Source organism: Budorcas taxicolor, chromosome 19 (assembly GCF_023091745.1).
Source record: "Budorcas taxicolor isolate Tak-1 chromosome 19, Takin1.1, whole genome shotgun sequence".
In the NCBI taxonomy this organism is placed as follows: Eukaryota; Metazoa; Chordata; class Mammalia; order Artiodactyla; family Bovidae; genus Budorcas; species Budorcas taxicolor.
The window spans coordinates 31,977,432-32,048,987 of NC_068928.1; the positions used below are offsets into that span (position 1 = coordinate 31,977,432).

Below are 71,556 nucleotides of genomic sequence, written 5' to 3' on the forward strand. Positions count from 1 at the left end.
AGATGCCACGGAAAACAGTATGGCTGTTGCTCGAAAAGTGAAACAGAATTACCACAGGATCTAGCACTTCCACTCCTAGGTAGATATCCAGAATAATTGAAAGGAAGGTCTTGAAGAAATATGGCTATACTCCTGGTTATAGCAATATTATTCATAATAGCCAAAAGTGGAAGCAACTCCACTGTCCATTGATGGATAAATGGATAAACAAAGTGTGGCTTATACGATGGAATATTGTTCCATCCCTAAGTCATGTCTAACCGTTTGCAATCCCTTGGACTGCAGCATGCCAGGCTTCCTTTTCCTTCACTATCTCCCTGGGATTGCCCAAATTCATGTCCACTGAGTCCATGATGCCATCCATGGTTTAAGGATAGAATATTATCCCTTCTCAAAAAGGAAGGACATTCTGACACATGGCACAAGAGAGAGAGGGAGGCTTGCTTGCTCGTGTGCTCAGCCATGTCCTACTCTTTGTGACCCCATGGACTAAAGCCCACCAGGCTCCTTCTGTCCATGGGATTCTCCAGGCAAGAATATTGGAGTGGGGCTGCCATTTCCTCCTCTAGGGGATCTTCCTGACCCAGAGATCGAACCCGTATCTCTTACGCCTCCTGCATTGGCAGGCAGGTTCCTTACCTCTTGAGCCATTGGGGAAGAGCTAGAGAGGGAGGGAAATATGTCAGGTCGGGCTCCTGGACAACCAAGCAGGTTGCCCTGGGACCAACACCTGGAGGAGGAGGAGGCAAGGCAGGCTTGGGCAGAGGGAGACTCCAGCTGCAACTCGAGCCCCACATCCTCTGCCCAACCAGCAGGAGGCTCTCAGAGATGCCTGGAGCTGACTAGGATGACCAGGCCTTATCCTCCTGTGTGGTCACTGGATGTCCCCACCCCCATCCCTGCTTGGGAAAGGGCATGACCTCCGGCCTCTGCAGGAGCCCCCTGCAGGAGCCCCCTGCAGGAGCCCTCTGCAGCCTGGAGGGACTGACAGCTGGAGGCTGTGTGGCACACAGCAGCTGAGACAGCTCGCCCTTCACTGACCGGGACTGGGTGGCCTGTGTCCACACAGAAGGGCTGAGGAGATGGGAGGTGACAAGGGCGCAGGTTCAGAGTAGCCTGAGGCTCACTCTGTGTCAGGCTAGCCCACAGCTGCCTCCACTGCGACAAGAGGAAGGAAGGAGGAGTCGGAAGGAGTCAGGTGGGTGCTCGTCTGGTGGTGTAAAGGTGTGGACATCTATGTTCTCAAAGAGGTTTTGAGAAATGCCAGAGGGATCATAAGAAATGCTGTCTCAGGGGCTGGGGAAGTGGGCCTCCTGGGTACACTTAGGAGAGTTGCACCGTTACATGTCCGTGGAAGTTTGTGGAGGAAAAGTTAAAGCTGGACCCATCATCTCTAAGACGTGACCTCCTCCAGCGCGGGCCCAGAAGACTGAAGGCAGGACAGGCCTTGGAGGATTTCCATGGCCAGGAGACCTTGATGGAGAAAGAGGAGAAAGAGGGAGCTGACGGCATCTGGAGCAGAAGAGCGCAATGACAGCCAGTGGTACTGAGGCTCAGAAGGGGTGTGTGACTTACTCAAAGTCACACAGCTGGTAAGTGGCTGGGAACCAGATTAGGCAAAGTAATGCAACCCTAGTGATAAACTTCCCAGTGCAGGAGACCAGGGTTTGATTCCTGCGTTGGAAAGATTCCCTGGAGGAGGGCAGGGCAATCCACTCCAGCATTCTTGCCTGGAGAATGCCATGGATGGAGGAGCCCAGTGGGCTACAGTCCATGGGGCTGCAACTAACAGTAACAGTGACAAACTCAGGGTCCTGGCAGGAAAGCTGTGGGACATCACCTGAGTAACGCACAGGTTGCGTAACAGAAGGACCACTTACAAAGATGCCGGAGGGGAAGGAGAACCTGGGGAGGGCACGTATTTGTCGCTGGAAAGGGGAGGTGTCATCACCGCCTAGATCTGCAGAGGCGAGCAGCCAGCCATTCCAGAACCTGGTGACAGCAAGGCAGTGTAGAAGGACTTCCCACCAGGGGCTGTGTTTTGCAGAAGAGGGAAGCTTCCCGCCTTTGATGACCCAGCCCAGAGGGAGCCTTCGGATAAGGGAAGCCTGAGGACAAGGGAAGCTCCAAACCCAGAGCACAGAGGCCACTGTGAGGGAGCTGGAATCAGCATAAGACCTTGACTCCTCAGGACATCAACCACCAGAGTGAGTTCTTTTATCCTTAGGACAGGAGCAGTCATCTCTTCTGTGATGTGCTGAGGGTCCTCCTGGGACCTCAAACTGCCAGAGCCCCGGCGCCAGGGTGATGGATCCAACTGAGGTCGCTAGACACACTGTCCCTCAAGTGCAGCTGGAGCGCAGCCTGGGAAGCCCTTTCCACTTGGCCGTTTCCTTCTCGACACTCTTTCAAGGGGTTTCTGATGGCTGGTCTGCTAGCGTGCCTCTAGCCCTCAGCTCTGATCGGCGCTTTTCGCGAGGACAGGGGGCTCCGAGGCGCGCCAGGGACAGCCCCCTGGGAGTTGGGGCGCCGCGACCCCCGCCCCCACCCCGCAGCTGTCGGAGCGCCCCCCTGCGGGCGGGCATCTGGGCGCAGCGGGTCATAGGGTGGAGGGAGCTTGCAGCTGCCAACTCCGGGGTCGCCCGGCTGGGGGGCAGGGAGAGGACACGGGTTCAGGTGACAGGAACCGGGCTCCGGGCCACCAGCTCAGGCAGCCCAGGAAGTGCGACCTTTGCGGCGAGCAGCTGGGGGCCCGGCCGAGGGAGCCAGAGGGTGGGCGGGATGAGCGTCAGGGGCTGCAGCCCAGAACCAGAGAACCTTCAGGCGGAAAACTTTGGCGCAAGTCCCCTGCTTTACAGATGGGGGATTTTAGCGCCAGAGAGTGAGCCGACAGGGTGGTAAGCAGCAGGAGGTGAAGAGGGACAGGAGGTGGCTCCTGGGGCGGCCTGTGCGTTTCTAAGGGGAAGGGGCTGCCTGCCAAGTTAGACCGTCCGTGGTCCTAGGTGAGCACCCCATGTTAGGTAAGCGCAAAAAACCAACCCAGAGAAAACAGCCCTTCCACGTGTGCTGAAACCGCATTCACTCCTCTCTCGGTTTCCCCAGGGTGGCGAAACTTATGCATAAATGTATCCAAAGGCGGCCTTTCTCGTATCTGGGTGGTCGCGTGGCGTGGGGACCCAGCACTGCTGAGCACAGGTTAAGGGCAGAAGCTCCAGTTGGGTTCACGGTCGGCCGCGCCGACAGATCCTTGCAGGCTGACCTCGGGTTATGCATCAGCTGATTGGAACGATGCAGGGAGACGGCTTTGACCGAGGGCAGAGCCAGCAGCGCCCGCCGCGCCAGGGGTTTTCGCGGAGCTCTTTGGGGCTGACCAGCCGAGTGGGAAGAAGGGTCAAAGCGCAGGGTCGCGGGGCAGGGTTGCTCCGCCAGGTTGAACTGCCCGCCGGGCGCTGTTCAGGCCAGGATCACCGCGGACATCAACTCGGCGCGCAGCCCGTCGCTCGGCGGTGGGGATCGAACGCGCTCGGCTGGCCTCGGCCGCGACTTGGCCCGGGGTCGCTCGGCTCCGCTGCGCTCTCCTGACAATTGCCGATGCCCAAGTCTTTGCTTCCACCCGCTCTTTCCCTTCGCCCCCGGGAAAAAAAGTCCTAAATATATCCGGCGAACTGACTTTTTTTTTCTTCTTTTACACTGGACTTTGCACACCCTCAGGACAGGGACAATTTTAAATTAGAATTATCGATTTAGAAAACCAAAAACAAACCATAACATTCACACCCAACCACGTCCAAAGTTAGCCATGTGGTAGCTACAATTCGTGTGAACACACACAAATCATAAACCACTATCACCCACCCCCAAATCCACAGACGTCCACAAACTCAAAGCCGCCTAGAGATAGCAGACAGTGACTTCATTTCCCGAAATAATATGAATTTGAGGAAACGCTTCGGAGACACATTTTCCCTCTCGCTTAAAGAAAGAAAAAGAAAAAGTTGGCCTAAGCTAATGCTCAGAAATACATTCTCATGTTTCAGAACTTTAAAATAAATTAGTAATAAATTAATGTAATTAAAAACTGAGGGGAGATAAGTCACTTCCGAAGGAGAGGGGAAAAGAACCCTGGGAATAAAATTTCCCTGTGAATATAAAAGGGGGAGGAATCCTCTTTCTAAATTACTTCCCTCGCAGCCACTCTATAAGAAAATGTCTTGGGCTCCAGAGTTACCAGGAGATCGCTCGGAGCACAGCTGGGCGTGGGGGCCGGGTGGGGGCCGCAGGGTCACCCGAACCCTCCGGGGTCGCCGCTCCCGCTCTCCCGCAGACTTTCCAACTTTAGAAGCTCATGACCGAGGGGCGTCCTCGGTGTGTTCCGGGCGGAGGGGAACAGGTCCCGCGGGAACTTCCTCGGGAGGGGACAGCGCGGCAAGGGGACCGGGGCTCTCGGCGGTTCCGCCGCCCGCCCGCGCGCACTGGGAAGGCAGCGGGGGCCGCGCTCAGCCGGGGGCCGCGCTCAGCCTGGGGCCGCGTGGAGGTTGGGATCGGAAGGAAGGTTCTGTCCCGGAACCACGCGGGGCCAAGCGTGGGAGGCCCTCTGACCCCTCTGGGGTCGAGTCTTCTCATGCAGAACTTCCTGAGTGCCGCCGGGGTGAGCCGAAGCTTCCAACCGGAACATGGCGCATCAATGTAGCAGCGAGGCCGCCGCCAAGCTGGGACGGGTCACTCTATGGAGGAAACTCTAGGAAAGAGACTTGAAGTGGACTTTAAGTGCAACTCCAGGATCGATTTGCTCCGAGTTGACTTTCGACATAGAGAAAACACCTAATACTTCGTGTAACAGGTCAGCAAATCAAACCGACTCCTGATGCAGGCGAATGTTGGCTTTGATATTTATTCATGGGAAGGGAAGAGAACGTTTTCCAACGTCCCCAACAGCTCATATCCGGACACAACTTTCACACACACTTTTCGGCGCTGGGAAAAATTCCCACAGCCTTTAACTCCCTGTTAATTTCTCCTGACCTTTCTCCAGCACTTTGGGAAGCGAGGGAAGAATTTTTCCTAAGGATAGTTCCTCAGAAACTATCTAACGATCCACCGATCGCGTTAACCTGCTGCCCGAGAGAGATCAACTCCCAGCAAAGAGTAAGAAGGAGACTTAAAGAAAAAAGTTCGCCAGCGATTTCCACTTAAACTTGCTAAACCCGTGCCAGTTCCGGAAGGTCCCCCCTCCGAGTCCCGGAGTGGGATGGGCGGGCATCTCCGACCAGACTTGCGCTTCAACCCCTTCCCTACTTCTAACGCGCGCACACACCACGATCCCGCCCGCGAACCATCTGGATGGGGACACGTGTCCACACACAGGGGCAAATGCAGCCGAGCCCGGCTCCTGGGGAACGAGTGCGGAAGTGTGTGCGGGCGCCGGGGTGCAGCGATCGGAGGGTCGGCGCTTTCCTGCGCGCGCGGTCTCTCCAGCATCCTTCCTCCCAGCTGCGCCTGTCACCAGCCCTTGGTTCCGCCCCTCCAGGCCCGCCCCTTGTCTCTCAGCCAATAGCAGCCCCCGATTGCTCTCCACCGCCCCCGAACCCTTTCCACACCCCCATGTTCCGGGAGCTGGTTGGCTGCCGAACCCTCAGCTAAGCGGCGGGATTTGCATGGCGCCCCGGGTTTCTGGTAGGTGGAGTGACCCATCACTCCCGGTGGCCGGGCCCGCCCACTCTGCCTCGGTCTCCGGCGCTCTTCCTGCGCAATCCTCCTTCGCAGCCTCCGCCGGTGAAGCGCCGGGGCTGCGCTCAGAGCTCGGTTCACGGGACCGCGAGGAGGCAGCCCCGGCGAGCGGCCGTGCGGCGAGCACAGTCCGGAGGGGTCGGAACGCCGGAGTGCAGAACTCTGCCGGCCCCGAGCGCGGCGTCGCAGCCCCAGGCCGGCAGTTGCCACCACCCGACCTTCGTTCCAGTTGTGGCTCCTCCCGGCAACATGTCAAAAGCCGCCGGCCGTGCAGCTGCCGCCGCCACCTGGGGCAGAGCAACAGCGGCGACCGCGGGCGCGCGGGGCCAATAAGCCGAACCCGCCGGCGTCCAGGGAACTCTCGCAGCGCTCCCTGCTCCGGCGGGCCCTGCGCCATGTGCTGAGCCATGCCCCTCGCCGCGCGCGCGGGCAGCGCATGGGGCAGCGCCTGAGCGGCGGCCGGTCCTGCCTCGATGTCCCCGGCCGGCTCCTGCCGCAGCCGCCGCCGCCCCCGCCGCCGGTGAGGAGGAGGCTCGCGCTGCTGTTCGCCATGCTCTGCGTCTGGCTCTACTTGCTCGTCTACTCGTGCGCCGGCTCCTGCGCCGCCGCGCCCGGGATGCTGCTGCTGGGCTCCGGGTCCCGCGCCGCCCAAGCCCCGCCGGCGGACGGGCCGCCCCCGAGGCTGCCGTTCCCGGCGGCGCCAGCCACCCAGTCGGCTGCGGGCGGAGAGGTGGCCGAAGGCGCCACGAGCCAGGAGGAGCAGAGCCCCGAGACGCCGGACTCCCCCAGCCCCATCTCTAGCTTCTTCAGCGGGTCTGGGAGCAAGCAGCTGCCGCAGGCCATCATCATCGGCGTGAAGAAGGGCGGCACGCGGGCGCTGCTGGAGTTCCTGCGCGTGCACCCCGACGTGCGCGCCGTGGGCGCAGAGCCCCACTTCTTCGACCGCAGCTACGACAAGGGCCTTGCCTGGTACCGGTGAGTGTCCCGGGCAGGGCCAGGGGCTCCAGCCGCGATCCTGACGAGGAGAGGACGCGGGCGTGGCATGTACACCGGGGAGCTGGCAGGGGTACAACTTCGGACCACCGGGGCGGGAAGGGGAGCCGAGCGACGACCGCGCGGTGCTGGCCCGCACCGCCGTACGGGGTGCGCTGGGCTCCGCTCTCGCCCCAGTCTGGAGACACTTCTCCAGAATATCTGGCGGCTCAGCGGCCCACGGTGCCTAGGGATTAATCCGGCGATCTTTCCTCAAGGAAGGAGGCCAGCAACTGGGAAGGTGCTCAGAAAAGCGCGCAACCCTCTAACTGCGGCTGCCTCCCAAACGAGTCTCGTGTTTTATTTTTCCTCTCGGGTCCGGGACGGTCTCCGCCCCAGACCAACTTCTAGAGCAGCTTCTGCTGTCCGGATGGGGATGGAGTGGGAGCGACGCCGTGCTGCGAAGGCCGCGGGGAGTCCCTTCACTTTCCGAAGGGGTCAGACCGCTCGCGGCCCGGCAGCCTGGGCTCCGGAGGGCGAGCGGGCAGGCGCGCGGCGCGTGGAGCGGTGCTGGTCCCTGTCGGGCAAAGGCGCGCACTGCAGCCGGCGGGAGGCGCGCAGCTTTGAAGGCTTCCAGGCGCCCGGGGCACGGCCCACGGGTTTCCGCCTCCCCCGCCCGGACGCTGAGAGACCCGGGGCAGGGTCGCCTGTCTCCGCGGGCCCTTGACGCGCCGGGGTGCAAAGAATATTATGGGTGCATGAATTTGAGAAATGCGGGTTGCGTGGGCTTCCGTAAACTCGGTTCTCGGGTCGGGTTATGGGTGCGGTTACAAAGGGACATTGCCCCTCCCCCCGGGGGGGGGGTCATAATCACGACCTCTTACCAAGGCCTCCCGCAGTCTTTGGGGGTGAGCGGTTGGGTTGGTTGAGCTTCTGGTGAGGCGCGGGTGAGCAAGGGATCCAGACTCCGGTGTCGGGAAGTCTCGTCGCCAACCAGGGGACCGGCCCTTCTCCCCGGTCACTGCCTCCGACCCCCACAAACATAACTCCCTCGACTCGCCGGCACCCCTCCAGGCCCAACCAGCCTGCAAGAGGCGGGGGATTTCGGAAAACAAAAGAAGAGAGTCGAACCAAACCCCATCCCCGCCCCCATCCCCTCTTTGGGGACCGGGAGAGCTCGAAAGATAAAAGGGAGCTGGGCGAGCGGATTAAAACCGCTCTCTCCCCAGCCTCGCCCTCCCCTCCCTTTTGTCCTAACGTTTTTATTATTGTCAGGAGTTGCCCAAGACTCGAGGTTTAGCCAGCCGTGACCATCACCCTTCCCACCGTCCCCAGGCCCTGGACACCGGTTGTTGAGAATGGTGGCTCTGGAGCCCGGCGCCTGGATGCTCGTCCCGACCCTGGCAGCTAGCGGGGGTCCTCGGCGCCCTCACCTGCGCTCCGGGCGGCGCGCGGAGGAGCGAGTGCGCCGGCGCGTGCGGGTGTCTGGCTGGCAGATGGGGGCCGCGCTAATTGCCGGCTATTGTCACCGACTGTATTGTTGTCATTATTCTAGCCACCACCGCTCCTCCTCCTAGGGGGATAACGATTCCGGGGGCTGGGCAGGCAGGCTTGTTACTAGCGCCCTCCAGGTAGAACCCTTCGGAGGCCGGAGGCAGTCTGGCGTTTTCGGAGATCAGACGCGCCGGGGGGGCGAGGCGGGGCGGGGCGCGGGCTGGGAGAACTGACAGGAAAAGAACTGAATCCTTAATGTCGGGCGGTTCCAGCAGCACCTGGGTAGGCAGTGGAAATCCCCACAGGAAGACTCGCGCAGGCTCCTGGGCGGCCGCCCTCCACCTGCCACGTTCCTTTTGATTGACTCAAAATGCTTAATAAAGAACGAAGTCGCCCTGGAAAGGCTGGCCGCGCGCCTGCAGCCGCTCGCATCGTGGCCCCCGAGGTGGCTGGGCTTGGGGGACGCGGGGGCTTGGCCGGGCCTCGGGGCGGGAGGGGGCAGAGGGGGCGGGCGGAAAGGCCTTTCCCCCGGTAGTCACCTGGCTACACTGATGGGCCAGACTGTCCGGCCCGGAGGCCCAGCGCCCGCGGCGATGACCCCGCGGAGCGCGGCGGGAGGAGAAAACTATAAACATCGCAGCTCACCCCCAAAGCTGGGTTCCGGGACTGCCTCGATCCTCGCGGGGCGTGGCCGCAGGGTTAGTGGATTAAGGAATCTTTTCAATGCCATCTGCTTACTTACAACTTTTAAATTAACTTGGAATATTCTGAATGTCTGGGCAAATATGTGGACTTGATTATTTTGAAGGCGGCCGTTTTAACTTGAAAAGCAGACCACACCGGGAGAAGCAGCCTAACCCAGAAGGCTTTTCCTAAAATCCGGTGTCCAGGGAGCAAGCCCCCTTCTTCCCCCGCCCCGCGGAGTTCTGTCCGCGGGCCCCAGTCTCCTCGCTAGAGGAGCTCTGCTCAGCTCGGTCTGTGCCATCAGACACTGGATTGGAGAAGAGTATAAATAATAATTAGCCGGCGTTGCAGTTCAGAAGCAAGTAGTTAAATCCTCAAAGCTGGAAAATAGGAAACAGGGGAGACATTCCGAGCGCAAGGATGGATGTTTGAATCCAAGGGTCAGCATCGGTCATGGGTTGGAGAAGGAGATTCTGCCTGTGTCTGAGCGGTTAGTAAGTTTCAGGGACTGATACACAGCGCGGGTGCGGGCCTAACCGGTAACCCAAGGCCTGGGCAGATTTGCTTGAAGGCTCCCAAGTTGATTGTAGTTCCTTTGCCATGGCAAAACGAGACACCGGGCGGGATCGTGGTGGGATGGAGCCCACAATGGTGGTGATGCGGAGCTGACCTGCCATCCACCAGAAGTCGGGAAGTTTGCCACGTCCTTCGTGGGTGCGTGCTCAGTCACCGCTTTTTTCACTGCTGCCCTTCAACCTAAGAGTTTGTTTTAGTCTGGGATGCAAACTCTTCTGGGTTTACTTTTCCAGTTCATCACTCAGCTTACTCTTGAATCTGGCCTCCCAAATTTAGCAGGTACTTATGTGGATCCCACCGGAGGGGCTTATCAGGACTTCTGGTGAAACTGGCCCTTACCTTCTGTTGCAGGGGGTGATATTGTTTGAAAAACAGAGACAGGTGGTTCAAGAGAATCTCACACTTGCCAAGGTGGAGAAACACCCACCGGGAACATTTAGGCTTTCAACATTGATTTAAACTGTGAACAGTCAGTCAGTACTGTCTGGCTGTTTGCAACCCCCATGGACTGTAACCCTTCAGGTTCCTCTGTCCATGGGTTTTCCCAGGCAAGAATACTGGAGTCGGTAGCCATTTCCTTCTCCAGGGAATCTTCCTCATCCAGAGATGGAACCCAGGTCTCCTGTATTGCAGGCAGATTCTTTATCATCTGAGCCACCAGAGAAGCTCAAAATTAAGTATATATTCTTTAATAAATTTCTCTTTTTGATTTGGTTTAGGTTTCGTAGATTGTCACAAATTTGAATGACCTCAGTTTGGGATTTAAGTTAGCCAAATATAGTGTAACTTTTTTTTTTTTTTAATATATGGAAATATTCCTTAGACTTTCCACCTTGACTCTTCTTTCCATGTTTGGCTATAAAAACTAAACTGACATTTTAATGCTGTGGCCACATTAAAAAAAAAAAGTGCAGTGTGTGTAGTTTAGTACGGTTGGCAGCTAACACTTACTGAATGTTTTCCCTATGTGCCAGGAACTGTTTCAGGTTTTACAGGATTAGCAAATTTAATCCTCATCATGATCCTGGGAAGCCTGTACTTTTGCAGATGAGAAAACACAGGCACAGAGAGGTTAAGACACTGGCCTGAAGTCTCACAGCTAGAAAGTGGCAAAGCTTACACCAACCCAGGAGTCCTGCTGCAGAGGCCACTCTGTGCCATTCTCCCTTGCTTAAGCGACAAAACGTGATATTGGTCATACATGATGAATTCATAACTGAGTTGCTGAGTTGTTTTTTTTTTTAAGGGTTTGAGTTTTCTGTTGTACCTCCAGTGACCTCAATGAGGGTTGCTCACTTTGTCATTCAGCATAAAAAGAAGACTAGCTCCAGAACAGGATAGTAATAGTAAGGACATCCAGAGTTGGTTTATAACCAAAGTGAGGGTAATTACATCACCCGCGCAGTTTCCTTTCTCTGCCTGTACCAGACAGTGAGAATCAATGGAGTCACTAAAATGACAAAAATATCCCCAGGCATAAAGACGGAGAAAACATGACAAGTGTCCCCACTGAAAGTAAATTTATTCTCCTCCATTTGTCCTCTTTTAAGGCTGGGAGATGTGGGAGAACACAGGTTTAAAGGAGATGTTCCGGAAACTCCTGGAATGAATTTATTCATTTAAAAATGTACCGTGTTTCAAATTAAGACTTAAAACATGGGCTTCTTAGCCAGAAGACCATTACAGAACTTACATTTTGAGTAGAGTGCTTTAATATTAGAATCTAAAACCCAGTAACTTCAGAAATCTCTGTCTGGAAAGCTTATACCTGAAAATAGCAACTTTCCCTACATTTTAAATTTAACAAATGCTGAGAAAACTAATTTCTCTCCTCTTTATCTAGTCTGTTTTCAGAAATTTGGTGGCAGACTGTTTCTGTCTTCCCTAAGGGAACTTTAAGATAAGACCTGATTGGGGATAATCTTTTTTGAAGTAATTGCATTTTTTCATTCCAGGTTAAATCAAATATGCAGCTCACTTCAAGCTGCTGAGTGAAGATCAAAAATCTACATTTCTATGCAACAATTTGAAATACAAACCATCTTGTTACAAAGCTGTCAAGATTTATTAGCAAGACAGTGTAGCATGTGTTGGATTCTGTTTTCAATTAGGCACCTAAATTAGACCATAAAATGGTTGATTAATCTTTTACAAGTTGAGGGGAAAACATAACATAAATTAACCTAATCATAAGTGTTTTCCCAGATGCTCTGAGTTAATAAAATAGTCAATATTAAATAGCAACCTATTTGTTTTAGGTAAATAAAATGCTGAAGTTCATGAATTAAATTACACTTATTATTTTCCAAATGATATGCTATTATTGAACTCATCTCTAAAAATCAGGTTGCAACCCACGTTATTAAAAATATGTATCAAAATAGAATACTACAATTTGACTAAGCTACTAAACTAGATTTTGCTTTTTTAATGGAGCCGGATTATTGAAAATTTTCAACTTAATGTAGACTAATATTTTCTTTCCCAGCTAAAGTTGTGTTTATTGCTAGATAGTTTTTAAAATAACCCATCACAAGCTTCTGTTTTTTTTTTTCCTGCTTTGCTGTTATTATTTTTTTGTCTGAAGAAAAACTTTTGATAGTTTGAAAAATCAATATGTCACAAAAACTCACTCCAGATATATATGCTGATATACTGTTTTGTTGAAAATGTTGTAAGACATAAGGTTTTCTGATTATATGAGATGACTCTTTGAATCACCAAAATTATTTAGAATTAAAAGAATTAATTAAAAGAAATTAATCACCAAGAATTAAAAAAAAGAAAAAAGCATTTATTTAAAGCTTCAAGACTGAACTACATGACCAGGGCTGCCTGCCCATGGCTTTCTATGTCAGTAGTTTTTGAATACTTTATACTCTTAATTCTATGAACATGGAAATTAAGTTGATTGACAGAAACACAAAATGTCCAGTCTCAAGGCACAGCATAATGAGCACTTCTTTTGCTGTGAATAGACTTAGTTCCCAAATAGAGTGCTACTTCTCTCTTTTAACAGTCAGTGATTCCAGAGAGTAAGGGAAATTTCAGTGCTAAGCTGTTGGGATAGTCAGACATCTCAGCAAAATGAATTCCCCAAGTATGTGGCATATTTTCAAGGGTAATGAATACAATATGCTGCCTACCTCAAATGAAAACATTTACCATGACCAAAAAGAAATAAGATACTGATATCTTTGAAAACTCTTTGGGAATAGAATGTGAAACTTTAAAATATATATTTAAAAGATGACATTGTTAGAACTCTCATTCTCCTCAAACTATACCAAAGTAAAACTAACATCAAATAAAACTGATATTAGTGTATGTTGCTTTTTCTTTTGGATTTTAGATTTGGGGAAAAGTTTAGGATGTTAGGAGCAATTACCAGCTTACTGATAGATTAATGAATAATTTTCATTCCAGCCAAAAGACTGTGAAAATACATTTAATGCTAATAAAATCCCCCATTAATTTTCTCAGTATGGAGATAAGAGTGACATTGGTTTCCTTTGTATTATATCTGAAATTCTTCCCTAAATACCCATTTTGTGACTTGAAAAATATTAAAAGTAGCCTAAGTTTACTGGGGCATTAAAAAATTGTGCTTCACTGTGTCAAGTATGAAGCATTTTTAAATTGCAAAGCTTAAGTGCAGTTTGTTGCCTCCCAAAGAGAGCTGTTTTAAAAATTATGAGTCCAGGTCTGGAGAGAGAGAGCTGGCATAAAGAGTACTACCAGCAAGGCATTTATATTTTCTGTTGCATTTTAAAAGTGTGTGTGTGTGTGTGTGTAGACAAGAATTTGCTGTGACTTTAAGTTGATACATTTGTTACAGAACAGATAAACTCTTGGCACAAAATACTTTTGTCCTAACTATCGCAGATGTGTTAAGGCTCTAATTTTTGCACACTGCATTTGAGCCGAAGCTAGATGACTGCCAAGGGGTCACGTCTTTTAAACTACCCTTTGAGTAGATGTGAATGATGCCATATGCGCTCATCACGCAACTTGGGAGCACATGATCCAGAATTCCTGTTTTTTCCCCCAGATCTTTGCCACACAATACTTAACAGGATTATACTTGCTTAGAAACTCACAAAATTTGGAAAGATAGTTCTGGGAAACATGAAGCTTGGGGCAACAAACGGAGAGTGGAAGGAAAAAAGGTACATATACATTGGGAAGGTAAGATTTTTCACGCACACTCGACTTAATGAATGGGGGCGGGAGGGAGGGTCTGGTGACAGAAGTGGCCAACAAGTCCCAGCAGGCCCGACAGGCCACGTGTCTGCTCTCTGGCAGCCATAGCGGTGTTTGCGAGGAGCCCCCGGATCTAGAGGGGGTGGGCGATCCGCAGTCAAGGGCGCGAGACGCGGCTCCTTGGCCGGCTGGCCTCGGGGACTAGAGCGCACGGCCCCTGGGTCGCGTGGGACCCCCGCATCTGGTCGGAGGAAGCAGATGGCGGCGCCGCCTCGTGTCGGGGGCGGGGCCCGCGGCCCGGCTGCCCCTCGGCCCAGCGGGTCGCCGGCCGCGGCCACGTGACCAGCCGAGACGCCGCGCTCCGGCTTCACCTGTTGGGCGCAGCTGGGTCAAGCATCCCGCGCTCGCAGCGGGTGGTGCCGGCGGGCCTGAACCCACGCTGATTGGCCCGAGCAGGAGCCGGGAGGCCAATGGTAGCCCGTCTTAGGGGTGGCCCCGCCCAGAGTGGGGCGGGCCCGTCTGCGGCAGGGCCGGGCTTCCTAGCTGCTGCGCATCTTTCCCGCGATCGTCGCAGATGCTGTGAGCCGCTTTACAAACTGGGCTTTACTGCTGATCTGGGTCTCTTAGAACATTTGCCTCTGTTGGGTGGAGCAGTGAGGACGCCGGAGTCTGAGTCTGCCTTTCCATTGTCCTCGGTGTCGGACGTGTGTCTGAATGAATGAATTCTGTACATCTGGGTGTGGAAGCTTTGTCTTTTTAGGGCCTTATTGTGGGTGAGGAAGAGAGTGGGACCTTTTTCAACCTGCATGGTTCTTTGCTTGCTTCTCCTCACCACCACTCCTCACCTTTCTCTTTTGGGGATGGGATGGGGTGGGCTGGGGAAGAAATACGTAATTCTCAGTTCATTGACTTCTATAAGGGATATTTAAAATGCAATTCAGCAAGTAGAAAACCAAAAATAGGTTCATTCCTATAATGTGACCCTTTAAGTGACAGGATGAAGAGATGGAGAAGACTCCAAAGGACAGAGAGGAGGGCAAGGAAAAGCCAGTAATTCTCAGCCCCTTTACGAATCCTGGGTCTCTGCTGGACTGAGGTCAGGGCTGGTCCTCCCCAGCCCATCCCCACGGCGCCCTTGCGGTCCTCGGGGACACGCTGTCCCAGGCACTCTCGGTCTCTCTGCCCCTTGCCCGCAGCCTGCAGCTGCCTCTGCCTCTAAGGGGAAGGAATGTCTTCACCGGCAGCCTGGAAGCCGCCTTTCTGCTCCTCCAGCCACACCGGCGGGCATCTGGGGAGCGGGGTGAGGGGGGCCCTCACTAATAAGCTGACCTTGTTCAGGCAAAATCTGAGCTCCCCTCCTGATGAACTTTACACGGTGGCGCTGAGAATTCTGCTGTGGGTTTGGATGAGGGAAGTCATGGCTTTCTCAGGTGGCGCGCAATTGGTAAAGAATCCGCCTGCCAATGCAGGAGATGTAAGAGATACGGGTCAGGAAGGTCCTTTGGAAAAGGAAATGGCAACCTACTCCAGTGTTCTTGCCTGGAAGGTTTCATGGACAGAGGAGCTAGTGGGCTACACCCCATGAGGTAGGAAAGAGACACAGACACTGAGCACACACAGCTTTGTCCTGAAAGATTTTTCGGAGGTGCAGGAGATGGCCTGTCTTAAAAGTGCAGGAACTCATTTAGGCTGTTGCTTACTGCCACAGGAGATGCTGAAGGAACACAGGACTTGGCCCACATGTCCATTAAAGTAATCTCCCTGAGGGAGACCACACACCCAGCCGACAGAGAAAGGTAACCTCCAGGTCACTCCTGGTGCCTTTCCCTCATCCCCAGCTAAAAGGTCTCTCCCTACTAGTCCTCCTCCTTCTGGCTGGAAACCCTCCCCTTTCTCCCCCTTTCTCGCTGGAAACGCACCCTGGTTCAGCATGCCCAGCCATTCCAGTTGAATGCTGGTCCTTGCTCTGACTGTTTCGTTCTCCAGGCACTTAGCGTGTGCTGGTGCTGCAGTTAACACAGATCGACAAAGAAATAAACATCCTGTCCCAGCAAAGAGTGTTTATCGATGCCCAAGTATGTGTGTGTGATCTGGGGTAGGAGAGCAAGGTAAGGCGCTCTGCTCACATTGGCATGGACTTGAAATGCTTATTGGAAGAAGGGAAAGGTGACCATTTTAAGTCTTTTTCTATCGTCAATGAGGGCTTCCCAGGTGGCACTTGTGGTAAAGAATCTGCCTGCCAATGCAGGAGACACAAGAAATGCAGGTTCAATCCCTGGGTTGGGAAGATCCCCTGGAAAAGGAAACGGCAATCCACTCCAGTATTCTTGCCTGGAAAATTACATGGACAGAGAAGCCAGGAGTCCACAGGGTCGAAAAGAGTCGGACATGAATGAGCATACACTACACTACTACTTAGTCAATGAATAACACGTTCTTATAAATCATGTGCACCTTAAAACCTTACCCAGCAAACACTGACTTCGTTGTTGTTGTTTAGTTGCTAAGCTGTGTCTGACTCTTTTGACCCCATGGACTGTAGCCAACTAGGCTCCTCTGCCCAAGGCATTTCTTAGGCAGGAATCCTGGAGTGGGTTGCTGTGTCCTATTCCAGATGATATTCCAGATCGAACCTGTGGCTCCAGCCCCATTTCCTGCGTTGGCAGACGGATTGTGTACCACTGAGCCACTGTGCTTACTTTATATATAGAGGGAGAGAGCGCGCATTTATTTATTTGTTTATTTGCCACACTGTATGGCCTGTGAGATCTTAGTTCCCTGACTAGGGATTGAACCCTTGCCCTCTGCTATGCAAGTGTGGACTTAACTGCTGGACCACCAGGGAAGTCCTGGTTGAGTATTTCCTTTTAAAAATATATCCATAGTCTTTATTTTTTAGAGCAGTTTTAGATTCACAGCGAAATTGAGTGAAAACACTGTATACACCCTGCCTCTCACAAGTACCACACACTCCACCCACCATCAACCTGCAGCCCCAGAGCTGCACTTTTGTTCCCACTGATGAACCACCATCGTCCAAAATCCTTAGTTTGCATCAGGATTCACGTCTGATGTTACACATTTTCTGGTTTTTGACAAGTATATAATGACACATATCCATCTTTAGTGTGTCATACACAATAGCATCAATGGACATGAGTTTGAGCAAACTCTGGGAGATAGTGAAGGACAGGGAAGCCTGGCGTGGTGCAATCCATGGGGTCACAAAGACAGGACTTAGTGACTGAACGACAGCAGAACCGTATCAGTGCCCTTAAAATGCCCTGTTTGAGCATTTCCTTTTATCAAGGGCTCTCCCAGGCAGCACTTGAGGTCCCAGGGAAGATCAAGAGACATGAGCTTGTCCTTGAGGGGCCTGTGTTCGTCGGTGAACTAAAATCTACAGGTTCAAAGAGGTGTCAGAGCAAGTTCAGGACAAAAACCATTAGTCCTGTTGAACCACTAATACATCTAAAAATCATTGGAAGGAGACAAAGGAGTGTGTAATAAAATAGTGAAAATTAAGAAATGTGATTTTGTATTTCACTTTTCTGGGGATGTTCCAGAGAAAGCTGAGAAGAAGGAAGGAGAGGGGATGTCAGTTACTAGGTGATGCAGTAGGGAGAGAAAACAGATCCTCCTTAGTGAGCCAGGCATGCTGTGTGCCAGCCAGCGGCTGGAGCCTGTTTCATCTTAGCAGCCTGTTTCTTGTGTGACTTCCCCTAGTCTGCAGAGGAGGAAAGGGGCACTCACAGAGATGACCACTGTCATCCACCTGTGTCTGTAGGTGGCTCAGCCCCTTGAACTCAAGGCCTTCCCTTGAGGGCCCTTCAAACTCTACAACTAGGAGCTTCTCTCCCAGGCTGAAATGCAACAGGACATTCCTTCTGGAGCAGATTAAGCCCTGTCCTTTGTTGTTTCTTTCTACCCACCCCACCCCAAACACAGGCTTTTCTATATAAAAGGGTCCCCAAGATTATATTTTTTTCCCTTTTTCTGTCCCAGTTTATGCTCAGCCTGAGCCTTGTCTCTGTTGCAAAGACATTTGCATGGGTGCTGGTGGTTTTCATGCATGTCACCCCTGCACTGACCCCAGCCTCTGGCGTCATCCCCATGCCCTTCCGAGATAAGATCTTTATCTCTGATGCTCCTTTTCTGACCTCAGTCCCCCTCCATATCCCCATTCGCCAGCCCATCTCTTTCTTTCGCCTGTTCTGGAAGGTGCCCACCACGAGCAGAACACTCAGGTTCTTAGTTCTCAAGATGACTCTGAAACCCTCTGCGATCTTCTGCTACGTCATCATCTGACACCTGACCGCCCTTGCCCGCGCTCTGTACGCTCCCTGCTGTGTATCATCCCCAGTAGCTGGCAGGAGAAGGTCTTCCCCCAGAGCAGCCCTGGTCCATGGAGTTCCTACCCTCCACCAAGAACTAGGACCTTACTCTTCAGGTCATTAGCCCTGCTGTCACCACCCCTGACCCATGCCAGAACCACCACATGCATTGATCCTTCTGAATGACATCCTCTGCCTGCAAGCACCTGTCAACACATCTCACCCCAGCCCCAACACTGGGAGAAACTGTATAGAAATTGAAGCACCTGAAGGAATTCTGCTGTTTTAGCCACCTCTCTGCATGGCCTTGATTCCTGTATACTTTATCCAAAACATCCCTCCATTGTTTCCAGGAAGTGTACTCTCTTTTCCATATTATTTGAAGAAAATAATATGTAAAGAAAATAAATTTTATCTGTATATCTGATCTATATATGTGTGTATATTTACATATATATACTTAGGCTTGCCAGGTGGCTCTAGTAGTAAAGAACCCACCTGCCAATGCAGGAGGCACAGAGATGTGGATTCGATCCCTGGGTCGGGAAGATCTCTTGGAGGAGGGCATGACAACCCCCTCAAGTATTCTGGTCTGGAGAATCCCCATGGACAGAGGAGGCTGGGGGGCTATAGTCTCTGTGGTCTCAAAGAGTCAGACATGACTGAAGCAACTTAGCACATGCATATATACATCTGTATGTATTTCTTTGGTAACTTTTATTCATATGCATGTGAAAAAGTGTACCGATCGTTAAGTGTGCACTCTGATGAATTTTCACAGGCCACATCCCTGTGTAATGGTGGTGCCGGAGTCCCCAGGGCCACACCCATACTCCCTTCTGGACACTGTTCCTGTACCAGGGATGACCACTGTCCCACCTCTTACCACTACTGATTGGTTCACCTGTTGATGGACTTAAAGTAAATGAAATCTTTGAATGAATATTTATCAGTTCAGTTCAGTCACTCAGTGTCCAGCTCTTTGCGACCCCATGGACTGCAGTACGCCAGTCTTCCCTGTCCATCACAAACTCCTGGAACTTACTCAAACTCATGCCTGTTGAGTCAGTGATGCTATCCAACCATCTCATCCTCTGTCGTCCCCTTCTCCTCTTGTCTTCAATCTTTCACAGCATCAGGTCTTTTCCAATGAATCAGTTCTTCACATCAGGTGGCCCAAGTATTGGAGTTTCAGCTTGAGCATCAGTCCTTCCAATGAATATTCGGGATTGATTTCCTTTAGGATTGACTGGTTTGATCTCCTTGCTGTCCAAGGGACTCTCAAGAGTCTTCTCTAACACCCCAGTTCAAAAGCATCAATTCTTCAGCACTCAGCCTTTATAGTCCAACTCTCACATCCATACATGACTACCAGAAAAAGCATAACTTTGACTATACAGACCTTTGTCGGCAATATTTATAGTGTTTTAAAAACATGCAAATTTATTGCCGATGTTGACAGATTTGGAGATGGCACATACGAATGCAGATTTTCTGTTCTTTTAACTTTGACTTTATATTGGAGCATAGTTGATTAGCAATGCTGTGTTAGTTTCAGGTATGCACAGTGATTCAGTTATGCATGTATCTATTCTTTTTCAAATTCTTTTGCCATGTAGGTTATTACACAGTATTGAACAGAGTTCCCTGTGATATACACTAGGTCTTTTTGGTTATCTATTTTAAATATAGCAATGTGGGACTTCCCTGGTGGTCCAGTGGTTAAGAATCCACCTGCTAATGCAGGGAACCTGGGTTCAATCCCTGGTCCAGGAAGATCCCACATGCCGCAGGGTGGTTAAGCCCACGTGCTTAGAACTGATGCTAAGCAAGAGAAGGCTCTGCGTTGAGAAGCCCGCGCGCCCCAGCTAGAGAGTAACCCCCGCTCGCCACAACTGGAGAAAGCCCAGGCACAGCAATGAAGATCCAGCACAGCCAAAACGACACCCCTGCCAAAACCCCTTCCCTTTAGGAAAATAAATAGAGCAGTGTGTGCATATCAATTCCAAACTCCCAGTCTGTCCTCCCACCCCCAGTTTTCTGTTTTTGAAGAGGGATCTGACAGTTCTGGGCTTGCCTTCCTCACAGCAGCAGCTGGCTGGAGCTGGAGAACAGCTGGGTCTGTGAACTGGGGTGGGGCACGCGTCTGTCTCTCCCTTGAACACAGTCCACACTGTTCCTTATTGTCTCACAGTCGGATCTGACTACTAGCTTCTTTCGCCAGCTTCCATCGCTGTGCCCTCGGCAGGCTAATTGCCGGTTCAGCTTTCCAAGAAGCTTATGATGTCTATTTTCAAAGGTAAGGGCTCGTCTCTGTGCTATTTATACAGAGCAGGATGTCTGATGATGCTGGGCGAAGGGGCGAGGCTGTTTTGCACCCTGCCTGGTCCAGGGTTGCCCCCATGGTCTCCATCTGTGTTATCGTCACCCCAGGCTGACTGCTCTCCCCGCACAGAAGCCTGAGAAGTAACTGCAGGGCCATGTGGAAACACTGGCAGCCTTGAGCCGCAAACAAAGCCGATAGCCTTTTTTCTTAACATGCATTTTCCCCTCTTTGTGTCAGGGCCAAGGAGGGGACACTTAGAAGTCTTCTTTGGTGTCCCAGCGCTGGAAACGAAGGAAACTTTCAGATTGGGTGTCGCTGGCAAGGGAGATGAGTGAGACCTTTTACAGAGTGAGATGGGGATTAGGTTCCCTGTTGGTACAAACCTTCAGTTACAGGAGGGTGGATCTGCATTTCCCTCCGTGCGCTCTGCTTGCTCCAACGACCTTGTTATCTCCTGATGCACTTAGCAAGGACCCCTCCTCGTCTTGGGTGAAATCCGAGTGCCTGTGTGCATGGCCCCTTCACCCCGCCTGGAGGTGGGAGAGGAGTCTGGCTAGGGCATTTCCCATGGTCTGGAGGTGAACAGTTTCACACCATAGTGGGGTCCTCAAAGGTGTATTCTTGACTAGCTTTTCACTCTTATCACACTTCCTTTCCTATAAAGTTACATATCTTTTACCGGGACACTTAATACCCACCTTCTCTTTCTATGGGGCTGTGAGCATCAGGCAGTAATGACACAGCCTTCCTGCCAAGTCATGACCGGAGTGTCTGGGTGGCCATCCTAATGGGACTTCCCTCGTGATTTGATTGCATCCACCAGACCGTTTGGAACACCTGGGATGGGCCAAGTGGTGTGAAAGTACTTGGAAAAATTAGATGTTAAACTGTTGTTAGTCACTTCAGGGAGCTCATGGTCTTATGCAATGGGCCGTAGTGATAGATAATATAGAACAAAATGAGAAATGCCAGAGGAACAGAGAGAAAAGGGCCCAAAGGAGAGGTCACTGTTGAGCTGGGCTTTGATGTATGCATAGGAGTTTGTTGGCTGATTATCCCAAAAAGCATTCAGGGTAGAGCCGCTCTGTGGAAAAGGCCCAGAGGCCCAGAGCAAGGCCTGGTTGAGTGCTACGGACACATTGGGGATGGGGAGAGGGTGCAGGAAGCTGGCTTAGAGGCAGAATGTTATGTTGAAGCTGGGCCTTCAACTCACTAGGAGATTTGGGAGTGAGCAGAGCCTCCCATACTGAAGAAATTCAGACTTTATACAAATTATGCATGAATCATATGAATGTATTTTTAAGGAAAATGAAATGATTTGGTCTTTCCAAAGCAGAGAAAGCAAGAAATGTATATGGATGCTTTTCTGGGGTGGACAACACACAGCCCCACTGGATGGTTTGTGCGAGGCTCTTGGAATTCCATGATGAGTCTGTGTCTCCGTGGTGCTCAGGAGGAGGACCAGAAGCCAGCATTCGTCTCTGGGGACTTGGATGACTGTCCCAAAGGGCTTTGGGGGAAAGACAGCCTTTCTTCCCAAGTCCCAACTGGATTGCAGATGTGGGGAAGGAACAGATGGCTGCAGCCTACAGGCAGGACCGCCCACCCCCTCCTCTAGTTCCTGGTTCTGCAGCGTGGTCAGCCCTGTCATCCCTCTGGAGTGAGGTTCTGAGCAAGCAGAGAAAGCCAGGGGAAGACGCCATGTGGCCCCTGCTCCCTGGCCCTACTGGGTAGGGCTAACCCTGGCCATTGTCTCAGAACCTGGGCGGATCTGAGAGAAGCATTCTAGGCTCCTGGTTTCCAGCGTCTTCAAAGTGATATAGTCCTATTCCCACCACTTACCGTGAAGGAACTCAGTTAAGCTTGGGAGTGGCCCATGTTGGCTTATAAAAGTGATGGGAGTTATCGATCAAGCCTGGCTTAGAATTGCATTTCCCTGATCCAGAGGCTATTTCAGTTTAGAAAACCAGAGCCAGAGGTCAAGGGGTGGATCCAGGAGAGTCTGGCCAGGGGCTCTGTATAAGGGGGCTGCCAACGTGACCAGTGTCGGACCCTGTGCGCCGGCCCCGTCTCTCTCCATCCGTCCCCTCCGGGGGGATGTTCTGTCACTCATGGTTATTTTTAGGGTTGTTTTCTTACAGTCCCAGCTGGAAACAGAAGTAGGGAACAGGCCCGTGGCTTTGTGTGTGTGTGTTCTGTTAAAGGAGCATTTGTGCGGGAGAGAGAATGAGTGCCAGTTTCCTCGAGACTCAAGCTTGCATGTGTTTTGAGAACCTACCCCAGATGGTATCTTCGGGGGACTCTTCATTAGCGGATGGGAAGTGCCAGGGCTTGGCACCTAGGGGCGTGTATCCTCCATGGTTGCTCACCCCCTAGCTGTGGCAGATGGGAGGCAGGTCCCAGATGCTGGAGCTGTGGACCGGGCACTAGTGGGCAGCTGTGGTCTGGGCAGCAGGTAAAGATACTCTCCAGTGACAGCACCATTCAGGTTCAGCCTCACTCGTTAATAGCACGTGACCTCCCTGAAGAATTTGCTGGCTGCTGGTTGCTTGTCGATTACATTCTAATTGAGATTTGGGGCTGTTTTGTCTCGACTCTAAAATCCTTTGGCTTCTCTCTCCTCAGTGAAATCTCTCAAGAGGACCACCTGGGGGTGGGCCCACCTGGGGACCACCAGGCATTAGGGGTATCCCCACAAACCTGATGCTGAAGCTGAAGCTCCAATACTTTGGCCCCCTGATGTGAAGAACTGACACACTGGAAAAGACCCTGATGCTGGGGAAGATTGAGGACAGGAAGAGAAGGGGGCAACAGAGGATGAGATGGTTGGATGGCATCACTGACTCGATGGACAAGAATTTGAGCAAGCTTCAGGAGATAGTGAAGGACAGGGGAGCCAGGAGTGCTGCATTCGATGTGGTTGCAGAGAGTCGGATATGACTCGGCAACTGAAGAATAACCACAGCACAAACCCTGTGGATTGTGTCGTTTGGAAACCAGCTATGGGGACAGAGAATTCTGGACAAATCCAGTTGGTTTCACTTAGCTTGTGGTGTCCCTGGGTTAGAATGGCCACAGATGTCAGCTTTTTTCCTTATAGTTGCATATTGATTTTATTAATTTACTGAGCAGCTATTCTGTGCCAGACTCTGTGGATGCAGCCACTCACTGATCTCACAAATATTATTGACTGCCTATTTTGTCGGCTCTGATCCTGCCCTCCTGTCACTTACAGTCTACTAGGGAGATGGGTGAGAGACCGATGCGCAAGCAAACTACCAGAAATAGAAGATCCCCTGTGGTGATAGAAGCCATGAAGAGACATAAAACAGAGAGAGGGGATGGAGAGTTGTGGGGGAGAGGATGATGGGAGCAAAGGCTATTTTAGGCCTTTTTAAAGGAGTGATGTTGGGCAGAGACCTGAAGGAAGAAAAAGGATATCTGAGGTCCCTGGCGACAAGAGCAGGCCCCTGTGAGCAGCCACTGTGGTCGGAGATCAAAGAAAGAGGGCAGGTTAGGGGCAGAGAGGAGGCTCTCTGTGTTCTTAGCCTTGTTCTTAGTGTGAAGTGGTGCCCGTTGGGGTCTCTGTAAATGAGGGAGGGGACAGAGATTAGCCTATGATGTGGATATTGGGTATAGAATGTGCGAGCAAAGGCAGGGGTTGAGGTGGCTAAATACAGTCATGTGTAATGCAGGTAAAAAGAGAAGGATGCTCAAGGCAAAGAAATATTGCAGAAGAAGGAGTGATTAAATCTAAGTGGGAAGGAGCTTCCCTGGAAAGGCTTCAGAGAGAGGGTTTTGATGGAGGGGGGGTTGACGGATGAATAGGATTTCATGTGCAGACCAAGTAAGGAAGGAGGTCTTCTTGGCAGAAGGAACACACGTGAAAAGGCAATGAGGTTTGTGTGAAAAAGTGTCGTGGATGAGGGAAGGATCAGAGGAGGAGAAAGGAAGGTAAGGAAAACAGCATCAAGGGGACTGAGGTCTTTGGTGAGCAAGCCTTTAACAATCAGGGGGCAACTAGTACAGTTTATTGTGCATCTTTCTTTTCCTCTCTGTCAAGTATTTCAGCTTGGAAGAGGTATTTACAAGGTGCTGCTGAATAGTATGAAACAGGAATTGTTTTGCTGGTGATCAGAGAAGATGCCATCCAGAAAAAAAAAAAAAAAAAAGGCAAGCATTAGGAGCCTCTCAGGATGAGCTCAAAGGCCTGTATCCTCTTAGCTGCGTGCTTTTTGCCTGCCTGGATGGAGCCTGTCATTAGGGTAAAGCCCAAAGCCGTGTAATTAGAAATTCTACTTCTCGGCTCACGGACCTGTGGCAGGAACAGCCCTGCAAAGGCTGGTTCCTGAAATCTTAGGATCTGCATGGTCCCGGCTGCCAGAGCCAAAATGCCAAACCTGATAATTATGAGGTGGCTTTGCAAGCACACACCTGTTGTGAAGGTGCAGGCAGGACCTGCTGCCCCCTCACTGGGCAGACGACTGTGCATGGAGCATCGCCAAGGATGCTAGTTGTGTGTGTGTTTATCCTCTCCCTCCTCACCCTCCCCTCTCTTTCTAATCTTTCTTTCTTTCTAATCATCTGAACACTTGTTACTCTGTCTCTTTCTGAATGCCACATTCCTGACCATTTCGTCTCATGAAGCCACCTCTTTGGTTATTTCACTAGGAGCGGCCCTGGTGAACTGTGCTTTTCTCTGAAAACCAGAACCAAGAAAGTAGTCTTGCCCCTTTGGCTGTGTTGTTTTCCTCATCGTTCAGAAGAGACGCTGCACCAAGGGGCCCAGCTTGGAGGGTGGGAGTAAGCTGCTTGGGGGTGGTGTTGGGTGGTGGAGTTTTTTTCCCCAGGATGGTTCATCAGATACTTTCCACTCGACATTCCTGGTTTATAGCCAGGCTAATTTAATTTCCAGCCGAGAGGCGACTCCCCACATGATGGTAATCTCAAATAGTTAATGAGCTAGAAGAGGAGGCAGCCTATTGAGTTGACTCTTGGGGGCTCTGCTCTGTGGCTTCGCAGAACTAATTTATCAGACTGTTTTTCTTGGTTGAAGAGACTTGTTCAGCCTGGCACAGCTTTGTGTATCTCCCCGCTTCTAAAGATGGATTGAGCCATGACTGCTGGCCTCTGGACATTTAGAACCAGCTTGCTTTGCCTTCTGCACCTGGTTTGTTTAAAGAGAAGAAGGAGAGCAGAGTGGATGCAGCCTCTGTCTGTGGTACCTGAAAACACCTTGTGCGCAATCCTGGTTCTTTCTTTGTCCCCAGCAGAGTGGGGAGCAGAGCATTCTGGGCGAGCTGTATAGAACCATTTTGGTCTTTGAGGTTGGTCTTAGGATTTGGGGCAAGTGTTTTTTTCTCCTGCAGAATGCTGGAATTTGGAGAGATTTTTTTCTTTCTTGGCCTCACTGTGCGGCATGTGAGATCTTAGAGATTCCAGAGAACATAGCCCTTTCCCCAAATTCTCTGCAACCCCTAAAAGTGGGAGCACTCTGCTCTGAGGGCACGACTCTGAGATTTGCATGCCTGTTTTGCAGGCAGCAAGGGTAACGTTCTGTAATGATAATTAATAAGCCCCATTTCTGACCTGAGTGAGAGGAGAACCCTCTCTCTTCAGAGGAGGAGGGGCCCCAGGAAAAGGGGTCCTTTCCTGGATAGACACTGTATTTGTCTCATAAAGAAATCTCTCAGAATTACACATTCATGGAAACAGCTTAAGGAGATGTGGTATATACATATACAATAGAATATTACTCAGCTGTAAAGAAGAATGAAATTCTGCCATTTGCAACAACTTGGATGACCCTAGAGGGTATTATGCTGAGTGAAATCAGTCAATCAGAGAAAGACAAATACTGTATGATATCACTTTTATGTGGAATCTAAAAAATAAATAAACAAATGAAATTAATAAAACCAAAACAGACTCACAGAGAACAAACCAGTGGTTACCATTGGGGAGAGGGTGGGGGGAGGGGCAAGATAGGAGGAGGGGATTAAAAAGTACAAATTACTATGCACAGGAAATCTGGCCAATAGTTTATTATTACTTTAAATGGAGTATATGTATGAAAATACAGAATCACTATATTGTTTAACTATAACTTACATGATATGTATCAACTATGCATGCTAACGGAGAAGGCTATGGCACCCCACTCCAGTACTCTTGCCTGGAAACTCCCATGGACGGAGGAGCCTGGCGGGCTGCAGTCCATGCGGTCACTAAGAGTAGGATACGACTGAGCGACTTCACTTTCACTTTTCACTTTCCTGCATTGGAGAAGGAAATGGCAACCCACTCCATTGTTCTTGCCTGGGGAATCCCAGGGACAGGGGGGCCTGGTGGGCTGCCGTCTATGGGGTCACACAGAGTTGGACACGACTGAATTGACTTAGCAGCAGCAGCAGCAGCATGCATGCTAAGTCACGTCAGTCATGTCCGATTCTTTGCGACCCCATGGACTGTAGGCCACCAGGCTCCTCTGTCCAAGCAATTCTCCAGGTAAGAATACTGGAGTGGGTTGCCATGACCTTCTCCAGGGGATCTTCCAACCCAGGGATCAAATCCCCATTTCTCTGTCTCCTGCATTGGCAGGCAAGTTCTTTACCACTAGCACCATCCAGGAAGCCCAATACTTCAGTTTAAAAAAAAAAAGGGAAGAGAAAAAAGATGGTCAGGACTCCAGTTCTTGGCCTCCTTACACAGTCAGTTGATTCCATGCCTCATTTTGGTACCTGGCGGTCCTGCCTGCCTCCATGTGACAAGTTAATTGATGTGCATTCAGCCAACCCAGGGAAACGCGTCCTTAGGGGGAGTAGCGGGGGGAAGGGAGGTATATTAACTTCCCAAATGTGCTAATGGGGCAGCAGAGAGGGCTCTCTTGTTCTGCTCTTTAGGAGTGTTTGCTCACGGGCTTAGTGCTGTGTATTCCCAGCCCTAGACTTGGAAGTGGATTCATTTGGGAAAGTAGCATCGTAAAGGTCTTTATTTGGTTTTGTCAGTGAATGGAGGCCAGTGCTGAGCGTTGCAGGGAGAGGCAGTCGTTGTTCACGACCCCGGCCTCCAGGCTGGCCTGCCAGGGAGCCTTGCACACCACCTGGGCTAATCTGTCTGGACCCAAAGCTAGCTTAGAATCTGGGGTCATGTTCACCTTATCTCCATTTCTGCTTTTTACATAGACACTGAATCCTAAACCCTCTTGTATTTATTTCATTTCTGGGCTGAGCACCTTCATTGTGTCCTGACTTCCATCCTGAAAAATGGATTGGAAGCCACAGTTTCTGTGGGTGAACTCAGAACCCATAAGCGTCCCGCCCTCGATCCATCTTGCTTAAAAAACTGAAGGTCTTTCCTCATCTCTAACCTGCTTTCCTTTTTTTCCCTTCCTTCAATGTGGTTTTCAATCAGCTGTCCTGTTGTTTTTGCCCCCACACCCCCTTCCCATTCAGATCTACAGAATTGCATTTATTCTGTGTCCGCCTTCTTGAACACATACTTCAGGTGGTTTTTGAAGGATACTTAAAGGGCCACAAACACGTAAAATACGAGAGTAAGAAAGGAGAATCCATAGTGGGGGCCACAAAGTGGATGTGACCTTCAGCTTCATGGCAGCCTTCACAGACAGACAGGCCTCAGTTACACAAGTCATTCAAACAAGCTGTTTGCTCAACAGAAAGCGTGACTGTTCTTGGTGCTAAGACGGAAAGGTGGTTGGTATCAAGAGGATGCTGTGGGGTAAAAACCACTGGTGTGGATAGCCCCTTTTTTATATTTATTTTATTGAAGTATAGTTGATTTACAATGCTGTGTTAATTTCTGCTGTACAGAAAAGTATATGTATATACATTTTTTTTTTTGTTTTCCTTTCCATTATGGCTTATCACAGGATATTGAATATAGTTCCCTATGCTATATAGTCAGAACTTGTTTATCCATTCCATATGTAATAGTTTGCATCTGCTAACCCCAGCCTCCCACTCCATCCCTCCCCTCCTCCCTAGCAACCACAGGTTTGTTCTCTATGTCTGTGAGTCTATTTCCGTTTCATAGATAAGGTCATTTCTGTCATATTTCAGATTCCACATATAATTGATATCATATGGCATTTGGCTTTCTCTGAATTACTTCACTTAGTATGATAATCTCTGGGTCCATCCATGTTGCTGCAAATGGCATTATTTCATTCTTTTTTATGGCTGAGTAGTATTCTGTTGTATGGATGTATGTATGTACATGTATGAAACTGAAAGTGTTATTCACTCACTCATGCCTGACTCTTTATAACCCCGTAGACTGTAGCCTTCCAGGCTCCACTGTGCGTGGAATTCTCCAGGCAAGAATACTGGAGTGGGTAGCCATTCTCTTCTCCAGGAGATCTTTCTGACGCAAGGATTGAACTCTGGTCTCCAGTGTTGCGGGCAGATTCTGTACCATCTGAGCCACCAGGGAAATCCATGTGTGTATACACACACGCACACATGCATACCACATCTTCGTTTGGATAGCATTCTTACGAAAAGCACATGGCTAATCCAGGCTTTTGGTAAAGGATAATTTTCTAACGGCGAAAGGTAAAATCATGATTCATCCACTTACAATGTTAAGGATTATATTTCCTTAATGACCATGTTAAGGATTTTATTTTACTTACTATTAATGAGAGAACTTGGCAGCTGTTACCATTGGTCCAAAGAAGTCAAAAGAACCTAAGTTTCCTTGGAATAAAGGAACGTTGAGATGACTTTACAAGCGGGCAAAATTGACTTTTCCCATGTAGTGGGTAGTGGAGAGGGAAACCCACAGAAGTTCTACCAGAAAGCACTTATTTGCATGCCTGTGGTCAAGAATCATATTGCCTTGCCATGTTGTTACCTATAATTTACAGAGTTGCAAAATATCTCAAAAGCAATAAGAAAGCTATCTCCAGATAATGTGTTGTTCAGTTTTCCATTGGAGACACCCAGTAATCTTTTCTGCTTATTCCAATGTTCTTTACACCTTCTTGTATCAAGCTTCAGTAGCCTCACGGAGTTTATCATCAGCTAACAGCCCGGATCTGTCCCCTCCACTCCTGATATACCTTCAAGTTGCTCACTCCCATGTTTGATATGGCTTCTCATTGTCTGAGATCAAATCCAAGTTCTTTCTAGCAACTGTTTGTTCATTTGTGCACCCTTCATTCATCTAAGAGCCATTGAAACTGGCCGCAGTGCACGTAAGGCAGAGTCCACGCTTCAGCCCCCTGGAAGTGGATAATAGCAGATAGAGCAAGGGCATGCTAACGTGTGTGTGAGTGTGCACGCATGTGTGTATATTTGCAGGGAGGCTGTTGGCAGGGTAGGATCATAAGAAGGGAGCAAGAATTGCTAACCCAGCCTAGGGTGGCAATGAGTGCTGTAGGAACGTATGAGAAGGAGGGGGCCTCTGCTTGCCCGTGGCTAGGGTGAAGGGTAAGAATGGAGGAATGGGACAAGCATGTCCTTTTGGAAAGGTAGGGAGATTCCCGGCCAGGAAACTTGAACATCTTGTTCAACATCATGAGAAGCTGTGAAGTTTTCTAGGTTTGGCTTCTGGAAAAGATGTTGGGGAAGCAGTAGGGGGAGGGCTGGGCAGAGTGGAAAGGGGGCCACTCCAGCCACTTCCCAATCATTGTAGTCTTATTTCTCACCATTCCTCAAACAAACAAACTTCAGTCCAAGCCCAGTGTCTCAACCACTGCCTTATGTTCCTATGCTTGGGAATCTTTTCTTCTTGACAGCTTTGTTCCCCTTGGCCTTGGCACCAGCTCAAGGAAGCTGCAGACGTCCCGAAGGACATGACTTTTGGATGCTTGTTTTACACGTTTCAATGCAGTATCTATTGGGGAACTTCTGGATGTGGAATTTCTCTCCAAATACACAGTGAGCCCCCGGAGGGCAAGAAACGTCTCCATGAATGATACCTTCACACCGTGTCACTGATTCCTTAACTGTCCACCAGCCATCCCACCCACGTTCTTAGTCCTTCCGTGATTGTTTAACCATTCATGAGAGATCCTGCCCACATTCCTAGTCTTTCCTCTTGCGACCAGAGGAGAGACATCTGGGGTCTCTCACTCCACCATCTCTTAGAGAATGCAAATGGATTTTAATAATTCAAGCAAAATGAGAAGTAAAATGACAATGAATAGAAATCAGCTCATTAGAGTCATTTTTCCCCCCTGTTAACCTCTGCAACCATTTATTCTTTGAATAGAGAAGGCTTTTTATTATTGCTGTTGTTCAGCCGCTAAGTCGTGTATGATTCTTTGCGACCCCATGGCCTGCAGCACGCCACACTCCCCTGTCCTTCACCATCTCCCAGAGTTTGCTCAGATTCATATCCATTGGTGGTTTATTACCGGCCTCCCCCAAAACTCTGTGACATCCAAAGTTCAAAAGTGAGAAGAGCTCATGGCTGGCATCTGTCCCTCAGGTGAAATAAGGGACTTGTTCTTTGTTATAGCTTCTCATGCAAAGTCAAGACCTTCTTTATGTGGATGGCCTCCTGATGGAATAGTGTCACTTAATGTAATGGGTGTGATGGTACATAAATGTTGCTCTAGGATTAATTACTTTGGGCATTCAGATCCTGATATGGTCACCATTTTCAAACCTTCCCCAAATGATAATTTATCATCCCAGGTTGCCCCCAATTCTCTTTACATATTTGCCCTGTGACCCCCAGTCATTAGCTTTAAGCACTGCAAGTTAATTTCCTTTCATTCATTCCTGTGTTCATTCAGCAGATTATTTTCCAGTGCTTCCTATCCCAGGTTTTTTGCCATTTTTCTTGTATTTCTTTTGAAGATGTACCGTCTTACGAGGTACCATCCAAAGAAATACAAAACAAAACATGGCAGGCCATAAGATTGAACCAAACATCTTGTTCTTAGAAATCATCATTAGGCTTAAAAGTAGTTACAGGGTTAGTTTTTCACTGGGGCTAATGCAGGGTAAAAGGCTAATCTCACTTGTAATTCTTAGCAGCCCTCTCACTAACCATTTGGTTATTTGATCCCCCTGGTGCTTGCAGTTTTGTTCCCTTGTGGGAGTTGTGGGGGAGGGGGAGGGAATGCTTTGTGTCAAGAACAGAAGCAAGGCTGGAAGTTTTAAGACTCACCATCTACCAAAAGGTTCTCACAGAATATGAACCGTCATGAGGGAATGTGCTCAAATAATCCAGAACACTTAAGCAAAACTTCAAGCCTCCAAGACTTTCCATTTCTCCTATCCTTGGACAAAATATACAGGCAAGTTGGACTCTGCTTAGCAATCTGTTACAGGTGTATTGAGGTTTTATTAAAAATGGTGACTGTGACAATAAGTGGATGAGACTCTGAGGAGGTTGCACTTACCTTTCTCCTCCTGAAAATCGGCTCTTAGAAGCCTCCATCCTTTCCAAACTGAGAGTCTCCATAAGCATAGGAGAGGGTGGACTTTGATGGGTGTCTTTAGAGTTTCCGTCAGCCTTGCGTGTCACTTCCTGTCTCAAGACACCTTCCGATCAGCTTCAAGCACTAGGTCAGACCCACTGGGAAGAAACAAGTGCTGCTGCTGATAGGTGTATGAGATAAGAAACTGCGGGTCTTCTTTGTCTGCGCGTCTGTCTCCAGCTTAATACACTCCCAGGGATGTTCTCTATGGGCAGAAAGCACCTCTTTTCTTCTCTAAAATGTTCTTAGCTATTTTAGAGCCTGTGATAAGGGGAGTTCATTTATTCTCATTTCCCATCTGTTGAGCTTTACTCAAACTTATGTCTGGAGTTTTTATTGACCTAATTTACTTTATACTGTTTTCAGCTGATAACCATAAAATGGGGTTCTGTTTGTCAAGTGGAAGGGGAGCGGGGAGCAGGATGGAGCCGTCGTCTTGGACTTAAGAGTTGACTGGGGTTTCTCTCATCCCCAACTCCCGCTGGCCCCGCAGTCAGGGGGCAGGAAGGTAACGGATTATGTCAAGTCCTCACTCTGTGGATCTGGTTTCAGCAGTTGGGTTGTTTCTTTTCATCAGCCTCAGATGGCTCCTGCCCCTAAACAGACTGTTTTACTTCCTGTAAACCTCATTCTCTGCCATGGAAAGAAAGAAGGAGAAAGAGAGAGGTGAGGAAGGAGAGCAAGAAAGGAAGAAAGGAAAAGAGGGAGGGGAAGGAGAAAAGAGAAAGAAGGAATGAGAGAGAGAGAGGGAGAGAGAGAAGGGAGGGAGGGAGGAAAGAGAGAGAGAAGGAAGGAAGGAAAAAAAGAAAGAACCTTCCAAGGCTGGAAGTGTTCATATGAAAGGCTGCCTCATTTGCTGCTCCTTTTTGGCTTGGATCCTCACGTCCGTTCAGTAATGTCAGTGCAAGAGGGGAAGCTTGGTTTTTCTTGGTTGCCAAGGTTCTACCAGGGGACTAAGAAAGAAGGTCCACACACGGGATCCTTCCTGGCACAAGTGAGAATTTCAGGAAATGGAGACTCTTTCAAATACTTGTTTTACAAGAGACTTTGAATGTGAGAACTGCTGTGGAATTTCTTTTTCCTTAGCAGTATTTCCCTAGAAATCTCCCTAGTACCTAGAGCCATAAGTCAAAGGAGATAAAGTGGGGACATGTATGGGGGTCATCCCACCTTACCCTTAGGTAGGGTTTCGCTGTGTTAGGAGCTTGTTCACGTATGAACTACGACTGAGTCTCATTCTTGTTTTTTTTTTTTTTTAAGTATCTCCATTTTACAAATGAGGAGAGACAGCTCAGAGATGTTAGACAAGTTGCCTGAAGACCCACAGCCTGACCTTGAGTTCTACTTTCCTTTCTGTTTTCTCAGGCACCAGCTTGCCTAGTCTGGGGGAGCCCTTGGCAGTAACCTCCATCTGAATTACATTCTTGGGGTTGACCTGTATCCTCAAGGTGCCTAAAGTACCCTTTGTACCTATTCAATCATTAAATATTTGTATAGATTCTCCTGTACCGACTTGTGCCAACCTACAACTGGCTGGGGAAGGAGGTGGCATGAGGGTGTGGTGGGAGAGATGGAGATTGTAAGGGTCCCCTTACAGAATTTTAGAGCCAACAACCCTTTTAAACCAGTCCATTCACTTTTTAAAAGAGTTTTAGATGTAGACCATTTTAAGTCTTGACTTTTTTTTTTTTTTTTTTTACAGCAGTGCTTCTGTTTTATGTTTGAGGTTTTTGGCCACAACGCATGTGGGATCTTGGCTCCTTGACCAGGGATCAAACCTACGCTCCCTGCACTGGAAGATGGACTCTTAACCACTGGACCGCCAGGAAAATTCCCATTAACTTTTTTTATTAGTGTCAAAATCAACTTTTTTTAATGGCTAAACTTTTTATTTTGCATTGGAATATAGCCAGTCAATAATGTTGAGGTAGTTTCAGACGGCAGAGACTCAGCCATACATATGACGTGTATCCATTCTCCCCCAAACTCCCCTCCCGTCCAGGCTTCCAGGTAACACTGAGCAGAGTTCCCTGTGCTACACGGTAGGTCGTTGCTGATTATCCATTTTAAATGTAGCGGCATGTACATGTCCATCCCAAACTCCCCAACTACCCGTTCTCGCTGTCCTTCCTCCTGGCCACTGTAAGTTCGTTCTCTAAGTCTGTGAGTCTGTTTCTGTTTTGGAAATAAGTTCGTTTGTATCACGTCTTTTTACGATGCAGTACCACTCAGCTGTCAGAAAGAATGAAATCACGCCGTTTGCAGCATCATGGATGGACCTAGAGGTTGTCTTTCTGAGTTAAGTAAGTCACCCATTAGTTTTTCTACACTGAGCCCGAAGCTTTGAGTGTCAGGTCTTGTCAGCGGCTGCGCAGGAACCAGAGCCGGGCCTTCAGGCATCCAGCACCCTGTAGACTTCACTATGTTGGGAAGCCCCCTCCCCTGCGCTTCCCTTGGTGGGGAAGTGATTTCCATGCACTCTGTGTTGACTGGCGGTGCTAAGTGGTTCAGTCTTGAGTGAGGGTCTGTTTACTAACATTTGTACCTGGTTGCCAAGAGCACAGGGGTGGGGTGGGATGGGGGGGAGCCTTTCTTGGGGTGAAGCCTGAGCTGGGAGAGGATTTCAGGAGCCTCTGAAACATACCAGCCGCCTGAGGGCTGGCCCTTTGTTTCTGGAGAGTCACCCAGGCAGAGCTGGGCTCCCAGCACCCTGGGGAGAAGAAGCGGATTCCAGAGGGGAAGCCCACACGGATCAGAGGTGAGGGCGGGTCGGGTCTACACAGAGAAGAATCTGTCCAGGGAGGGACAGCCTTCCCACAGCTGGCTGTGCTGCCGAGGTCTCCTCTCCCTCTGGGTCCTGAGCTCTGCCCCCACCCCCCTGCCCACGGACAGGCTGATTTTACTTTCTAAAGACTACGCTTCCCAGAAAACTTTTTTTCCCTCTCTTTCTATTGATCAAAAACAATTTTTTTTTTCCAGGAAACGGGGGGGCACAGATTACTCTGATTTCACATGGTTTGTGCCCGCACACAGTGAGGCCTAATAAACACGAGCAGTGCCCCAGAGCGCCCAGACACAAAAGGCTATTAGCTTTTAATTGAAACCCTCCCTCTGTCCCCCAACTCCCCCAGTCCCTTCCAGGAACAGGAACTCAGGCCTTTGTGAAGCAGGGTCTATAGTGGAGGATTCTGCCAAAATGAAAGGAATCTTGGGTTGACCCAGAGCTGCGAGATGCTCTTTTGAGCACCACCCCCTTATGGCACTCAAAGGCTTTTCATTTTCTGAGCAGTATTGAAATTCTCATACAATGGAGGCCAAATCCTTGCGGTGGGGGTTGAGGGGTGGGAGGGGCGAAAGGGGCGAGGGCTGGCAGAGGAGGGCGTCTGGGGGAGTCCATCCTTTGTTATGTCTCTTCTTTCCTACCCATTACCTTTTTAAAAAAAAAGTAAGTAAAAAGACCCAGTAAACTTTATAATGAATAACGACATCACTTCCGGGAGCCCAACCGCTCCAGGGACCAGAGAAACTAGGAGAACAACAGACTATTTATAATTTCATTTTAAATTATTTTAAACACTCCCGAAGGACTTCTTTGATATGCAAACATCTCGCCCAAACGGAGATAATTATTTATGGAGATGTGTGGCCCTTTGAAAGGGAGCTCTCGAATCCTCGGGCTCAGAGACTTCCTACAAAGGAAGAGGGTTCCAGATAAGAAGGGGCCGAGCTGATCCCCACCTTCCTCCCAGCCCTCCTGCCTCCTCCCTCCTCCCCAGGGAAGAAAACTGCTTTAAAGATGAAACTTCCCAGGGTTACCACTTACAGCTCGAGTTACAAGTCTCAGGAGCAACCATGTCTCCTCGTCCACAGTCGAGGTTGCAGGCAGAGTTCCCTTCTCATCTCTGCAGCTCTCATCTTCTGGAAGGGAACAGAAGCCACAAGCCTAGACCTTTGTCTTTGTCCCCCGTCCACCTGAAGTCCACTGTAACTTACAAACGCACAAGGGAGAAGGACGCTGCCCTGGGGACAGTTTGGGGTACTCACCTGGGATGGAGGTTCAGGGCTGGTAGACAGGCCTTCGGGAAAGACGACCCCAGTTGCCCACACTTGTCACAGCAGAAACCGCTCTGATTAGGATGGCAATGACCCTGGAGACTGCTCTTTTTCTTCCCCCTGGTTTTTCATTTTTGAAAATCTTTATTTATTTTTTTGCTTACCTTTGGTTCTGCTGGGTCTCCATTGCTGCGTGGACTTTCTCTAGGTGTGGTGAGCGGGGGCTGCGCTCTAGTTGCGGTGCGGGGGCTTCTCACTGCGGTGGCTTCTCTTGTGGAGCACGGGCTCTGCAGGGTGCATGGGCTTCAGTAGTTGTGGCTCACAGGCTCAGCTGCTCCGTTGCACAGGGGGTCCTAGTTTCCAGACCAAGGATTGAACCCACGTCCCCTACACCGGCAGGTGGATTTGTAATTACTGGACAAACAAGGAAGCCCCTCTCCCCAGTTTTTCTTTTGAAAATGATTTAACTCCAGAGCACCCAGTGCCCGCTGAAGCCTGGGGACATGTCCCCCTGCCTCTCCCCACAACCTGTCAGCATCTGTCACCTCCTGGACTGTCAGCAGCTTTGCACTTTTCCTCCAGGCAGCATCCCTTCCCCTCCACACCCCCAGCAGCCCTTTCTGCCCTTTTCAAGTTGGCCACTTGAGTGCTTCCCTGGCCTCAGTGATGGGAAGTTGAGGCACTCAGCTCACCTCAGCCTAACTCCCTCCCCTGCAGAACAGGCACAGCAGTGGGCCTCTGAGCCCAGGAGGAAAGGCAAAGGGAGGGGCCTGGGCAGCCGGAGCAGTCAGATCCCAAGAACCCAAGGGCATCCTTTCGTAAAAGAAGGCTTGTTATTTTTTGTTTGTTTTCTGAGTTTATTTTGTCATATATTTGCAAGGCAGGAAGTTGGAGATTTAGTCCCTTATGCTGCTTACAGGTTAAGATGTTCTACCTGTGTTCACAGGTCAAGATGTCAGGGACAAACCCCAGGAGGAGAGGGTTTTCATTCTTCCTGAGTGGTTGGGGAGGAAGGAGGCAGCATAGAGAATGCGAAGGTGCCGTGACCCCAGCATCCCAGGAGGAGCCCTCGGCCCGGAGTCGCAGGGGAAGGCGAGGGTATGGAAAAGACTCGCGTGAGCGTGGCGCACCAGCGCTGGTGGCCCAGGCTGAGGACACGAGGGTGCGTGACCCCGTCCTTCCCAAGGAGGAAGCCACTGCCACAGACAGGAGGAGAACAGACAGGATCTCAACCTTCTACTTCTTTTTCTTCTTTTTTTAAGCAGTTTTAGGTACATTGCAAAATCAAGCAGAAAGGGCAGAGTTCTGGAAACCAAGCATGGGCATTCAAACTGGGGTTCTAGAAAATTCCCATGTGCTTCCTGCTCCCCCTCAAGCACAGCCTCCCCTACCATCAACACCCCCCGTCAGAGCAGTCCGCTGGTCACGACGAGCTCATACTGACACATCAGGCGTCATCACACCAAGTCCACAGTTCACGGCAGGCTCCACCCTTGGTGAGCTGTGTTCTGTGGACTTGACTGTGTGACATGTTGCCATGTGTCCATCACGATGGTATCGTTCAGGGTGTTTTCACCCCTCTGTGCTCTGTTCAGCGTCCTACTCTCTGCATCCCTGGGATCCCAGGGCTTTTGAGTTTTGCAGCTGATACTTGCAACTTAACAGCTATGTTTTTAAAATGGCACTTCATTTGTTTAACCCTTCTAAGGCGGGGATATCCCTACTTCCCACATCGATTTGGGACTGTGAGAGGAGGTTTGACTATTTACTATCTGTTTGCAGGAAGGAGAGATGTAACCTTCCTAGAGATGCTGATTATTCTGTTTGTAAAGGTTTCTCCTGGCTGCACTGTGGGCTTTTGAGCTCTCAGAGGCTGGATGTGGGCTTTGAAAGTGAAAGTGTTAGTCACTCAGTCATTTCTGACTCTTCAGTGACCCTATGGACTGTAGCTTGCCAGGTTCCTCTGTCCATGAATTCTCGAGGCAAGAATACTGGAGTGGGTAGCCATTTCCTTCTCCCAGGGATCTTCCGAATTCAGGGATTGAACCCACGTCCCCCACAATGCAGGCGGATTCTTTGCCATTTGAGCCACCAGGATGTGGGCTTTGGGAACAGCTAAAGATGATGTGGCATCGTTGCTTCCTGGCCTGTCCTCACCACCCTGAGTTTGACCTCAGGGCAGTTTATCAGAATTTGACCTCCTCCGTGGTACTGATTTACAGACCAGGAAGCCAAGGACGCAGGGATGTGGGGGGTGGGGTGGGGGATGGGGACAAGCTAGTTAGGAGCCAGAACTGGAAGACAGACAGTGACCTGGAAACAACTTGTAGCTTCTTCTTCTCTTAGAGCAACAGTAAATAGATTTGTGATGTCAAAATGTCTAAGTCTATTGACCATTTTCTCTTCTCAATCAATATTTCCGTCCCAGTGGTATCAACACAAGGATTTGGGCAGCCTAGGGCCATTTGTAAAGGGATTTGCCTTGTGCACAGAGTTCGATTTTCGATTTTGATGGAAAGGAGCAGTGCAAGAGAAAGAGTGAGGTGTGATGGAACTGAGCTGGATCATGACTGTGATGCTGGCTGTTAGACAATTCTGTGCATTTGTCCAAAGGCATAGAACTGGACAGAATGATGATTTGTGTCTGTAGGTTAAAAAGTAGGTTCTAAAAAGGAAGAAAAAAGATCTTTATTGGAGGTCAGGAAACATGAGACTATTTCTTTTATTTATTAATTTTAATTGGAGTATAGCTGATTTACAACTAATTTATATTTCAGGTGTGCAGCAAAGGGATTTAGTTATACATATACCTGTCTCTATCTATTTAACTGTATCTTTCTTCAGATTCTCATATAGATCATTATAGAATATTGAGTAGCATTCTCTGTGCTATCCAGCAGGTACTTGTTTATCTATTTTATCTATACTAGTGTGTGTGTGTATATATATATATGGTGTTTCTGGAACCAAACAAAGAGATCATCCTCCCCTCTTTCTAGTTTTCGTCAGTCCCAGAGGGAGCTGGGCCCACCCCACCCCATTGTGGCTTGCAGCTTTGTCTGCTCTCTGAAGTTCAAGTTCATTCACTTCCATCATCTGTTTTGTGTCAGTGTCTCAGCATCTGTTTGGCTGTAGTGCGGTGGGTTACACCCATCTCAATAATCTTCCTCTTTTTTCTTGCGTAACTTGCCAGTTCCAACAATAAGTTCACTTGCTGGACTCTGGGAGCTGACATGCCATCCAAAGAAAGAAAAGAAGCAGAAAAAGAAAATTAGGGCAACATTGGCTGCTGAAGAACGTCAGAATTACAAGGCTTTTAGAACTTGTCTGGTTCATTCAAATTTCCCCCGCCTGTTGGCTTGAAGGTTTGTTTTTAAGAGTCTGCTTTCCGAGGTGACGCATAAGAGCCCCATCAAGACGTGGGCTGTTCATTGTAAACACTGGGCTTCTCCAAAGCCCGTGACTGCCATGCCCCTCAGGAGGCTGAGTCCACAGGTCGGCTCTCAGCTACTCCTGAGTCTGGCGAAGACACAGGTGCAGGTGAGCGCCCAGACCTGGGGCTGAGATTCTACATCCTCAAACCTGACTCTACACATCCTCCTGGTTCACCTGCCACAAGCCTGTGAAAGAGGAAATGGCCCAGTGGTCGTTTTGACCTCAATTCATCTTAGTTTCATGAGCTTTTCAAAAATGAAGAGACCTTAGTTTCATTTTAAGCCATGAATTTGGCAAAAGCATAAATCGGATGATTCGAGGCTTGTACTATTCTTCACCTGTTTGTTTTTTCCTTTCCTCTGTTTATGTTGATATTATCTAACTTCAGATGATGGAAGAGTTGGATGAGCCTTAGTCTCTCATCACACGGGTTTCTTCTAGTTCATTCAATGTGCCTCATTTTGTTTCAGTGAGAGCCTGATTTGTGTTTGATGATTGGCTCGGTGTAGTGTATGTGTGTGTGTGTGTGGGGGGGCATCTCTATGCATCTGCACACATGCATGTCTTTGTTGTTGTTTAGTTGCTCAGTCGTGTCTGACTGTTTGTGACCCCCATGGACTGTAGCCTGCCAGCCTCCTTTGTCCAGGGGATCTTCCTGACCTTGGGATCGAACCTGTGTCTCACGCATGGGCAGGTGGGGCAGCACCTTCCCTCTGGGGCCTGGTCTGCTTTGGCGGGGAGGATATGACCCCGAGTTCTCTAGACTTCACTCCAGGAATTTGGTTCAAATCCTGCCTTGGATTAGCTGAACAGCTTTTGTTCTGTTAAAAATATTGTTTTCTTGATTTTTTTTTCCACCATGGGAGGCCTCCATCACCACCCAGCACCATGCCCCCCCACATAGGTGCACAGGGCATCCGCAGAATAAGGGGCTGAAGTGCAGGGCAGCTGCCAGGCTCATGGATGCCCCAGGGTGACAACTTCCAGCCTGGCTGCAGGTTGGCATCATCAGAGAGATTCCCCTGTCAGGGCCCCACCCACAGGGGCCTGATTCTATGGGTCTAGGGTGGGGCCCGGGCATCCAGCACCCTCGGCATCAAGGCTGAATCCCGCCACCGCAGAGGGGCCCATTGCTTTCTTTTGAGTTTCCTGAAACATGTTGAAAGCCTGAAATACCTGCTGCAAATCCTCCAGTTTCCCAGGTTCCTGCTCCGTGGTCCAGGTCTTTGAGGGACCTGATGCTCCCAGACTGGTCATCCCCAGGCCTGAATGTCGTGGGTGTCACCTGAAACCCCTGCTTAGCATCTCTTCTTCTTGTCCTGAGGATGGGTGGGTGGGAGCATGCATCTTCCTGAGACTTGCCCCAGAGAGACCTCCAGGTCCACTGGCTTCATAAGCAGCCTGGGGAATGTGTGCCAGGTGTGGAAGAGTGTCCCTTCCTGCCCACGAGGTGGAGAGGGGAGGATGGGGCAGGGGGCGGGGGCGCGGCCTCTGGCAGGAGGAACTACTGTTCCATCCTGTCCTGAGCCCCCAGCCTCATCCTATGCAGTTAATAGCAAGCGTGTGTGAGCCTAAGACATCTTTTGTTTTGAAATCTGACTATCTTTGAACAATTATGATCATAGTCATGTGATTCTAGCCCTGGAATACCTATTATTAAGATGCTAATCTCCAAATGAGAAGAAGAAATACAGATATCTCTTTAAAGAAAGGACAGGTGTGTAGCTCTTTGTACATTTCATCATAGTAGGAAAAACTCAGAAGGCTGGGTGGAAGAGGTGTGGTGATGGGGGTATCAGAGGGCCCGACTCTCGGCCTACTGGCAGCGGGTGACCCTCCCTGTCAGCCCCAGCTCCCTCCTCAGTAGGTTGGGGCTGGCAGTGCCCCCTCGAAGGCTTGTGCACGAGGGATTAGGTGAGGCGCAGTATGTGAAAGTTTCTCTGAGAGCCCCAAAGCGCCGCCTAGATTATTAGCTGTGGCTATCTGTTTGAGAAACTGGCTTTCCTAATGAGCTGCTCAATTTAACTGCAATCCACCTGCTGGCTTGTGAGGCCTGCCTGTGGCTGGAGCCACCACTGGCGGGGTCACTGGGGTGAGCTGCAGGGCCCACGTAAGGGGGGTCACCCTCGGCCATATCTCCATCTTTTCTTCTCGGAGCCACTGCTGTGCCCAGAGAGGTTCTGAGTGTCCGGACAGAAGAGCCTGACCAGTGAAGGATGGGAGTGGTAGGAAGCTGGGCCCAGGAAGTGAATGGAAAAGGGCTTCACTCCAGGACCAGGGGTGCTGGGAGGCAGAGGGGGTGGAGGGTGACAGAAGAGCTGACAGAGGCAAGAACAGGGTCTTGCCTCTAACTGCCCCGAAGGGTCAACAGCACACTTCTTGGGCCATGTTGGGGAGGTGCCCCACTCTGTCTGAGCCCAGGCCTTGGGACCAGGGCAGAGGAGGAAAAATAATTTTCCCTCCTCCCTTCCAGGTTCTTAGCTGAGACACCCCCACCCCAACCCAGTTCCCTGTAATAAAAGATAGTCAACAGAAGAAAAACAAACAAGTTTAATAACATGTGTCCCTCCTGTGTACAAGGGAGATGCCCAGGAAACCTGAGCAAGTCTTGGAAACAGCCCAAGCCTCCATCGTAAATGCCATCTCCAGCTGGAGACAAAAGGTTTTTAGAAGGGGGAGGCCAGTTCTGGGAGGTGGCGGGGAAAAGTCCAGTAGATAAGGGCACAGCTGTTGGGCAGACTTAACTCCATGGATACGAGATTCTAGAGATACAGCCAGTCTTCTCCTCCTGGTACAGACAGGAAGACACTCTTGTTATTCAGTTGCTCAGTCGTGTCTGACTCTGTGACCCCGTGGACTGCAGCATGCCAGGCATCCCTGTCCTTCACTGTCTCTCGGAATTTGCTCAGACTCATGTCCACTGAGTCTATGATGCCATGCAACCATCTTATCCTCTGTTACCCTCTTCTCCTCCTGCTTTCAATCTTTCCCAGCATTTCCCTTATAAATATAAATGTCTCTTACTAAAAGTTAGCATTCACTGGTTTTCAGAGCTTTTCAGTGTCCATTGTTTATTAAAAATAATCAGCCTAAAATAATCCTTAACCCAAAGAGACATATTTCTTGTGGCTTATTCTACTCCCCTCCCCCTGCCACAGAAATGCACCTGGAAACCCATGGAGAGGACTCAGGGAGCACCTGCTGAAATGATGGAGAATCCCGTAGCATATTCACCCATTAGCTGCTCTGTGTCCACACCACGCACGCCCAGGGGAAGGTGGCTGTGGAGCCTGCAGTGAACAGGGACTGAGACTCGGTGTCAGCAGTTCCCCAGCTGTTATTGATAAACAGAGAAAGTCTTAAGACCCTGAGTGCTTGTTGACATCTGTGTGCAACCTCTGGACTGCCCTAGGGAGACGGGGTCCTTTGGAGCCTATACTGCAGCGTGGCAGGGGGTCACCCAAGAATCTGACCCCAGTCCAGGGATGCATCATGGCTGAGTAGGCTGTGCCTTTGGACTGTAAGATGGTGAGCATTTCCTGTTCCTTTTCTGTTCATCCTGGTATGGGCGCTCTCACTTGGCCATTTTGCTCCGTGATCACCAGGCCCTTGTTTAGGGATGTCGAGGGGATGCGTGCAGCAAAGGCTCAAAGGTGGTTCTGGAGCCCAGGTGGGCAGAGAGCCACGTCCACTCTTCCTGAAGCTTTGCTTGTCCCAGGGGCATCCCCATGGCTCCTCTGCAGGTGAACCAAGGGAGTGACCAGTCCCTGCGTCCAAGCCTTGCCTCCTTGCACCCCTTCCCTGACGCTGTCAACAGCAGGGAACTGACAACCTTTCTTTGGCACCGATTAGCTCCCAGGCTTGGTCCCAAGGAGAAACCCTGGGTGGTGGACATCATCCTTCATCTCACGGACCAGTTGAGAAAATGGAGACATGGACAGGTGAGGGGCACACACATCAGTCCACGGGGTGCTGAGAGTCAGACCAGGGGCTGGACTTCAGTGCCTGTGCTTGGTCACTCAGACCCTCTGCAGACAGACCCCAAACCTGCCCCATGTGCATGGCCCTGGAAAACATGGCGGGTGGGGTTTTCTTCAGTCATAGGGATAGCACTTGGATTTTGACTATTGAACCCTTTCTTGTAGACTCGGTTTAGATGTATGTGGCTGAACACAGGGAAAAAATTCGGACTTAATCAGACTCGACCTGCTTTTGAGGGAAATGCAGAATAAGTTGAGAGCCGGGCCCTCTTTAATCCTCCATCGAATTAGCCTGATGACAGGGCTACCTTCATCTAAGTGGTAAATGGGCAAAGTGGGTCAATCCAGCTTTAGCTTAAGCTGGGGCTGGTTGCAGGGTTGCGCGGCCACCCCCCATCAGGGAGAAGCCTGCTTCTTCTAATTTGCTGTGAAGGAGGAGTCTGTTGCCCTTTCTTGCTCGTGTGATAGAGTTTATATCATCATTTCTATAAACATCTCTGTAAAGCAATTTTGGTCTCAGTAGTTTAGGGACGGCTTGAAGCTGGGTGTTTAGAATATCCGGAGTGTTAGTTGCTCAGTCACGTCTGACCCTTTGTGACCCCATAGACTGCAGCCTGCCAGACTTTCCTGTCCTCCACTATCTCTTGGAGTTTGCTCAAGTTCTGCCTGTGTGGTTACATTTAAATCATGTGGCAATAAATAAATATCATACAAGTCTCTCTCTCCCTTAAAAAATATTTATTTATTAACTTATTTATTTTGGCTGTACCGGGTCTTAGTTGTGGCATGTGGACCCTTCATTTCCTGACCAGGGATCAAGCCCAGGACCCCTGCATTGGCAGCGAGGAGTGAGTCTTAGCCACTGGACCACTAGGGAAGTCCCTGTCTCTTTTAAAATTATTTATTTTTATTTGGAGGATAATTGCTTTACAATATTGTGTTGGTTTCTGCCATGTATCAACATGAATCAGCTATAGGCATTCACACGTCCCTTCCCTCTTGAACCTCCCTCCCACCTCCCACCCCATCCCACCCCTCTAGGTTGTCACAGAGCACTGAGTTTGAGCTCCCTGCATCATACACCAGGGATCTATAAAAAACAGATTTCCACCAGCTAGCTATAAAATGGAATCTGAAGTAGTTTTGGAGGCATCTAGAGTTGTGTCTCAGCAAATTCTCTCTTCGCATCAGTTTATACTTCAACTGACTCCTCCCAATTTTTTGGCAGCTATGTGCCTCGAGGCCTTCAGGGATGTCTTTCACAGTGAAGGCGTTTGGTTGGTGGTCACTGTGGCGATGCTAGTACACCCTGACTGGCTCAGGGGACATTTTCCTTCTTGTGTCTACCGGGCTTTTGTCCCAGCGTGATAAGCAGAGCAAGGCAGGAAAGTGAGGACACGTGGACACCAAAATCTCTGGGGGCTCCAGGTGATATTATTTTGAAAGGCATGTATCCAGAGGCCAGAGGTCTCTGTGTTCTGAAGTCAGATATTCTGGGCGATCTAAAAGCTGGATACCCCCCAAAATAAGGGAGAGGTGACACTGGGGAGATCTCAGAGAAGGTCGAATCTTACTCCTACCCTAAATTAAAGTGCCTTCCCATCTTAGGTGGAAAGCAGCTGGCCTCCAACCTTCAGATGGGACGTACCTATATCTCTTAGCTCTGAAACTCAACTTTCATTTTTTTTAAATGTTTCTACAAACTGAAATTAGATGGAGCCGGGATTAAAAGTGCTGACATTGCCACTCGGTGCTCTGTGATGACCTAGAGGGGTGGGATGGCGGGAAGAGTGGGAAGGAGTCTCAGAGGGAGGGAATATATGGATACATATGGCTGATTCACGGGTGTTGTACAGCAGATATTAACGTATTGTAAAGCAGTTAACCTCCAATTAAAAAAAAAAAGGCAAGAATAGAGAAAAAAAAAGTATTGCTATTGAGACGTGTGGCCGAAAAGCTGTGACCTCTGACCCGCCCTGGTCTGTTTGCTCCGCACAGGGACCTGATGCCGAGGACCCTGGAGGGCCAGATCACCATGGAGAAGACCCCCAGCTACTTCGTGACGCGCGAGGCGCCCGCGCGCATCTCGGCCATGTCCAAGGACACCAGGCTCCTGGTGGTGGTCCGGGACCCGGTGACGCGGGCCGTGTCGGACTACACGCAGACGCTCTCCAAGCGGCCCGACATCCCCAGCTTCGAGAGCCTGGCCTTCCGGAACCGCTCGGCGGGCCTGGTGGACCGCTCGTGGAGCGCCATCCAGATCGGCCTGTACGCCGAGCACCTGGAGCGCTGGCTGCGCCACTTCCCCGCCCGCCAGATGCTCTTCGTGAGCGGCGAGCGCCTGGTGCGCGACCCGGCCGGCGAGCTGGGCCGCGTGCAGGACTTCCTGGGCCTCAAGCGCATCATCTCGGACAAGCACTTCTACTTCAACCAGACCAAGGGCTTCCCCTGCCTCAAGAAGGCGGAGGGCAGCGGCCGCCCCCACTGCCTGGGCAAGACCAAGGGCAGACCCCACCCCGAGATCGACGCGCAGGTGCTGCGGCAGCTGCGGGATTTCTACCGGCCCTTCAACCGCAAGTTCTACCAGATGACGGGCCACGACTTCGGCTGGGACTGATGGCACCCTCTTGGGCGTAGGAAATATTAAGAGAGATTATATGTATGTAAAATGTACAGAAATCTATTTTATAATAATTTATTTTTAATTCATAAGCAATTAATTCACTAAGCTGCCTAGCCACACTCTTTTAGAGAGCCATGTAATCTGTTAACATTCCGAAGTGTTTTCTAATATTTTCTTGTCCTCGAAATGGATGGTGCTTCCATTTTTTTTTTCCCTCCTTTGTGTTTCCTTTCTACCCATTGTATTTAAAGAAAAGCACAACTTGAGATTTTTGTTGTTACGGGTATGCAGCCTTCGATCGCTGTCTGGGTGCGTTTGTCATCTCCTTGTTCTGAAACTCCGGTTTCCCTGGCTGCCTGGCCACCTCTGGGAGCTCTGAGGAGACAGACTGCCACGTGGCAGCTTCCTTTGCCACTTTCTGACACGTCCAAGGACGCAGACTCCAGACCACAGTGCTAGGTCTGGCCCCCCCCACACCACACACACATCCCCTCAAGTCCACTCAGCACCCGGGAGAATCGCTACTTTGGCAGGGACATCCATGTCCTCTTAGAGCCTGCTGGTGAGGGGTCAAGTTCATGGACTTTAGCTTTTGATTTTGAAGGCTGCCCCCTTGCCTCCTCTTCTGCCCCATCCCCAGTTCATCAACCAGCTTGAAGTGTATGCAAATGTCAGCCCCCTCACCTTTCCAAGGTCCTGTGCTTGGCTGCTGCTTTAGAAATAAAGATGTTTCCTTCTAATTTGCATGCGAGTGCATCATGCTCCGTTCTCAGGCAGTTTCTGCCTTGACACACCAAAGAACCCCGCCCCCCATCCCTCCCCCCACTCCCCCATCCCGCCCCCCATCCACCACCCCCCCCCCCCCCCCCGCTAGCAGAACGACCAGCACGAACCAGGGGTGCCGGGTGTTGAGACCTGAAGGGGTCAGGTGCCTCCCCTCCTGACTCCACCAAGATGCCAGGACCAGCCTGCGTTTGGGGTCTGGAATTCCTCTCCTTGGATTTTCTAGCTCATCTCAGACAACACAGTCTGTAGCCAACAGCCAGACAGAACCAGGAGTGGCCCTCTTATAAAAAGAGACTGGGAACGCTGGCCCCGTGTTGCCTGTGACACTTGAGCCTGGGCTGTCTCTTCTAGCCAGGCCCTGGCAGGAGAGGTACCAGCCTTGTAGCTGCTGATGTGGAATGCTCTCCTCTACTTCTCTCTGGAGGGAGCGGTGGGGTGGGAAGGCCGGGGGAGTCATTTGATGCTGATCAGCTCTTGGGTAACCGTAGAGCAATATGACATAATAATAGTGTCTTCACTTGATCCTCAGTTTTCTAACCCAGAATGGGAATTGTCATTTGCATTATACTTTCATCAAGGAATATATGGGAAGATGTTGTCAACCTGGCTGGGTTACAGTCGTTACAAAGGACACTTTTGTCTGTTCTATGCGATAACTCGCTCGCTAGAGAAACAAAATACTGGTCTTTAAGGGATGTCTTGTGGATAAGCTGGTTTGTCTTTGCCCACATAGCTAGTTTGTGCTTAGCAGCAAAACTGTCATCCTGTAGGTTGGGTGTAGGAGGATGGACATGGGGTGGGGGCAGGGAGCTATGCATTCCTGAGATGCTGTAATCATTCCCTAGCTTTGTTACTGCCTCTACCAAGCCGAGGTGAACCTGCACTTAGGGGAACACCCATAATCACGGGGTGGTTCTCCCTTCTTGCTGCTTGGGTGTCAGAGACATCCTCATAAGGGTGCTGACTGATCATACATTTCTCCAGTCAGAAAGCTAATTAGAAGTAAACCGGAACACCGCCTCTTTTCCGTTACAGTAGAACATGGCTTCAAGTCCGAGTCAGTCCACAACCACCACCTGCTCCTGCCCCATCTGCTTTTTGGCTGCTCTGGTGCCCTGCGTGGCACGTGATGTCCAGTTGCAGAGAAGTTCAGAGAAGGGCTTGCCACAAAGCCGTGGGGGAAATGCACACAAGCTTCCCCTTCCCCTCCAGGTCCCTGCTTGTCTTTTCAAGCTGGACCATTTTTGATTAAGTTGTTTATTCTCTGCCTTAAAACTGAAACAGGAAATCCTCAGCTTGAAGGAGGGTCATTTAGTCATGAACACTGAAGTGAGTCAAGGTTCCATTCTAGGTCAAATCCTTGAATCCAAACAGATGTTGATAATTAGCACTGAAGGACTAGAGTGAGTTTTTCCGTAGAAGACAAATAAATCAGATTTCTTGTGCATCTCTTCCGAGGGGTCTGAGGGCTTGCGGTTTCTGACTGCTCCTGACGGCTCCCAAGGTTACACCCCATCGCGTGATACGTATTACAGGGCCCACATGTCTTCCCCTGGAGGAGTCAGGCAACACATAAAATCAGGCCTTAACTTTCTTCCTGTCCCAGCCATCTGTAAGACCACCAACTTAACTTTTTCGCTGCTAGAAGGCAAACACCATATCACCTCTTGGCAAATTTTGTCCTAACGCACGTTTTGGGTTTCTTCCAGGTTACAGGAAAAGCTCTGATATTCATGAGGTACTCTTCACTGCACTCAGTGTGTTTAAAAACAAACAAAACTGCTGAGAAAAAAGTTGGAGGTTTCTGTTGTTCCTATCTAGCCCACGCTGTCTTTGAGGTGTTTGTCCAGGAGTCTGTGAACTTGGTACGTGGGACCTGGAAGGTGTTTAGGTACACAGACTGCACTATAAGCATCTAGTTGGAAGATGAAGGAGGAGAAATTGTCTCCTTCCTCCTAGAAACTCACTCTGAGTGACAGGTACATTATAGACATTGGAGAAACAGAGTTCCAGATCCTACCAGGATATTTTCATAAGAAAGGAAAAATGGAAGAGTCCATTCAGCTAGAAACACTCAGTGTCAAAAAGGCCGAGGTGGAAGTCGATGTCTTTTTCTTTTCAGTTGATCAAGAAAGATGGTCAGTAAAACTTCAAGGTGTGGTTAGATTTTTTTTTTCACTTTTGTAACATTAATTTATGACTGAGTTTCATTCAACCCAGTAATCTGAAATACTGTGCAAATCCTAGCTGTTTCTGCTATAACCTGGATGTTAGAATAGCCAATATGTACAAAAAGGAAAAAAAAAATTAAATCAAGTATTTTGTCCTATGTATAACACAAATTAATTTTACACAGAGAAAGATGTTTCTAGGAAAATGAAATTCTGGTAATTCATACTATTTCTTTGTATGAACAAATAAAATATATTTTACCAACTCGTGGATATTTCTGTGTTTTATTGTGTGTTGTGGATGGACAGGGAGGTGGCGGTTGTTGTTCAGTCACTAAGTCATGCCCAAATCTTTGCAACCCCATAGCTTGCAGCGTGCCAGGCTCCCCTGTCCTCCACTTTCTCCTGGAGTTTGCTCAGATTCACACCCATTGAGTCCGTGATGCTATCTAAGCATCGTACCCTCTGGCACCTTCTTCCTTTTTCCTTCAGTCTTTCCCAGCATCAGGGTCCATATCTTTAGCAAACAACCTGTTTTCCGTTAACAAAGCCACCATCTCCATGGTTATATGGATTATTATTTACTACTTTAAACATTCAGTTCATTCTTCTACTTGCTATTTTTGAATTTTCAATTGAGATTTACTTTCTGGTTGCATTTTACTTTATTGTTATTTTCTAAAAATATTTATTTCTTTGCCTGTGGTCTTATGTGGTCTTAGTTGCAGCATGTGGGATCTGGTTTCCCGACCAGGGATCAAAGCTGGCCGCCTACATTGGGAGACAGAGTCTTAGCCACTGAACCACCAGGGAAGTCCCTCTGGTTGCATTTTAAAGTAGCCGACACTAAGTTAATAAATTAAGGCTCAAGAATCCTGACCTCTTTTTGTTGTTGTTGTTTTATAAGGCACTTTATTGAGGCGAGATTGGTATACAAAAAGTGTACATGTCTAACGTATACCACTGGATGAGTTTAGTGTACGTACACACCCGTGAAACCAATGCTGTAAGCATAGCCATCACCTCCAAAAGTTCCCCCCACCACCATTTTTATTTATATTTTTGTGGTAAGAACATTTTACACAAGACCCACCCTCTTAGCAAACTCTTAAGAATTCAGTATAGTATTGTTAACTGTAGACACTATGGTGTATCTTCGGTGTCTTGGATTTAATTCATTTTGTGGAACTGAAATTTTATTCAGTTTAAAAAGGAAACATCTTAACAGTTTCAGGTGAATAGCCATTCTCTCATGCCATAAAGAAGCGATCTTAATTAAAAGCATAAATATTAATAGAACAAAAACTAATTGATGCTAATAATTTCTAGTTATGTATAACTCAAACCATGTTTGCCATAAGCTAACCTCTGCTCCTGGCAAAGGTCACTCCTGTTAAAGGCTCGCACTTAACCTGAGATGTGCGTCTTGCCATGAAGGAGGGAAGATAATTGAAGAAGGAATGATTTGCTTTTGGGGGTTGAGTCCAGCTTACCATTTTGGAAAGGCAGGGAGAAGAGCACCCCTGCAAATGGGGGGATGTCTGCTGCTCAGCTAAGAAACAGGTCTCCGGTTAACACTTGGTGTTGAAAAGCCTGCGTTTTACAGAGCTCGCTCCTTCAAACCCAGGAGTATGCCACTGGTTGATGTATTCGTGGGTCTTGAGTGCTGACCTGACCTCGCACCCCAGCCCATCAATTTCTTGCTTTTTCTACAGAAAGGTAATAAAAGGGACCTAAAATCTACTCATTAACCTGATGGCACAGTTTAGAGCAGTATTTCTCAAGCTTGGGCAAATACTCGGATGACCTAGAGAGGTCTTAAAAATTACTGATGCTCTAACACACCTCGGAACAATTACATTAGAACCTCTAGGGGACAAGGCCCTGACATTGGTACATTTAAAAAGCTCCCCGAGCTTGGACCTGGAGGGTATTGTGCTTAGTGAAATAAGTCAGACAGAGAAAGACAAATACTGTGTCATCTCACTTATGTATGGAATCTAAAAACGGCAAACTTAGAGAAACAGAGCAGAATGGTGGTTACCAGGGGCTGGGAGTGGAGGAAAATGGGGAGATATTGGTCAAAGGGTACAACATTCCAGTTATAAAAGCTTGAGTATTTAACATATAGTATGGGGATTATAGCTTATAATACTGTATTCTGTACCCGAAAGTTGCTAAGAAAGCAGATCTTAAAGGTTCTTTCCACAAAACAAAAAAGAAATGGCAGTTATGGGACAGGATAGAGGAGGTCGTAGACTGTAGCCAGTCAGGCTCCTCTGTCCATGGGGTTTTCCAGGCAAGAATACTGGAGTGGGTTGCCATTTCCTCCTCCAAGGGATCTTCCCCACCCAGGGATCTAACCCAGATCTCCTGCATGGCAGGTGGATTCTTTACCTTCTGAGCCAGTAAGGAAGCCCAGCTGATACAATGGTGGTCATCAAATTGCAATTTAATTAATTAATTAATTAATTTGGCCATGCTGCATAACCTGGCAGGTGGGATCTTAGTTCCCTGACCAGGGATCAAACCCCATGCCCCTGCAGTGAAAGCACAGAGTCCTAATCACTGAACCATCAGGGAATTCCTTAGGTTGCAATTTATAAACATATTCAATCAAGACATACACCTTCAACTTACACAATGTTATGTGTCAGTTATATCTCAGTAAAGCTGAAAAAGTTTTTATAATATGAACATCTCCCCACCTGACTCTGATATGGAGCCGAGGCTGAGAGCCTTGGTTTTCCACATCAGCATTCCCTGGGAACTTGATAGACACACAAATCCTCGGGCCAGTGTCAGATCTACTCAGTCAGAAGCTCTGGGTTTCACAAACTTTTCAGATGATTCTGATTCCTGCTAACGTCTGAAAACCAGCGTGTGAGAGCCTAGACTTCACTTCAGTTTAACCCTGGAGAGCTTGCATTCCTCTTCAGGTACCTTGTCCTCTGCCCCGTGTTCTTTACCGAGAGCAGCACTAAGCAATCACCCCTTGGAACTCCGGGTCTTCTCTAAGGGAAAGTCCATTTCAAACAATGGGCATGCCTGCCTGGCGTCCCTCACTCCACTGGGTCCTCTTTGATGGGGCCGCCCTCAAGCTATCATCGCTAACCTATTCTTGCTGCTGCTGACAAGCGCTCAGTTGTGTCCGACTCTTTGTGACCCCATGGACTGTAGCCCTCCAGGCTCCTCTGTCCATGGGATTCTTCAGGTAAGAATACCGGTGTGGTTGCTGTACCCTCCTCCAGGGGATCTTCCTGACCCAGGGATGGAACCCTGGTCTCTTATGTCTCCTGCATTGGCAGGTGGATTCTTTATTACTAGTGCCATCTGGAAAGCCTGACCTCTCCCTGAAACTGCCCCAAAGTGGGATGACAGATTTATCATCAGGGATTTTTAAAAAAGAGAGCTCAAACCCTTGAAGTCCCTAATGTCACCTTCCAGTCTCAATTCAGTTTTCACCAATATATTTCTGGCACTTTGTATGGGATCTATTGTTATTTCTGCTTATCCTTCACAACTGAATACACAGTTGACTTCCTCAGGGGCCATTCAAAGTGGAAGATTCCCCCAGGGTCACCTTCTCAATTACAAGAAGCTCATCTGAACAGACAATGTCCTTCACTAACATCTAGATTTATTTTTTCATTCCCACTCATGTTTATTATTACTGGGGGTTAAAGTTGATCAAGTGCTCATGATACTGCCCAAGACTTGCTGTAGTCATATGTCTGTGGGCTCAAGCCTGTGTTCTCCAGTTGAGAGCCTGGGATCGTCTATCTTATGGGAACTAAAAGGAGCTTAAGGACCCCAGGGCACAGAGTCCTGAGAAAGGTGAGTAGAACACACTGATGCTCGTCCCTCCTGCCTACATATCTGTGCAGGTGTCAGAGGCTCTTTTTCATCTTTATAAAGATGAAGCTGTGACCATTCTCCACAGATCTTGACCTCAAAACGTTTCAATCTTGTGAGTTTTCTCTTTCGATATTTTTAGCAGGAAAAAGAGCACCGGAGGCCACCATGTCTCCATCGGAAACATCAACAACAGAAGGCTCCAGAAGTCCTCAGGAAGGGGAGTCGTCTGATGGGAGAGAAGTTCAGAGATGCCTGTTTGGGGTGTGCTGTTCCCTATGACTTGGAGCAGGAAGAGGCTGGGGCAGAGATGAGTTCATTCATTCAGTAAATATTTACTGAGTGCTTATGGCTGCTCTGGACACAACCTAAACAAGACACATTTCCTGCCTCGAGGAATTCCTGGGGGAGGCAAAGATGCAACACAGTGTGATAAGGGGCCGTGAGGAGGTACTGTGGGAAGCCAGGACAGCGGGGCTCCAGCCAGATGTGGGGTGGGGGAAGGGAAGAGCCAAACCCTCCCCACCGGTAGGATGCTGCCAGGTGATTGGCTGGACGGTGGTCAGGAGGCAGAGGGAGAGAATCAATCCTTGCAAGGATGTAGATGTGCAGGAATCCAGCCAATTGGGAACTGTAGGCAGAGCTTGGAGTGTATGGGGGAGGGGCAAGAGGGTTCTAGAGGGGCCAACAGAAGATGGTATTCCAGGCAAGTTCAAGCAAGCAAGTTCACTGCAGTCGAGCTACTTTTGAGCTGCAAACTCCTCCAGCCAGTTGCGCCCCTCCACACACACCTATTTGGACGTGTCCCTGAGCATCTCTAATAAAAGCATGCCCCCAGTTGAAATCCATTCAATAGGTTCTCCTTCCTAAATCTTCTCCCTTTGTCTCGCCTGCTTGCAGCGCTCAAACTGGAAAACTTGGAGGCTTTCTTGGCATCTCTTCCCTGCACATTCCTCGCGTCCAATCCATCATGAGTCCTGTCAAGACGACTTCCAGAAGTCTCCCATATCCATCCACTCCTTCCTCTCTCCTCTGACACCTGGTACAAGCTGCCAGGAGTGCGTCCGTGCACCCCTGCAGTCGCCCTGCACCTGGCCGCCCACGCGTTTCCTGCTGCTCCCTGCAAGCTCTTCTGCTCACAGAAGTTGGCAGCATCTTTTAACACAACTCAGATTGGACAGTGCACTCCTCTGGCTAAACGCACTTACACAGCCTCCCGTTACATTTCAGATAAACCCGGACTCCCTCATTTGTCTTGGACATCCCTCCTGGTTCCCTCCTTGGTCCCTGTGCTCCAGCTGCGGTAGTTTTCTTTCTCTCTGTGGATACTATTCTCCTAACTCCTTGCCCTGCTAACCAGACACTCACCTTTCAGATCTCACCCCACCCCCATCTGCTTGAATTCCTCAGGGAGGGTCTCTTCTAACTGCCTGTGGTGGATGGTGACCCCTGTGAGCCACACCTCCTGGCATTCACATACTTGGGTATCAGGCTGACTTGCTGATGTGACTACTTTAACCAATAGAACGAAACCCGGGTGGAGATGGGAAGTGAAGAAGGCTTCGCCTGGGGAGCATCAGAATGAGGGCCTGGTTGGGGTGGTGGCTGGGGCAGGTCCTGGCTTGCTGACTAACCCCTGCCTTTCCAGTTGACCTGCTTCCCCAGATGTTACACTATGGGCACCACCAGTTCGAATGAGCTCTTTAAGTATCTGGGAGCCTGGAAGGGCAGGTTGAACTGTTGGAAGTCAGAGAAGATCTTAGCCAGACTGGGGACTCTGGGGGAAAATGGTATTATCCCACTGAGTTTTTAAATACTAATTGTTTCTTTTTTAAAGAGTTTTGTTCTGATACTATTGATATGTCAACTGAACTCTTTTTCCTCAATGATGCATGAATGGGACCAAGTGTCCAATAATAACTTGGTCAATAGCTGTGGAACATTCTCACCTTGAATGTCTGTTCTTCAAGGCTTCTTGGCCTCTTAGGGATCCAGGCATCTGCATAGCATCAAACAATCTACTGGAGCTTTCCAAGTGGTGCTCGTGGAAAAGAATCTGCCTGCTAATGCAGGAGGTGCAAGAGATGCAGATTTGATCCCTGGGTTGGGAAGATCCTCTGGAGTAGGAAATGGCAACCCACTCCAGTCTTGTTGCCTGGGAAATTCCATAGACAAGAGGAGCCTGGTGGGTTACAGTCCGTGGAGTTGCAAAGAGTTGGCCACGACTCAGCACATGCATACACATACATAAACAATCTACTGCATGAGGCATCAAGTGTTTAAAATTGCTGACTGATGACTTGGTTTAATGCAATATATCATTAAAGATTTTTGTGTATTTGCTAAGTCATGTCCGACTCTTTCAAGACCCCATGGACTGTAGCCTACCAGGGTCCTCTCTCCGTGGGATTTCCCAGGCAAGAATACTGGAGTGGGTTGCCATTCTGAACTTCCCATTCAGTGGGTGCAGGTTGGATCCCTGGTCGGGGAACTAAGATTCCACATGTCTCTCTCTCAGCCAAAAAATACAATTAAAAAATTAATGAAAATAAAAATCAGTAGCTAAAATTGCAGAAGTTGGAGATTTTTTTTCCCACTGTTGGAAGAATCCTTATCACCAGATGTATACTTAGTCACTCAATCCTGCCTGACTCTTTGTGACCCCATGGACTGTAGCCTGACAGGCTCCTCCTACCAGAGAATTCTTCAGGCAAGAATACTGGAGTGGGTTGCCATGCCTTTCTCCAGGGGATCTTCCCAACCCAGGGATCAAATCTAGGTCTCCTGCACTGCAGGCAGATTCTTTACTGTCTGAGCCACCAGGGAAGCTCCCTTATTGCCATACCAGGGATAAACTCAAGTCTATCAAGAGAGGTGAAGCAAGTGTCTAAATAGTTACTCACCTTTCAGGTGGTCTATCCAGGACTTACTCTCCTGTCTGACCCTGAGTCTGTATCTTTTCCAGTAGAATAATCAGCCTCAGCTTTTAAAGCGAATGTGGACAGAGACAGTGCCTCCCTGGGGCCGCGAGCTGCTCCCTTTCTTGCGGCCAGCTCACCAGGCCCTGTTCAGGGGTCCGCTCTCGCCCATGGCCTTGTGGGTTGGCCTGCTTGAAAACTTTACTACTGATAAGAAAACCCATTTAAGCTCTTCATGGAACAGTAGCATCTTTCTCTTTGGCAGGCTGTTCTGTGCACTGACTGCCCTGTTTCAGAGGCAAGAAACATAAATATGTCCCTGAAAAAATAAATTTTGACTTGAAGAGTTGGTAAAATTCAATCCTCTATCGTCTCGATCATCTTCAGTCCCTAAGATGGTGAAATAACATTTCAAAAGTGTCATAAAGAAAAAAAAATGTGGTCTGGAAATGCCGTGATTGATCTGGAGAGTCTGACAGCTCTAGTACTTAGCTTGGAATTTATGAAGCAAAAGCTTTAAAACTGAAGCCAAGAAAGTTTTTTTAAGTACTACTATTTCCACCTAATTAAGGACTGTCATACAAGTATGATTTATCTACAGTTATCACTCATGTATAGTGTAGAATTATCCAAGTCTTTTTTTTTTATTATTTCTAATGACTTTTCTGCATTAACTCAATCAAGAAACTTTCTTAAAATATTATCTTTCCCCTTCTGGATAAGGAAATTAGTGCCTACTTATTATGCAAAATTTAGAAACTAGAGAAAAATATAATGGGAACATAAAAATCACTTGATTCCTACCACCTGCAATTAATCATGCTGAACACCCATAGGTCAAATATTCAGTTTTATCTGCTCATAGTTGTATATAAATTTATTCATGTATATTACATAGACTAGATAAAAATATATAATTTTGTATCCTGCTTTATTTATTTAACGAAACATGTTTACACATTAAACATGCTTTTGACAATACACATTATTAGAAAACATCATTTCTAATGACTGCAAGGTAGTCCATCTTACACATTTATCACAATTTCTTTAGCCTTTTTCCTGTTACTGGAAAATCTGCCTGTTTCCAATTTTTTTACTATTACAAATAATGCTTCAGTGAAAATTCTAGACATAAATACTTATCCATTTTGGATTATTTTCTCAGTCTAGATATAAGCAGAATTAGTAGACAAACACAGAATCAAAGGCTATGACCTTTATAAAGACATCATGGAAATGTTTCCCTCTTTAAAAATTTTTTTAAATTTAATTTTTCTAAAATATTTGTTTATTAGTCTTAATTGTGGCACTAGGATCTTTTTTTCTATTGTTGAGGCAGGAGGGCTTAGTTGCCCCATGCCATGTGACATCTTAGTTCCCTGACCAGGAATTGAACCTGTGTCTTCTGCATTGCTAGGCACATTTTTTAACCACTGCACTACCAGGGAAGTCCCACTTTCCCTCTTTTTTAGCCATAGTTATCTGGGAAAAAATGAATTTTCTGTAGTATCAGATGAAAAAGAGTAGGATATGAAATTGTATCTTCCTTGTTATTGCAATGACTTAAAACACATTAAAATATGTATTATACAAGAATATTGTAGTGATTGCCTCTGAGTAGTGAATTCTTTTACGCACTTCTTTAGACTTTTAAAGTTTCTGGTGGACAGTCTTTCTGCCCTGCCCCCCATGACACATTTTTATGGGCCACCATAGTAAGCTGTGTTCACCTCTAATCATGCTCTGCTTTTGTTTGCCTTAAATTCTCCATTCACTTTTTCTTTTCTTTTTTCAAGATGTTCGATTTTATAAATGAAAGTTATGCATGCCAGTGAATTCTTCAAGGCTTCCAACCTAAATGACATCTCCCTGAGTCACTGCCTCTTTCCACGCCTCAGAAGGCACTCAGGTTCAACTCGTTTCGGGAATTTTTTTACATTGTGTCTCCTTCAAAGCCTTCTGATGCCAGATTACTCCAAAATCACATTTTATTAGTAGACACACACTTAGTGCTGAAGCCTTAAAGTTTTCTTCCCATAATTCATGTCAAAATAAAGTTTCAAGATAAATTAAAATGAGCTTTTCTCAAGCTTGGTGCGTGGCCAGGATTAGATCCATCCATGATTCAGAACCATTTAATTTTAAAGAGAAAAGTATTAAGTTATAAGTACAATTACAATTACTTAAGTTGCATGTAATTACTAAAGAGTTTTAAAGCATACTGCTTTTTAAAAGGTCTTAGTTATTACAATACACTTATTCAGAATATATTTAATGATGACCTATGATATTCTGACAGTGGGTGTGATCCTTGACCTCATGCAGGTAAGACTCTGTTGAGAGGTAAAATAATTCTAGTACTGAATGGGTGTTCAAGCACCACCAAGGAGATGGCATCAGATCCACTGGTGAGTTCTCAGTCTGATCAGATTGTCCTGCCTCCCGCTCCAGATGGCAATCACAAGTCCAGGTTGTCACCCAGCCTCCTGACCACCTGGCTATAGGTGGGAGGATCTTACAAATCCCCTTCATGGGTTCAATTAATTCGCTGGAGTGGCTCACACAATGCAGAGAATTTTACTTACTAAATTGCCTGTTTGGGCTTCCCTGATAGCTCAGTTGGTAAAGAATCTGTCTTCAAAGCGGGGAGACCCTAGGTCAGAAGATCCCTTGCAGAAGGGATAAACTACCCACTCCAGTACTCTTGGGCTTCCCTTGTGGCTCAGCTAGTAAATAATCTGCCCACAATTCAGAAGACCTGGGTTCGATTCCTGGGTAGGGAAGATCCCCTGGAGAAGGGAAAGGCCACAACAACCTGTGGAAAATTCCTAAAGAGATGGGAAAACCAGACCACCTGACCTGCCTCCTGAGAAATCTGTGTGCAGGTCAGGAAGCAAAGTTAGAACTGGACATGGGACAACAGACTGGTTCCAAACAGGGAAAGGAGTACATCAAGGCTGTATATTGTCACCCTGCTTATTTAATGTATATGTAGAGTACTTCATGTGAAATGCTGGACTGGATGAAGCACAAGCTGGAATCAAGATTGCTGGGAGAAGTATCAATAACCTCAGATATGTAGATGACACCACCCTTATGGCAGAAAGTGAAGAGGAACTAAAAAACCTCTTGATAAAAGTGAAAGAGGAGAGTGAAAAAGTTGGCTTAAAACTCAAAATTCAGAAAACTAATATCATGGCATCCTGTCCCATCATTTCACGGCAAATAGACGGGAAAACAATGAAAACAGGGAGAGACTTTATTTTCTTGGGCTCCAAAATCACTGCAGATGGTGACTGCAGCCATGAAGTCCAAGCTTGCTCCTTGGAAGAAAAGCTATGACCAACCTAGACAGCATATTAAAAAGCAGAGACCTTACTTTGCCAACAAAAGTCTGTCTAGTCAAAGCTATGGTTTCTCCAGTAGTCATGTATGGATGTGAGAGTTGGACTATGAAGAAAGCTGAGTGTCAAAGAATTGATGCTTTTGAACTGTGGTGTTGGAGAAGACTTTTGAGAGTCCTTAGGACTGCAAGGAGATCCAACCAGTCAATCCTAAAGGAAATCAGTCCTGAATATTCATTGGAAGGACTGATGCTGAAACTGAAATTCCAATATTTTGGCCACCTGATTCAAAGAACTGACTCATTGGAAAAGACCCTGATGCTGGGAATGATTGAAGGTGGGAGGAGAAGGGGACAACAGAGGATGAAATTGTTGGATGGCATCACTAACTCGATGGTCATGAGTTTGAGCAAGCTCCAGAAGTTGGTGAGGGACAGGAAAGCCTAGCGTGCAGCAGTCCATGGGGTCACAAAGAGCCAGACACGACTGAGCAACTGAACTGAACTGAACTGACTGAAATTGCCTCTTCAGTAGGTCCCCTACATATGAACCTTCAAGTTGCGAACGTTCAAATGTGAGAACGTGTGTTCCATCCATGTCAGGCATGAGTGACCCTGGAGCTTGTCCTCCAAGTCTCCTATTGTGGACAATCCTTCAGCTCTACCATCTCCCGCCTCCTCTCCCACCTCCAGTCAGTAACTCTTCCTGCCTGTTCATGGGTGCCAACCCCTGTTTGCCAGCTGTACTTGACTACTGTACTTTTCAAAGTACCATACTGTAAGATTAAAAATATCTTTTTTAAAAAAGTGTGTTATATGTGTAGAAAGTTTTATAAACCTATTACAGTACAGTGGGGTTTCCTAGGTGGCTCTAGTGGTAAAGAACCCACCTGTGATTTCCCTGGTAGCTCAGTTGGTAAAGAATCCACCTGAAAACAAAAACAAAATGAACCTGCCTGCAATGAGGGAGACCCCTGTTCAATTCCTGGGTCTGGAAGTCCCCCCTGGAGAAGGGATAGACTACCCACTCCAGTATTCATGGGCTTCCCTGGTGGCTCAGATGGTAAAGCATCTGCCTGCAATGTGGGAGACCTGGGCTCCATCCCTGGGTTGGGAAGATCCCCTGGAGGAGGTCATGGCAACCCACTCCAGTATTCTTGCCAGGAGAATCCCCATGGACAGAGGGGCCTGGCAGGCTACAGTGCTTGGGGTGGCAGAGTCAGACACAAATAAGCGACTAAGCACAGCACAGCCAATGCAGGAGTTGCGAAAGATGCAGTTTCGATCCCTGGGTGGGGAAGATCCCCTGGAGTAAGGAAAACCCTCTCCAGTATTCTTGCCTGAAGAATCCCATGGATAGAGGAGACTGGTGGGCCACAGTCCATAGGATCACACAGAGTCAGACACGACTGAAGCAACTTCGCATGCATTATGGTACAGAACTCTATAGCCTGTTGTGCTGATTTGGTAGCTAGGCTAATTTTGTTGGACTTATGCACAAATTGGACTTACAGATGTGCTTTCAAACTGGAACCCATTCATATCTAGAGGAGTTGCTGTGTTGTAAAAGATATCACTCCCCAAAGGAACTACCAGATGGAAGAGAGGCACAAAGCAAAAAGTAGGAAAAGGATGCATGGATGAGATTAGTGTCATTTAAAGGAGACTGCACAGAGCTCCTCGGTCCTTCCCCCAGCTAAGGACACGGCAAGAAGTCCATGACTTGGAAGAGGACCCTCTCCAGACCAGGCTAGCTCCCTGATTTCAAAATTCCAGCCTCCAGAACTGTGAGAAATAAATGTCTGTTGTTCTGAAGCTGCCCAGAGAAGGCTGAATGCCAGAGAATTGATGCTTTCAAATTGTGGTGCTGGAGAAGACTCTTGAGAGTACCTTGGACTGAAAGGAGATCAAACCAATCAATACTAAAAGTCAACTCTGAATATTTATTGGAAAGACTGATGCTGAAGCTGAAGATCCAGTATTTTGGCCATCTGATTCGATGAGCCAACTCCCTGGAAAAGACCCTGATGCTGGGAAAGATTGAAGGCAAAGGGAGAAGGGAACAACAGAGGATGAGATGGTTAGATATCATCACTGACTCAATGGACACGAATTTGAGCAAACTCCGGGATAGAGTGAAGGTTAGGGAGGCCTGGCATTCTGCAGTCCATGGGGTCACAAAGAGACAGACAGGTCTTAGAGACCGAACAAAAACTGTGATATTTTGTTATAGCTGCCTGAATGGACAAAGACCACCTGCCAGTTTCATTGTTTGAGCTACTAACCTGATCCCTGGAGGCACTGAAAGATGTGGAGGTGTGTGCTTAATTTTTAAAAAGTTGTTATAAACTTTACCACATTAATCATTTTAAAGTATACGTTCAGGGGTATTAAATTCATTCATTTTGTCATACAACCTTCACCACTGTCCATTTCTAGAACTTTTTTCATCTTCCTAAACTGAAACTATGTCCCTCTTTTACACGAATCACCCATTCCCCTCCCCCAGCCCTTAGCAAACTCCATTCTACCTCTAGTCTCTATGGATTTGACCCCTCTACGAATCTTATAAAGTAGAGTCATACAGTATGTGTGACTGGCTTACTTCTCTTAGCATATATCCTCCAAGTTTATCCATGCTGAAGGAAGTGAAAACTCTCTTCTTTTATTGGTAGAATATTATTTAGTTGTGTGTATGAACCACAGCTTTTGATGCATTCATCTGTTGCTAGAACCTGGGGTAGCTTCTACTTTTTGGTTGCTATGAGTAAAATATCTGAGTCCCTGCTCTCAATTCTTTCCAGGTATTTACCTTTAAATATTCTTTTGTGTCTAGAGAAGGGCCTGGCAACCCACTCTAGTATTCTTGCCTGGAGAATCCCATAGACAGAGGAGTCTAGCAGGCTTTGTTGGACTTATGCACAAATTGGACTTACAGATGTGCTTTCAAACTGGAACCCATTCATATCTAGAGGAGTTGCTGTGTTGCATGAGGTTGCAAAGACTAAAGGGACTTAGCACACACACCACAGCCCCTTCTCTGGTATAGGTTCACATAAGGAGGTGTTCCCCTCCCCGGGGGTTTGCATGGGTGTTTGACTCCCAGCTTGTGGGTCCAGGCAGCCAAAGGGTCTTGTTCCCTAATGAATCTCAAGGGTGCACCATGTAACAACCTATAGGGCAGTAATGGGAACAGGATTTCATGGCTGACCTCCACCGCCTCCCCACTAAATGGTTGTAAGAATTCAGGAGTGTGTGGGTGAGGGATTACCGTTACCTTAATTATTTTTGAGTCTTGAGAAATTAATCAGTGTCCCAATGATTGTTTATATTCGGCCATATAAGAACCAATCCCAGCTCCGTGGGCTTGTCCAGCTGTTCACAGATGTTGAAAGCAGCCACCAAGAAAATTAGGAGACTCGTGAATGGGGGAGCTGAAATATCTTCCTAATGATGTGTAACTAGTCAAAAGTGACCTATGTGATTTCTACCCCATGACCTTTATTAGCTTGGAAAGGAGGGAGATCAAAAATACACTGTGACCACGGTGGTCCTTTGAAAATGGTGGCTCTCTTCCTGGTTGGAATGATTGCTTCCCTTACCTGGAAAAATATGGCTACAATACTGTGGCCTGGGTTTTGGGAAAACATGCTTTATTTATTAACACAAGTAACTTATATGTGTTCTCAGTTACTCAGTCATGTTTGATTCTTTGCAACCCCATGGACTGTAGCCCGCCAGGCTCTTCGGTCCATGGGTTGTACAAATAACTTATATAGCATGAAATTGTTCTATGAAAAGAAGTAGATGCAGGTTTATCCTGAAATTTCTTTGTGTTGATTCTTTTTACCACAGGCTGGTTTATGGTAATGATTTCTCACCCTTTCTGAGAAAACGATTTGCCAGACACTGTTAAGCCCAAACCAGGCACAGTGAGAATTTATTCACTCGTCTATCCAATCCAGAAACATTTACTGAAAACCCACTGTGAGCCAAGTGTCCCCATTGGGCTCACTTGAAAGCAGAGCCTGAGGTAAGGATGTGGGTGCAGGTGTTTCCCATTCTAGGTCACCCCAGGAAGTGGGAGAAGAGGAGGGGTACATGAGGCCGGGAAGGAGAGAGATGATGGAGGGGTATGCCAGTGAAGGGGACTCAGTCATACTGTGGGCCCTGTGGAAAGAATTGTCCATGTCCAGGGTAAGAGGACAGTGAAAGTCCCTTAGATGTGTCTGACTCTTTGCTATCCCATGGATTGTAGCCCACCAGACTCCTCTGTCCATGGAATTCTCCAGGCAAGAATACTGGAGTGGGTAGCCCTTCCCTTCTCCAGGAGATCTTCTTGACCCATGGATCAAAACTCAGTCTCCTGCATTGCAGGCAGATTGTTTACCCTCTGAGCCTATATATATATAGGGCTTATATGTATGTGTATATATATATAGTACATATATTTACTATAAGGGACTTCCCTGGTTGGCTCAGACAGTAACGAATCTGCCTGCAATGCAGGAGAACATAAAATAATAGTAGTGATTTTATATAATATTTTATTTATTATCATAATAAACAGTTCAGTCGCTTAGTCAGGTCTGACTCTTTTTAACCCCATGGACTGCAGGACGCCAGCCTTCCCTGTCCGTCACCAACTCCCAGAGCTTGCTCAAACTCAAGTCCATCAAGTTGGTGATGCCATCCAACCATTTCATCCTCTGTCGTCCCCTGCTCCTCCTGCCTTCAATCTTTCACAGCATCAGTCTTTTTCAGTAAGTTAGTTCTTCCCATTACGTGGCCAAAATATTGAAGCTTCAGCTTCAGCATCAGTCCTTTCAATGAATATTCAGGACTGATTACCTTTAGGATTGACTCCTTACAGTCCAAGGGACCCTCAAGAGTCTTATCCAACAACACACTTCAAAAGCATTAATTCCTCTGCTAGTAGTGATTATATATATGTTCTCTCCATATATATATATATATACACATATGTACATAATATATGTATATTGTACATATACGTACATAATATATGTACATAATATCACTCCCAAGAAAAATGTGTTGTTTAAGGGTAATTTCCCTCCACTCCTTTTTTTTTCCCCTCAGGTCCTTTTCATTCATACATATTTGCTAAGTCATTGAGTCATCGATTGAATATTTGGTTTCCCTTATCCTCGGATATTCCTGAAAATTCACTGAATGGTGTGAGTTCTAAAACCACAGAAGTGTGTAACAGAATCATGTACTGAGTGAATGGGTCTCACCAACCAACCCATGGGTAAGGCTCATTTTATTAGAGAAGTTCTGTTCTCTGTAAAGTTGGGGAAACACAAAATTTCCAGGCTTCTGTCCCTGTGAACATCATCAGTGTGTCAGCCGTGAATGACAGCATCACATGTGTGTATGTATATTGCTCATAAGTTAGTTGAAATTATACCAACTATGCAGTTTTACATCCTATTTTATTTACCATTACTTTTGAGCATGATTACAGTTTTTTCAGTGTGATAATTTTGATGATATTCTATAGCATAAATATATTATAATTTGCTCTTATGTCTAATTCTAATGTTGGAATGTAAGTTGCTTCCAGGTTTGTGTTATTATAGTCAACACTGCAACACTACCCCCTGAGGTGGAAGCTGCTGCTGCTGCTAAGTTGCTTCAGTCGTGTCCGACTCTGTGCGACCCCAGAGACGGCAGCCCACCAGGCTTCCCTGTCCCTGGGATTCTCCAGACAACAGTGGAGTGGGTTGCCATTTCCTTCTCCAATGCATGAAGGTGAAAAGTGAAAGGGAAGACGCTCAGTCGTGTCCGACTCCTAGCGACCCCATGGACTGCAGCCTACCAGGGTCCTCCGTCCATGGAATTTGCCAGGCAAGAGTACTTGAGTGCGTTGCCGAGGTGGAAGCAGGAAATCCTAACCACTGGACCACCAGAGAATTCCCCAGAATAAGTATTTTTAAAGTCAAATTACTTTCCAGAAAAATTGAAACATGGATATACATTTTTTAAATTACTCACATCTGCAATTATATTGATGAATCTGTTTTGTCAAAATAATCAATTTGCTTATGTATTCAGAGCTTTTAGATGCTTTTAGTTTCATTGTAAATTGGATGTTACTGTTGGTTTTAGACACTAAGTCGTATCCAACTCATTTTCGACCCCATGAATGGTAGCCCACCAGGCTCCTCTGTCCATGGGATTTCCCAGGAAAGTATACTGAAGTGAGTAGGTTGCAGTTTATGAATTTATTAAATGATGCTGGGAAATGAAAGAATGAAAAACACTGCCTTAGCTGTACCCCAACAGATAAAACACCAAGGTGTGTGTTTTTCTTAATATATTAAATATATTTTAAAGTATTTCTATTTTTCTTTTTGGGGAAATAAGTCCCAGTTTTTTTAGGTGACTGATGCATAAGCCTTATTTGGGAGTCTACAGGGAAAGTCCATACCTATGTGCATGTATGGGTGTGGCTGATGGAATTCTGGACTTTCCCCTCACTTTGTTCCCTCCACTGTTATGTTTTCCTTTGAAGATTTTTTTAAAACCAAGACTTTCCAGGTGGTTTCAGGATGACCTATTTATCTGCTCAGTGAGATCATTTTAAGACCTAACATACCACCCAAAGCATGGATGCCTTTGGGAGAAATTTGTTTTTATTTTTCTAGCAGAGATTTACAGAATGTTTTTGAAACCCCAGAGCAGCTGAAGCTGTGTTTCTTCAAACACGACTGTTTCATGGAATAGAGAAGGTCTATTGACAGCACGAGCTTGCATCTCCTCTTCTTTGGTAGCAATTTTTCTCACTCTCAGATCAGAAGGAGGGAAGGATGGGAGGCCTTGAACTCTTTGCTTTTTCCCATTTGTTTACCCAATTCTATCGGGTTGACTGTCAGAACCGATGAGTCGATTAGGTCAAATGGTTGACCAATGCAAGTTAAACAAGTTACTTGCTTTTGAAAAAAGAAATAAAAGCAACCTCTTTTCTTCTTAACCACTCAATTGACCACATGAAATGCCCCCTCCTTCTGTGTTTGTGTGGTGATGACGGCCGGTTCAGGCGGTCAGGACAGAGCGGAGATGAGGACAAAAGAGCTTGATAACACTTGAAGTTTGGGCCGACAGAGAGGTCAGGGGCCAGAAAAGCAAACTGAGATCAAGGATACACAGTGGGTTGGGAGGGGAGGCTCATGGAAACCCGGGGTCACTGCAGACAGGCAGGGCTGCTGAGCCTGGCGGGCAGGCACACAGTCACCCCAGGGGGGAGGCTCCTGGCAGAGGCCGTGCGGGCGGGCCCAGCTGTGCTTCGTCCTGCTCCACCCTGGTGAGAACCCATTCTCCCCCATTTGTGCCTGGGGACCCTGTAGGTGCAGACAACTGAAAGCAGCTGGCAGGGAGGAGTGTGGAGCAGAGCAGGGTGCTGGGGTGGGTCGGGGAAAGGATGAGCTTTGTTCTTCTTGTCCACTGTGGTTCTCCCTGAGAGATGATGCGGGATGCCTGGAGCTGGGGTCTCAGTGTGGGAGAGATGCTCAGCTATGTTCCACCAGTTCTAAGGGGAACCAGGGAGAGAAAAAAAATAACTTAAGACTCTACTTTTGACATGCGCTTCTTTTTAAAATGTGTTTGTCTTATTGAAGTATGGTTGATTTACAGGCTTCCCAGGTGGCGCGCTGGTAAAGAACTCACCTGCAACGCAGGAGAGGATGCAGGTTCGATCCCTGGGTCGGGAAGACCCCCTGGAGGAGGGCATGGCAACCCACTCCAGTATTCTTGCCTGGAGAATCCCATGGGCAGAGGAGCATGGCTGACTATAGTCCATGGGGTCACAAAAGAGTCAGACACAACCTAGCAGCTGAACAACAACAACTTAGTTGATTTACAATGTTGTGTCAATTTCTGCTGTACAGCAAAGTGACTCAGTTAAATAGATATATATACATTCTTTTTCATATTCTTTTCCATGATGGTTTATCACAGGATGCTGAATATAGTTCCCTGTGCAATACGGTAGGCCCTTATTGTTTATCCATTCTATTTTTAATAGTTTGCATCTGCTAATCCCAAACTTCCGACACAACCCCTCTCCCCTTGGCAACCATAAGTTTGTTCTCTATGACATGTGTTTCTTTAAATCGAGTCCTAGTTTGGGTTTCCCAGAAGCTGTCCTCAGGTGAAGATTTTGTGTAAGTAGTTTATTTGGGAGGTGATCCTAGGAAACATCAGCTGGGAGGAGGGTGACAGAGACGTGGAAGGAAACCAGTGCTCAAATGGCTTGTGGACACAGCCGGGGAAGGAGAGGGTGGGGAGAGTTGAGAGAGTAGCATTGGCATATATCCCCTGCCATGTGCAAAACAGCTGGCTAGTGGGGACCTGCTGTCTATCACAGGGAGCTCAGCTCGGTGCTCTGTGATGACCTAGAGCGGTGCGATGGGGATTCGGGGGGAAGCTCAGGAGGGAGGGGATGTATAGATAGATAGATAAATAGACAATATGACTGATTCACTTTGATGTACAGCAGACACTACCACTACATTGTAAAGCAATTATCCTCCAGTTAAAAATAAAATTTTTAAATGCATTCATTATTGAGCAGTTCTCACAGGGAGTACCTGAGCTCAGTGCCTCTGGGGATCCCCAGGAGACACTACAGAGCAAACTCCAGAGTTGCCCCACCCAAGAGGAAGGAGAACAGAGCTATTTACCTTTAAGTCTTCCCAGCCAGGAGTTGAGGGGTTCCTTCATTCTGGCTGAGGGGGCTCCCAGGGGCCAGGCAGAGGCCGATGGCAGGGGCTAGTCAGGGTGAGGGTGGTGGGAGTTGCTCCAGGCAGTGTTCATGGCCATGGTGGATGCTGCGGGACGTGGAGGAGCTCCCAGGGTGACTGCTACAAAATCCAAGTGCGTGTGCTTAGCCATTGAGAAAACTCAGCGTCCCACTCACAGAGGCAGACGAGAACCACCCAGGAAAATCCTCATCTCTTACTCCCCTAATCATTATTCCATCAATTTCATTGATCCAAAGAGGCAAGAAGGCCCTTCCAGGGGCAGCCCCGACTCCAGCCCATCTATCTGGATAGTTTTTCTTGTAAACCTCAGAAATGTGTCTCAAGTAATGAGGGTATTATTTTAGTATTAATCACCCTTTTGTACAAATCCAGGATTATATGGCAGTGTAATAAGCGTTACGGCAACTAAGGCAGCAAAAATCTGGATAAAGCAATCAGAGAAGGACTCAGTGTACAGCCATGGAATCACACGTATCTGCTTGGCGAGTCTGTTCATCTGTGGGCTAGCAGCCTTCTGACAGTGTTGGTTTGTGTTTTACAGAATCATCTGTTACCTTAGCGTGTAAGGTTTCCGTTAAATGCACCCCGGGGCACATTCTTTTCGGAAGCTCAATTAACGTGCAGTTAGTTGTTTGATGAGACTTTTGGCAAATGGTTGTTATGAGCGAAGGAACTGTGTGTTTGATGGGCAGTAGGACAGGCTTCTGACTGGTGCCTGGGGAGGGGACCAGGCTGCGAGAACCACCCTGCAGGTGTCCCACCAGATGTACTGTGCTCATCAGCGTGGAGACCTAGGAGTCCTGGCTGTTCACTCGGTTCTCAACCAGGAGTGGAGAGGCGAGGGTCACCAACAAGTATTTGTTGAGGTTGGGGTTCAAAAGCACTCTTGAAAATTGGAGGTCAAACCAGTCAAAGGATAGGCTTCCCTGGTGGCTCCGTTGGTAAAGAATCTGCCTGCAATGAGGGAGACCTGGGTTCAATCCCTGGGTTGGGAAGATCTCCTGGAGAAGGAAACGGCTATCCACTCCAGTATTCTGCCCTGGAGAATTCCATGGACTGTATCATCCACGGGATCACAAAGACTCAGACACAACTGAGCGACTTTCACTTTCACTTTTTCCTTTCCTAAAGGAAATCAACCCTAAATATTAATTGGAAGGACTGATGCTGAAGCTGAAGCCCCAGTGCTTTGGCTACCTAATGCAAAGAGCTGACTCATTGGAAAAGACCCTGATGCTAAGAAAAATTGAGGGCAGGAGGAGAAGTAGGTGGCAGAAGATGAGATAGAGAGCATCACTGACTCAACGGACATGAGTCTGAGTAAATTCTGGGAAATAGTGGAGGACAGAGGAGCCTGGCATGCTGCAGTCCATGGGGTCGCAAAGAGTCACACACAACTTAGTGACTGAACAACAAACCGTTCTTGTGCCTGAAGTGTTGGATATATACTTATGTTTTCTTCCTGACTATAAATTCTTCTAAGTGGAGCTGGTAGATATGAGATCTTCAAGTTTTAAAAATAAACATGCATTTTGTCTAGTTGTCCTCCAAAAAGCTTTCTCTACTGTAGGAAAAATCTCTGTTGCCCAATGCTGTTCTATGACCTCTGACCTGCAGTGTAGTCTCCTTGGCCCTGTGTTTATCTCTGCTCTGCTCAGTTGTGTAAACTCACCCAGTCCCTTCACACACCCACTCACACACACAGGCCGCAGTCCTGTGCCTCCACTCACCGTGATACCTGGGGTCTGGTTGAGGAGGAAGGTTCTGGATCAGAGGAACTGAGTCCAGCCACATGGAAGAAAATTAAGCCCAAACCACCTTCCTCTATATTTTCAGGCTTGAATATTGGGTTGCATTCAGCGTTTGCAGAGATAGAATGGAATTCATCGTGCTATTCTTGTTCAGCTGCTCAGTCATGTCTGACTCTTTGCGAGTTCATTGTGGTTCACTGTTTTTTTTTTTTTAAAGTTCCTTGTTGTTCCATTGCTGTTGTGTCCAGCTCTTTGCAACCCCATGGACTATAGCATGCCAGGCTCCTCTGTCCTTCGATATCTCCCAGAGTTTGCTGAAATTCATGTCTATTGAAATCAGTGATGCTATCTAACCATCTCATCCTCTGTTGTCCCCTTCTCCTTTTGCCTTCAGTCTTTCCCAGCATCAGGGTCTTTTCCAATGAGTCAGCTCTTTGCATCAGGTGGCCATATTTAGGGTTAATTTCCTTTAGGATTGACTGGTTTGATCTCCTTGCAGTCCAAGGGACTCTCAAGAATCTTCGCACCACAATTCGAGTTTTTGTGGTAAAATATATATATATATTGGAAAGGCACTGGCACCCCACTCCAGTACTCTTGCCTGGAAAATCCCATGGATGGAGGAGCCTGGTGGGCTGTAGTCCACAGAGTCTCAAAGAGTTGGACATAGAATGAACCATTTTAACCATTTTAAAGTATATAATTCAGTGATATTAAAGGCAGCTACACTGTTGTACAACCTTCACCATCCATCTCCAGAACTTTCCATCTTCTTCAACTGAATCTCTACCATTAAATAATGATTCCTCACTCCCTTCTGCCAGCCCCTAGCCCTCACCATCCTACCTTCTGTGTCTGTGAATCTGACTCCTCCAGGTCCCTTACACAAATGGAATCATCAGTATTTGTCTTTTGGGCCCCGGGCTCCTTTCACTCACCTTAATTGACCCCCTGACTTTGATAAACTCTTTTTATGAGCCTCTGTCTGATAGCATCAGGATGATTGGATTTGGGAGTGTTTGCATGTGGATAGCATCAGGATTTCCATGTTCCTGAGTAAATTTGCTCAGGAGAGAGGAAGTATAAACAGAGTTCTTGCTCTTGAGAAGAATCATTTCTCTAAATGCACTTTTAGAAGAAATGGCCCAGCATTACTGTTGATGGGGCTTCCTTGAATGTCTATTGATTTATTTTGAAATTCACTTGTCTATGCATTTATTTTTGGCTGTGCTGGGTCTTCACTGCTGCACATGGCTTTTTCTAGTTGCAGCGAGCAGGGGCTGCTCTCTAGTTGTGTTGCACAGGCTTCTCATTGTGGTGGCTCCTCTTGCGGAGAGAACAGCCGCAGGGCACATGAGCTTCAGTAACTGTGGCTCCCGGGCTCTGGGGTACAGGCTCAGTCAGTGTGGGCTTAATAGTTGTGACTTAGTTGCTCCATGGAATGTGGGACCCTCTCAGATCAGGAATCGAACCTGCATCTCCCACACTGGCAGGCAGATTCTTTACCACTGAGCCACCAGGGAAGCCCCAAATGTCTATTGATTCAAGCAACGAAACTAGCTTTTCAGGCACGTATTCTCTTGGCATTTCTGAAACAAGGAAGATCTCACATCCATCCTGGACCGGGAAGATTTCAGAATCACTGGGAACTAGTTGTCTTTATTCCTCCTCTAAACCAGAAGGATGGCTCATTCTGAAGACTAGTCTGGACCTACTGTTCTTTTTCTGAGGCAGCATACAGTGGAATGTTGCAGAGTTGGGCTTATCTTCATGGAAGTTCAGGTGTAGTAAGTACAAGGATTCTCGCACCAAAGCCCTGTGTCAGTGGCGTTCACTTCGTCATTCAAGGCAATTCAAGCTATCAGCACAGTCTACAGCAGCAGGGACGGACCTAGAGATTGTCATACTGAAGAGACTCAGCCAGACATATACGGACAGATATTGAATGATAGCGCATATGTGGAATCTAAACAAACGGTGGTGGTTGATTTTTCGTCTCTAAGTCGTGTCCAGCACTTTGTGACCCTGTGGACTGCAGCACACCAGGCTCCTCCATCCTCCACTATCTCCTAGGA

General features: G+C 48.1%; 1 protein-coding gene across 1 annotated transcript; it reads left to right on the top strand.

Moving 5' to 3' along the window:
- The first annotated feature begins 6,163 nt into the window (after positions 1-6,163).
- On the top strand, positions 6,164-45,859 carry HS3ST3B1 (heparan sulfate-glucosamine 3-sulfotransferase 3B1). The gene is made up of 2 exons (XM_052658555.1): positions 6,164-6,702; positions 45,241-45,859. Exons 1-2 carry the CDS (start codon positions 6,164-6,166, stop codon positions 45,857-45,859), a joined length of 1,158 nt encoding a protein of 385 aa, XP_052514515.1.
- Positions 45,860-71,556: the final 25,697 nt, after the last annotated feature.

What these genes read in the sequence shown, in the direction of transcription:
- HS3ST3B1 (XM_052658555.1), top strand. Translation starts at nt 6,164, where the DNA reads ATGGGGCAGCGCCTGAGCGGCGGCCGGTCCTGCCTCGATGTCCCCGGC. An exon ending in AAGGGCCTTGCCTGGTACCG is followed by an intron (nt 6,703 to 45,240) that starts GTGAGTGTCCCG and finishes TGCTCCGCACAG; the next exon opens with GGACCTGATGCCGAGGACCC.